Source organism: Lactuca sativa, chromosome 4 (genome assembly GCF_002870075.4).
Source record: "Lactuca sativa cultivar Salinas chromosome 4, Lsat_Salinas_v11, whole genome shotgun sequence".
Taxonomy (NCBI): domain Eukaryota; kingdom Viridiplantae; phylum Streptophyta; class Magnoliopsida; order Asterales; family Asteraceae; genus Lactuca; species Lactuca sativa.
The window spans coordinates 347,738,895-347,810,983 of NC_056626.2; the positions used below are offsets into that span (position 1 = coordinate 347,738,895).

Here is a 72,089-nt window from a genome sequence, read left to right on the forward strand (position 1 = left end):
AAACTAAACAAGTTTCAAATAAAACTTGGACGATGCAAGGCTTCAGTGATGGTTAAAACACTACCATTTGGCAACATAAATTGGGGTTTCCCAAAAGGCTTCAACAAGGGTCTACCGGCCCGAAATCGTTGTCATTGGAGTTACTTTAGGCATAATGTTAATAAATTAACCCTTGTATTTGAAGAGAATTTAGGCGGTACCACTATAAACCAAACAATGAACTGCCCAATATGCATGCGTAAAAGTAAAAATAACTTCAGTTCTATCACACGTATAAAATAAGTTTATAAAGGAAACAAATTTAAATTATCAAAACATGATTCAGGTAGAACAAATCATAATCCAAAAGATAAATATATCCAAATGGGAAAACATAATCCAAATAAAAAAATATTTCTTGAGCTTAACAATAGCTTTATTCTTTTATTTGAGGCACAAAATCGGTTGTCTCAAGGAATGCATTGGTTTTTGTTTTGATAACATTTGCTTCATGTTTTATATCATTATGATATTTTTAAATTCTTCCTGTGTAGCCTTACAAATCTGTTACATATGAGTAGAATATTTTAACAATTAATTGATAAATTATTATTTCTAATAAATAGTAATAAAATAGAACAAAATTAGTTAGTTGTCAAATCTAGGAAATGTAGCGGGCTTTAGGAAGCCATGTGGTTTCTATGAAAATAATATTTTAACAACTAATTAGAAAATTATTATTTTTAGGAAAAAATAATAAATGAAAACAAAACTAGTTATATTCATAAAGTATGAATATAAATATTATGTATAATTTTTTGGACACTTTGAGCAAGTCATTTGGCAGTTTGTAAGAAAGAGTGCAACACACTCTTGATTTTGACTTTCTTTTCAAAACCGCCAACTCTATGGGAGGTTAGAGTTAGAGTGTTGGCTTTCGCTTTCTTCACTACATGCTTGTCATAGAAAGAACATACATTTTCATTTACTAGCTTCGACTTTAGTGCATATTGGTATGTATATAAAGAGAGTTTTGCTAGTAGAAATGGTTGTTTTTTTGTTGTTTTTTCTCCTTTTGTTGGCTACCTAAACTACCATAGGCTTCTAGGGCCCTCCTCTCTCCTCTTTGTCTTGCAATTTGGTGTAAGATTCAAGGATTCATAAGTTGTTTCTTGTTAAGGATTATTTGGTATAAGTCTTAATGGCTTAAGAACAAATTAATACAAGTGAAGACTAGCATGTTTTAGTTGTTGATCATTGCTTTGTGGATACATCTAGGGAACTTCTACTTTGGAGTTTCATGACACATTTCATCAACTCTCAGTCTCCTTTGAGAATCAAAGTCTTCTGAAGTTGTAATTTTTTTTCTTTCTATGGTTTATTTATCTTTTCATGATTGCAAAATGATCATTGGTTGGTTAAAAAGAGTTTTAAGTTTATTCTATTTTTAAAGCTTTCGTTGCCGTTTTTAGCGTTTTTGGGAAAATGATTCTGAATAAAACTCAACACGTATTGCTTTAAAAACCGACCTCATTATGATATAAATAGTCTCATTTGTATTTTATGGACATTCTATATATCTATATATCTATTATAATATAGTAAAATTTACTTGCATTAAATTTATTTAAAACTCTCACTACAACTCAAAATTTTTCTAATTTATACGTTCTTAGGATTTCAAATTTAAAGTAATTAATCATGATTTTTTTACTTATAATTAGTAATTGGTAATGACTTTTTATTTCCTTTTCATTTATACACACCTTAATTATATTAGTAGTATATAATTAAGTAAGTTTTGTGGCATAAATGTTATTGCACTAGAGACTTTTCTTGAATTAAGTGGTAGAATGTTTATCATGTTGTCATATTAGATTTTTTTATGCTACGTCTGATTTTTGAAGTCACGTAAGCTAGGAAAAGTGTTAGCCTTCAAAGTTTAAAAATATAAGGAGTAATAGAGTGTTAGTTTTAATACGTTTTGTTTTATAAAAAAAAAAAAAAAATTCAAGTCAATGAGAATCCACCATCTAAATTTCTCTCTCCTCTCTCCTCTTATTATGCTCATAACAATCCTTCCTTAAGGAGGCAGGTAACATTTCGATGAGATGGTGTTTAGCACCTCTAGCACTTGATAGTATTTTTAAAAGAGTGACGAAAAGTTAGAGAGTTATAAATAAATAAATAAATAAATAACCTTATTGCAAAATTAGAGAGAGAAATGATCTCGAAGTTCTTTTTTTTCTTCTTTTGGGTACTCATTAGGGACGATAATGAAACATTATGCCTCCCTCTTTGAGCAAAATGTTGATAAGTGTTTTACGACAAATTAGTTCAACTCGATGATTTATTCTAATATTTTCATTGATAATATAAATATGTTGTCAAATACATAAATATAAAACAAATATTGAAAAAAGTCAAATGTTATACGATTTATATACATAACTCTTACTTATAAGCAACCTAAAATATAAACAACCATTTGTGTATTATTAGTATAATAAATATGATAGCCAAATGTAGGTTGCCGAAACCTATTTGATGGCCAAAACAATTTGATCTTAAGACGTTTGGAAAAATCTATACATAAATTTTGAATAATATTGAGAACTTCCTTTTATTTTAAGTTTCTTAAATTTAACTTTTAAAACACATTTAACACTAAGTTATATTAAACTCGTTAAGGAATAATGTTCGTCGTTTAAGATGAATGTGATATTATTCATAATATGATTAATGTATATTTGTCTTAATGAACATAATATCCTCATCTTAAACTAATTTTTATGATATTTAATTTTGTTTGCTTTTAAAGATAGTTCGCAAAGTTGCCTACATCATTACCAACAAAGTACAATCTTTTTAATTTAATTTAATTTAATTTAATGATATGATATTCATTCTATTATAAACAAAAAGTTATCTTAAATTCATATATCACCCAAAATATCTATTCCCAATGGACCACGAAATAAAAAAATAATTGCAAGACATACGCATTAAACCCAAGGACAAATGCGTTGAATCAAGGAAGCCTAGCTATATGGCTAATAGAAGCCATAGTCAATGGAGAGAGAGTTGACTTACATGTGGTAAAGTAAAACCCTAGAGGGAGGGGTGGCGTATGTCACGTGATAGATCCCGAAACATAGCTTTTTTATTACTCAAACACGTCATCCTATGTGGGCCCATTATTTTTCTATCATTTCTTTTCTTATTTAAATACAATATTTATTAACAAATATATCCTTGATCTTAATAAATCACACAACATGCTTAGATGCCTAGAGAGTCTAACAAACGTAACTGGTCAAAGCTAATCTCAAGATTTCTTATGCTCGATTTTTGTTTAGAGTCTTATAAATAATAATATGAACGTGTGAATATATATATATATATATATATATATATATATATATATATATATATATATATATATATATATATATATATATGGTTAGGTTCATGTGAGACGGCCTAATTTTGTGAGACCGTGAGACATATTTTTTTATTTTTTTTATTTTTTTTAGTTAATTAAAGTTCCGAAAATAATATTTAAAAAAAAAAATTTTGGATTTTTCCATTTATTTTGCATTTTAAAATTATTTTTTAGAATATTTACAGTGTAATATTCTATTAGAGTAATTCACGTATTTTTCAAAAAAAATGGATTTTTTTTTTTAGTTAATTCAAGTTCCGAAAATAATATTTAAAAAAAAGATTTTTAGATTTTTTCATTTATTTTGCATTTTAAAATTATTTTTTAGAATATTTCAGTGTAATATTCTATTAGAATATTTCATGTATTTTTCAAAAAAAAACGGAATTTCTTTATTTTTTTTTATTTTTTTTTAGTTAATTCAAGTTCCGAAAATAATATTTAAAAAAAGAATTTTTAGATTTTTCCATTTATTTTGCATTTTAAAATTATTTTTAGATTTGGTCTCACGACCTCACAAAATTAAAATGGTCTCAAATGAACCTGAACCTATATATATATATATATATATATATATATATATATATATATATATATATATATATATATATATATATATATAGTTTCAAATATTTCTCACCGGTCACCATCATATCTCTCATCCTCTTCAACTTCAATTTCTTTTCCATTTTTAGTGACACGACATCTTCACCATCATTCTCTTTTTGGTCCTTCAACTCTGGTGAACCAACACCATAACTCAATGTCTTCATCTTTAGTGGGTTGTGGTATTGATTTGACCGAGTTAAAGGACCGGAAAAAGAAGGGATAGTGAAGACGTTGATATCACTAAAGATGGAGGATGAGGGATTGGATGGTGAGGATATATAAATATGGGATGGGAGGAGGATGAGAGATGGGATGGGGAGGAGATACTAATATGTGGGGTATATTAATTTTTTTAAATATGTAAAAAAATAAATACATAAATAAGAAAATTAATTAAAAAATAAATTAATAAGGGCACAATTGTCTTTTTAGGTAAAACAGGGACCAAAAGTGCAACAAAAATACACAGTAAGGACCATCTGAGTTAAAAAAATAAGTTATGGACCAAAAACACAAATTCACCCAAACCACAGGGACCATTCGTGTAGTTTACTCTAACTTTTTGCTTTGTTCATACTTGAGTAACTATTTTCTTGTTCACATCTAGGTAAGGAACTTGTTGAAAATGTTCATATCTAGGATGTGACCTATTATAGCCAGTCATAATGGTCATATGTGAACACTTCGAACAAGTTTGTTACCTACATGTGTACAAAAAAAGATAGTTACTCAGACGTGAACATACCGAAAATTTAATTACCTTAGCAAATCATTTTCCTATTCTTTATTATGGAAACGAATTAAATTCGTCATTAATATCAACAATAATATTCTTTCAGAATGAATTCGTATCTAGAAGAATAAGAGTGTATTCTAGCATAATGAAAGTGTATTCTAGTAGAATACACTCTCATTCTACATATTCCATGCAACTTTATTGTATTTTAAGTGAGTGAGTCCTGAAACAAAAAATGAACCCATACATAAAAATCTAGATACAAATTCATTCTGAAAGAATGTTATTGCTGACATTAATGACGAGTTTAATTAACTTCCATAAAAAAGAATTATAATATAGATATCATTTAATATAGAAAGAGTGAGAGAGGTTCAAATGTTTCCACCAACTATTGTGAGCATCTAAAAACTAATCAAAATTAAGAAAAAATAAAATCATTAATAAATCATAAAAGGGTATAATATGCCTTTGCTTATATGGAAATTCCTAAGATATTGGACCAATTCTCCTTAAATCATGTCGTTTTACATCTTAAAAACCCTACTCCATGTACGGATCACATCAACAATGATTCTCCCCCTTCCCATTATTTTCTCTTCTCTTTACTTTCCTCCCATTGTTGGCATCCAACCTCACCATCAACGACAACAACCACCAATTGATGCCTTCCTCTAGTCATATCTTCAACGCCTCATTCACTCCATTAACATCCTACTTCGTGTTCAATCACCGATTGCCGCCACCTACTCCTTCCCCTTCGTTGCCATCAATCACGACAATAGTAGTATCAGGTAGGTTTTTTCCTACTTTTTTTTTACTGAAATTGTGTTTTTTTCTCCTTTTCCCATGATTTCATGAATCTTTCTCCTGTTTTCGGTGCAATTTCTGGTGTTATGAAGGTGTTTGCTGTTTAATACAACTTGTTGAAAGTGTTTGGCATTATATTTCAACGTAAAGCTAAGAGAATTGGATAATACACGTAAGGTGTTCTATAGAATGCATAAGAGTTGTTTCAAGCCAAATTCTCGGTAATTGACCAATTCCATATTTAAAACATAGTTTCTAGTAATTTTTACAATCAGCATGCTTTTGAATGATTTGACCAGTTGTGCATGTGGTAAGGATTAAATTTCCAAGCAAATATTGCTAACAGACCTATCTATTCTGTCATATTCTATGTATTCTACCAGAATATATATCAAGATTTTAAAGAATCTATGCAATATTAAACTTGTAATTCTCAGTAGGATACCATTAGTGTTTGTTTTTTACTTTTCCTCTGTTGCAATGTATAAAAAAACCCAACTGGTGTTGTTTCTTTAGAACAAATTAATTTATCTAAATATATGGTATAACTATATAGAGAAAAAATTAACTTATCTAAAAATGCTAGAAGTATTTTTTTTTTCTTTTAATTAAACATTTTTTTAATGTTGTGGCCATATTTGTGTTTTCTAATATTAATAGTAAATTTAATAAGGATGTGTTTTTTTTTTTAATTTTTATTATCTTTCGCCATGAGCCTACTATATCTTTGGACCGCCCTTGTGTGTGTGTGTATGTGTGTGTGTGTGTGTATATATATATATATATATATATATATATATATACACACACACACACACACACAAACGCACACAAAAGTTCTTTTTAACGAAATGCAACGTTTAAGTCATATCTATGTGCAAAAAAAAATGAAGATTTTCATTTTTGGAAAAACGTTCATATATATTATTTGTTGATCTATGAATTCATATCTGCATCCGCAGTTCATATGATTGTTGATTCGTAATATATGCATGGATGTATATTTGCATCAACATTTCGTATGATTGTTGATGCGTAGTTTTGAACTACTGATGAATAGTTCGCAAGTTCTCACTTTTTTTAGTTCTCACAAAAAATCATATATATATATATATATATATATATATATATATATATATATATATATATATATATATATATATATATATATATATATATATATATATATATATATGGAAAAGTTCAAGAGAGAACCATAATTATTGGTTTTTCAAAGAACCAAATCTTTTTTTCAATTTTTAGAACTTATTCTTTACCGAAAAAAAAATCTAAAAATATCTAAATTCATATATTAACATTGTTAATGTGAAAAATATTTTTCGGATTCACCGTGTGAATCCGGATTCACTTTGTGAATTTTCAAAAACGTAAAAAAAATCGAATTTGATATCATTCGAAAAAGGATAAAAAAAACTACAAATTTTTATCAGATTTCCATAGACATACATATTCATATGTAAAAAACAATTTTTTTTTCAACCATTTACTATATCTGAACTTCATGACACTCTAAAGACCCATCTAACCCATAAAGTTGTCAACTTTATGGTTCCCATTCATTCAAACTCAACCAAGGAGAAAAGTAGGACAAAACTTAGATCTAGCCACAAACAACAATGTAGGTGGAATCTTTGACACTTACAAGGGTCCATAAACAATGTGAGGTGATGCTGATGATGATTCCTTGCCAGCCTCTTCAAAAGATCACCTTATTCTTCTTCTTCTACTTCTCTTCTTCTCCAAACCAAGAAATACTCAAAAATGGCCAAGAACCAAGCACAGGATGAAGGCTAGGATTTTATCAGGTGAAAGAGGGTTTGGAGGTTGATAATGAACCGTAAAATGGGTTTAAAGGGACTTAAATACAAAGGAAACCATAAAAGATCACGGGATTTGATTGCATCAGTACTCACATCGTGAACTTCTATGCTTCACGTCGTGAGATCAGTCGCGAACAAAACTTATCATATTAGCTCATCTCACATTGTGACCACTCAAAGGTCACGTCGTGAGGCCCCATTTCTTACAATTTTCGACCTTTTAACTCCTTGAAACCCTATATCGACCCATCCTGGAAAATGGGTGTTACAACTCTCCCCCACGTAAATTAGATTTCATCCTCGAAATTACTCCTTACTACTTACCAAACGCACCAGACAACTTGGACAATCTTTTTGCAACCCCGATACGGACTGAGAAGTAGATTCATACACACGACTATCTTCCAATACTACTGTCAAAACCTAATTCTTAGCAGAACTTATACACACTAACGATTAATGAATCCTTAACCCACTAATTTTAACCAAAGAAGAATAAACATCATTAATCTGCCCGAAATCTAGAATTCTGATACCTTGTCAGACTCCCCGATAGACAAACCATTCTGAAACGCGACCGTTATGGTCCTATATCGCAACCTAACCTGAACGAGATCCTTACGACCCTAAATTATCTTGCTGATACCGGAGAAATGAATCTTGAGCATTTTTCGATGCTTATAACCATGAAATCGTAAATGTGACAACCCAAAGTTATTCTGTTACATTACCCCGTTACCGTTAACGGAACATTCCACTGTATAAAAGTTCCGTTAATAAACGTTTTATTTATTTATATTTTTATGTCGTTAAGTTGTGATAAGAGAAATGAAACTCATAATACACATTTCCATTTAGTTGGAAAAATTAGTTTTTATTATTACGACCACTAAATCGGGTGCGACCAAAAGCCCCGTATAACGTCACTATCGGGTAGAATTCCACTGAGCCCCAACTCGAACCCCTATACAAAGGTGAGTGGAGTCCATTGGAGACTTTTTACACTCCCTAAACTCTCTCTCTCTCTCTCTATACTCTCTCTCCAGACTCGTTTTCAACCCGAATCCGCAACCAAACGCTTCCAAATCGTAAGTTCACTTACCCTAGCTTGTTCTAAACATTACTAGCTGTAGTATTACCCCAAAAATCATCCAAGAAGGCAAGGAGTAAGGAGTTTACGGCCCAAGAACACTCTAGGGCCGTAAACCCCTAAAATGATGCCAAACTTGCCTTTAAACTCATCCTTAAGCTTGGAAACTAATTGGGGATTTAGCCTAGGAGTGTTTAAACATCAAAACATAAGATTTTAGGGCATAAAAGAGAGTTTACGGCCCAAGCACATGCTTAGGCCATAAACACCTCTAAACCTTGTCAAAATGCCCCAAAAACACTCTCAAACCACCCTTAGGCTTAATACATAAATTAGGGGCTTATCATTTCGGGTTTAGATCATCCAAACACAATGAAATGAAGGGGTAAAAGGAGTTTACGGCCCAGACATGTGTCAAGGCCGTAAACACCCACAAACATGCCAAAATGTTGGTTTTTGTTCCCCAAATGGACTTAGACTATTACTATAAAATGCTAGGAAGGTATTAAGGGCTTAAAAACTTCACTTAACTCATGGCGTAGGAGTTCACGGCCGTGAACTCCCTTAGGGATGGTTCATGGGCCGTAAACTCCCTAATGATGCCTTTAAAAGCCCTAAACTCACTCATGCCTTTTGGATTTGGACCTAGCAAAATCCCACTAACAAGATAGAGCCTTAAAACACACTAGAACTCCTCACCATGAGTTTACGGCCGTAAACTCATGGGGAGTTGTCCCTGGGCCGTAAACTAAGTGTAGAGAGTTTACTCTCTGAGAGCAAACTCCATTCCTAAGCCATTTGAGCCCTTAGTTGTTACCCGGGACACCCCAAACACTTAACCAAAGTGTTTTCCGCTCTTTAGGGTGCGTATACTTGTTTAATTAGTATTATATGTACTAATTTTATGTAAACATATGTTATCATATGTTAAATAGGTTACTAAGTGTGTCCAAGTCTTTACTTGACACCGAGCACCCAACCGGCGCCTTTGTCGGATCCACTTACACCAGGTGAGTTCATACCCCTGAATGAACCTTTTAAATGATTTTACATGTTTTATAGGGGGGGAATACAAGTTAAACATGCCAGTTATCATATCAATCACATGTGATTGATAACCCGCATGCACGAGATTTTACCACACTGTACACTGTTTTACCGAGTAGGATACTATAATGGTTTTCAAAAAGGTTTTCAATTGTTTCAAAACTCTTACTTATACTGTTGTATCTAAAATAACTTCAAATTGGTTTATAAAGGTTCCAAAGATTTATACAAGTTTTCAAACTTATTTTACCAAAGAATACCAAAAATGTGATTTTCCTAAGTATAAAGGTTTTTCCAAGGTTTTCATCAAAGTTTCCCTTTCACGTCTTATACTTTTACTTGTTAGTTACCACTGCTTCGCCTTCACTTATTTTATACTCCTACTTGGTAACGCTTTCACTTCTTGAAGCGCTTATACCTGTTATTGCCTCTATTTCACTTATATTGGTAGTCACTTATACCTGATAGACGCTCTTACTTCACCAGTTGTCGCTTCTACTTCGTGGTACACTTATACTTGATAATGTTTCCACTTCGTGATACACTTATACCTGTTGGACGCTTATACTTGTTCACACTCTTACTTAGTGATACGCTTCTACTTCACTTATACTTGATATTGCTTCTACTTCACTTAAACTCGATACGCTCCTACTTCACTTGTTGTCGCTTCTACTTCGTGATACACTTACTTTTGGCACGCTTATACTTCACGATTCGGTTATTCCACACTGTACACTTATACTTCACGATATGAATCCACTTGTTAAACACTCAAGCGTAGTTAGATGTATGTTTGTGCTTGTCTAGATGCATATAAGTAATGATTGAAGGACTTAGGAAGGCTTGTCCGCCCTATTTCCTTTTCTTCGTTGAGATGTGGTCTGGTGGGATTGGATGTCCATCCGAAGGTCGTTTGATTCATTAGTTATATATTATGTACACAAGCATAGACATATGGGTTTACTTTAGTCAATTCAGTTATGAGTCTCTACCTCTAGTTCAGCACTTACATTAGAAACCCACTATTTGGAAGTCTCAACCCACTATTTGGGATGCATCTTCAGGACACGGCCTTCTCCGTCGTCTAGTTGGTAACCAGAGTCTCCTGTAGAGAGAGCGGACATTGTGTGTATAGATCTATACGGGATTGACACCCCCGCACCCTGACTGCGAGCTACAGTCCACGACCTACCAAGCCAAGGGGTGAAAAATTTCATATTCTTTAGACGCTTGTAGGGCGTCTGGTTCTCTAGTGTCGGTTAGTATGGTTACGAGTATCCCAGGTTGCCTTATAATTCATGGTCTTAAGGTAACGGTATTTCACCGGCAATTTACACTGTATGCTGGTAACTCATTTTCAGAGTCACACTGTTTTGACCTTGCAAGATGTATCTTTCATTTGATACTGTCTGCGGTCTGTATTCTCTGTTTTGACCTTGCAAGATGTATCTTTCATTTGATACTGTCTGCGGTCTGTATTCTCTGTTTTGACCATGCAAGATGTATCTTTCATTTGATACTGTCTGCGGTCTGTATTCACTGTTTTAGACCTTACCGGTTGTACCTTTCATTTGGTACCTTCTGGGGTCTGTGTCTCCAATTGATTAGATGGAACCAGGCGTGTCGTTTGTTCGATACTCTCCTGGAGTCTATGATTCCTTTGCCTTAGTCAGCAGTCTCACTGCTGAGGCATATGTTATTTCCCTGACTTCTCTTGCTTTCTTTAATAATCAAATCCAGTATTTGATAATGATATCGGTTAAGGGAAAACTACTTTTTACCACGTAACTCTGTCCAGTCTTGGTAAAAGGCTGCTTTTATTAAAGAAAATATAGGATTTTCTGGAAAGAACTCTAATACACTGTAACCTCTTAAACTATTACTTTTATTAAAGTTATTTGAATAAAAACGTCACTAAATGCTTATGAACTCACCAGCATTTGTAAAAATGCTGATACTCGCTTTTCAAATAACTTGTATTCTCAGGTCAGCATTAGACAGGTACATCCCCGGAGCTGTTGATGAAGATAGCTTAGTACCATGTGTACTTACTTATATTTACTTGTATTACTTTGATACCTTGTAATGTAAACCATGTAAAACTATTTCTATTAATGCAATGTTTTGTTGTACTTTGATTACTATAATGCATGTGTTGTGATACTTGACATGACGTCATCCACCCCAGAACGTTTCCGCCGTTCTGATTTTGGGGTGTGACAGTAAACAAAGGTGATCCGCAACATGTATCTCAATCATTGGTGCCCCAACCAATGAACAATTACATCCTGCTAACCAAACACTCGCATTTCCGATCTACCTAATATCTTTTGAGCTCTTAGTTTGTCTACCAATTATCTGAAGCACTGGATTCCCGACCGGTCACTGAAACTGACGTCCTCTCAAACGACCATACCACAAGACTCTATCCAAGAGTCTATCTAACAATAGCTACCCATCCTTCTTGTATATAAGGCTCCAACAACCCTCATATTCCAACCATGTGCAAGATAACCAAACTTCACATGGATGAGAATAACCTACTTTTCTCTAAGTGAATTCTACAATTCTAACTATAGTCTTACATCGAAATCGGCCCCAAATTGTCGTACAACCTTCCTCAATCCTACGAATGTTGTGGCCTTCCCACATTCTTACAACCCGACCTGCCATGGCCTAATACCACCTAGAGGAAACTACGAGCCTGATCATAGCTCCTCAACATCCTTGCAACTACTCATGGACCAGGTTAATGCCACGAGTCTCCCTCCAGTCTTACAACATTGCTACACTACCTTCCAACCTCGTGAATGCTACGAACACCCTGCAGTCTAACAACACTTATACCGCTACCTACCAACCTGGTGAATTTTATGGCCACCCCTCAGTCTTACAACACTTCTACCATTACATGCCAATCTAGTGAATGTTATGGCCACCCCGTAGTCTTACAACAATTCTATAACAGCCATCCACCCGCCATATCCAATAAATCATGGGTCAAAGTCGACCAAGTCAACTCAGGCTGAGTACGCTCGACGTACTCAACTGTTACGCCTGACGTAGTATGCTTCTTGACCAAATTGCGGGGTCTTGACTACGTACGCACAACATACCATCAAGTACGCCCAGACTACGCGTCTTCCAACTTTCCTCTCTAATAAGTTCTTATCCATTAAGAAACTACTTTTGGGTTTTTATTCAAAAACTAGTTTCAAAAACATAATATTTGGCAACGGAAGACTTGATAATTTGAATAACATAAAACATGTTTATAACCAACCATGGATCATCTTGTAAGTTTTGTAAAGAAAACAACCACCAAAGAAGAAGAAGAATTAAATAAAAACCTTTGTAGTTCTTTGGATCCTCTTAGGAGACTTAGAAGTTAATAAAGAATGATGAACTTTAGAGACACCAACAAGTTGTCAACTTGATTTAAGATGTTGGTCTTGTATAAAAAACTCTTAATCTCTTAATATTGAAGTTCATAACCAATGTATGAACTTCCAAGAGAGTAAAAATGCAAGTAACTTGAACTCTTAGTCTTCAAAAGCAAGATAGAATGAGAGAGATAGAAAGGACTTTGAAATTATGCATGCAAAAATGAATAATGTCTCACTTAATAAAGCTAATTATTTATCCTTAGGTCCTTATCACTTTAAGCATATCATGTCCCCTAAAGTCTAAGTGTTCCTCCATGCTTTTAGACATGTCTCACTTTCCATTTATTTAATTAAAATCCCATTACTTGTCTAACTAGTTAGAGGATTTATAAAAGAAAATCAAAGTTTAACAAACTTTATAAACTCTCTTATAAAATATAAAACATAACTTTTAGGATAAAGACAAAAATTATTTCTAGTCCAAAAAGATGTAAATGACCAAATAAATCATACCATATGATATATTAAGTTACTTGCTAATGAAAATTATGATTTCCAACAAATAAATAATTTCCAATTAATTATAAGAGTTTATTGAATATTTATTAAAACCATTTTATAATAAATAATCAATTGTATCAAGTTATTGTTATTGTGAATCTTAGGATCATATGTTAATTTGTAATATCACTTAAATATGATTCTTGAGCATACTAGATATTTCAATCTCCCACTTTCGCAAGATTCATATTAGACTGATATAGACAGTGGTGAATGTCTAGCAACATTTCACTGCCCCTATCACATATGACTTTGTGTCATTCTATCAACACCCAATTCTGAAAAAGCTCCAAGCTACAATTCGTGTATAAGGTAAGTTTATCATTTATCCCGTTTTTACAAACATTATGTTAAACATGAGATACATATCACAATGAATTTCATATGGTGTTCGACTTTTGGTAAGGCACCTTAGATATTAAACTCTCAACACATAAGAGGAACAAATCTCATCTTGACTACATAATCCTCTTACATAGTTCACACCATACCTAAAAATGGCTTTTATAACTGCCCGATTAAGGACCAGTGTTTGACCATATCTAAGCACGGTACTCCCTACATTTAAGTCCCACTATGTATCTTAGGTGATAAGGATAGAAAGATAATACCTTTTAATCAAGTATCATTCATGATAGTGATCCATGAGATGATCTTGATGTGGTTCAGTTTAATACTAGTTATCTGACAAGTACCTATGAAACTTGGTTACAACCCATTGCCTACCTTCATCTGATGAAAGTCAACCAATACAATTCATATTAGCCTTACTTTATAATTGCTCCCACAGTTATAACCAACTATAAACCTTTAGAATAATAAGATTATTCATGGATTAAACATGTTAATAAACAACACGACCAGTATTGATGTTATGATCATATCTCAATATATCAAAACATTATATAATACTTGTTGTCGCGATGTTCCAATATCCAAATACTACATCCAAATCGAAATCCCATTTCTAGAATAATAAAGTCTTATAACTGAAGTGTGACCATTCATACATAGCATAAAAGAAGGATTTTATTAATGCATTTGACTAAACTTAATTTGTGTGAATTTTGCGAATACTATCATCTCCATATTTAACTTTACTCTAGCTATAGTTAAATATCTTGGAGTATATGATTGGTTTTCTTTCATGACATAGAGTCTCTGAGCTCAATTAAGTATACTCTCGAAGTCATAAAGATTTTTGTGTGATCCTTGAATGGCATAAATCAACATAGTTTTTCAATGAACTAATTCATCATATCATATTAGATTTCAACTTATAAAGGCAGTGTATTCTTATTTTGTAGTATATTGTGTCATTTTGTTTTGGTTGGATCTACTTCCAACAAAACTTACTCTTCATCCAATAATTAATTCATAATCCAATTATAATTCATAATTACCCATATTTTCTTAGAAATCAGAATCTCATGTAGCTCTTTAAATAAAGATTTTATTTTAAACTAATTGTCTTATATACATTCTCTTAGTTCTTCAAAATCACTCTTAGAATGTTCCTATAGTTACTCGGTGACTTAACCATGTATTCAATTGGTATATTATGATATGCTCATAACATGATCATATACCAGGTCTTATGCATAATATGAAATAAATGATGGATTCATTTACCAAGCAAATCGAATATAAATAGATTCAGCTAGTTCAAACCTATGAGCTAGGTGCTTTTGAGGCTGACTCAAAATCAATGTCATGTGACAATGTTAAGGTTCCTCCAACGGAATCTCCTATCTTGATATCTTTCAATGTATTATCAATATATGTATATAGATATAAAACTTTTAACATTTATTTTATCTATCTTTATAGATTTTACATCCCATGAATGTATCTTGTTCTTCCTAAGTCTTTTATTTTAGAAACACATTCTGAGTCAAGGTGAAAAAGGTTTGGCATGGTCAAAATGTAATTTCTCATGATTAGGTATGCCTAATCCATACAATATTAGAAATGTCACTATACTCCCACTAGTTCTTTGTAAACACACATGTTCTGTTTATTTTGATATAAAATCACCTTGTGGTTTCATATTAAAATGATGATTGCAACATTGAGATGTTTGATTTATATCCAAAAGTGGATCTCAGGCTTTACACATTTTGTTAGGACAACATGGATTAAGAAAACCTCCTGGCTAATATATATATATATATATATATATATATATATATATATATATATATATATATATATATATATATATTCTAGTAGATGTCTATTAAGAAAAGCGGTCTTTCTAGAAATCTATTTGCTAATATGAATTTATAGTAAACAATATCCTTGTTGATCTAATCATAGCTACTTGTGAAAAAGGTTTGATCATAGTCAATGTCATGAGTATGTTAAGGACCAAAGTCAATGACATGAGTATGAGAAAATCTTTTTATAACAAGTCTTTCTTAAAAGTTGTATAGTTATCCATGTAATGTATTCTTTCTAAAAGTATCACCTACTCATTCTAGCATTAATGTAGAGAGAAAATTCAAGCAAGACCATACTTGATTATCATACATGTATTACATCTCATGTTCATGACTCTAAGTCATTTGTCAGATTTGAGATCTGACATGGCATCTTGGTATTTGATGGATTTTCCAGAAATCATCACTTAAAAGTTGATCAATGAGAGATTCCACATTTTTTAAGTCATAGATGATTTCTACCAATAATGCAAAAAAAAAATTTGAATAACTATTATTCAAGACTAACAATCCTTGTTAAAACTAGTGCCAACTATTACTACATCAGGTTATGGTTCTTAGGCTGCTTTAAGTTCCATGTACCTCCCACTTGCGTTGTCAATAAAAGCTTGTTTTTATTAACTCAGCTATAAGAGGAATAAGAAAACTTATTCTTGGTTGCTTTGCATATAATATGTATTTAGTATATTTTGGGTTTAGAAGCTTTAGTCCAACATAGGCTTTAAATCCATAAAACATTTAAGTAAGATAAGGATGGAGCCTTTCCACACAAAAACTTATGAAGAAAATGTTATATCTAATAGTTAGTTGGTGTTTGTACACAATGTAAAATTGATAGTTCTATAGGTGTTGTCCCAAGGAAATAAAAGGATGACATTTCTACCGATTAGAAAGTAAATCATACAAAGTAAGATTTAATTCATCCTTTATTATCATTAAGGCTGTAGATAGTTCTTAGCGGTTTGTATCTCAACTTCATATTTGAAAACTTAAACAAAAGATTTCACAATTATGTTTTAACATGTAAAATATAATTTATAACTACTATATTTGTAAATAAAGTTGATTTGGTATCTTGTCCTAAATGTGTAACATCAGCGAAATTAGGGTAAAAATTTAACTTTTATAAAACAATAATTGGGATATACCAAGTGGTATATATCGTAACGAGGTTTCCAAAAATATAAGGAACACTAAAATCCGAGTTCTAACGAAGAAGTTATGACCAATCGAAGATCCGCGGCAATACCAGTAAAACACTGTTAAGCATAAAACGAGACATGTCAATAAAATACTTTTCAACTTTAGGTGTCTAAAGGAAAGTTGTAGATATCCCAAAACCATAAACATTCATAAAAAGAATGCCCAAATCTGACTTCATATGAGGCAGTTATGATTTTTCGAATTTTCGGACATAGCAGTAGACAGCTAAAAACTCGAAATCGAGATCGAGCGACTTTTTGCCAACATGACCTAAACGAGAATTGAAGATCTCATTGATGGTATTTCAAAGGTAAAAAGTCTGACGAAAACGGACATCGGATGAAGAAGTTATGGATTTTTAATGAACTTTTCCTATCCCGGTCTGTTAAAAATATAATATTAAAAATAAAATCAAAATTTACTGACGGAGTCTAAACGAGAGTTGTAAAGCCTTTTCTTAGCTACGCGTGGGTATAAAGAATGTCGAAAACGGAGCTCGTATGCGAAAGATATGATTTTCTGAAGTTCGGGACACGAATTTTGTCGTTGTGTCAGAATTGTCAGTGTTCACGACGTGAACAGTCTGACTGAGCATTTCAGAGCCACTTGACAAATGACGCATGTCATGACGAATTTGGGACAAACTCACAACGTGAACTTCGATTTTTGGCCTATATATAGAAATCGAAGCCCTTCGAGTTTGGCTGCTCATTCCTAACCTCTCTCCTACTTGTACTCTCTGTTAAGCCCCTCTAAACCACCCCGAAGCCCCGGTAACACTCCTGGAACACGACGCAAGGCCCGACGCCCCGAAGTTCCCGAGACACTGCTTCTCTCCAGTCGAAGTACTGCCTACGTGAAGCCCTGGGTTTTATACTTAAGCTCTGAAGGAAGTTCTATACTCCCGAAATTCCTGAGAATCCCGAGATTTCGACTTTCTTCTGTCAAAGTTCTGCTCAATTATCGTCTTTTCATCTTTGAACCTTCACTTCACTCAAGTGAGTTCATACCCCTACAAACACACTTTAAATACGTTTTTTTTTTTTACTTTTTAACTGCTTTTAAACACTTTTAAGGAGGGGGGGGGGGGGGAATACAAGTAAACATACGGCTAAAATCGTGTGAAACATCGATCTTTTGCTATAGTTTTCATACTATTGTTTTGACTATCATATGAAGTTGTTATCATGCAAAACACCTCACAACACAACCTTACCCTCTTGGGATACAATATCTTTTATAAATAGGAATATGTTTTATTTATACGTTTGCATACTACATCATATCAAGGGTAACCATTTTCAACTATAACATGATGCTTTTGCAAGAAAACTCAACTCATCATCATGCCTTTGTAACACGGTAGAAAAGGAAATCATTTCATACAAACAATTTTTCATCATATTACTCGTGAACTTGTTGTTAGCCATCATGTGAGTTCATACCCCTTTTATACACCTTCAAATACTTTATAATGTACTTTTAACACATTTCGGGGGAGAATACAAGTAAACACCCGGTTAATCTCGAGTGAAAATGTGAAAACTCTTGTTATACCTTGCATGCACTAGATTTATACAAAATGCATAGTATCCAGGGTAGCCATCCTTGTTAAACCATTTTATGCATTCAAAGAACTTATGATTTATGCTTTGTCAAACATTGTGAAAGAGGATAAACATTGCATACAAAACTATCACTTTAATACAGACTTAGTTGAGAATCCGTGAGACGATTACATCTTCAATGCTACCTTTTTGTTAAAAGGTACTACCTAAAGTCCTGTCTATTATAACCAGAGTCTTCCATTTGGAGAGCGTGTCAAATGTGTATAGATCTATACGGGAAGTCATGATCCCGCGCCCTGACTGTTAGCTACAGTCCTTTGGGTGACAGTTTGTCATAAATGTTTCGACGCCTGAAGACCATAGCCACAGGCATATTATGTTTAGTATGGTTATAAAACTCACCGGATAGACAATTATTATGGTATTCTGATTTTATAAATGAGTAGTTATTAAAACTATTCTTCATCTAACAATTGCGATCTTCTTATAGCTTTATTATATAAAACTATGCCTCAACCTTTTAAGCATGTCAGTTGCTTGTGATTTTCGGTCTTGGACATTAGAGACTGCCTGTTACTTTAGGAAAATAAGGGATTTTCATGTATCTAAAACAATCAACTAATAGGAAAATAAGGGATTTTCCTGGTGCAACTATTTACAATTCACAACACGAACATTCATATGCATTTCATACTTTTATAAGAAAATAAGAGATTTTCTTGGAAAACGCACGAACTTTGGAATGACATACATTTTCTCAAAATCGCTTATGAACTCACCAACATAATTGTTGAAACTTTTTCTTTGAAATAACTTGTATTCTCAGGGAACTGCTAAGCAGGTTTGGAAATCATCTTTTGGGGATTAACGTTCTGGCGTTAATGACTTCTTTTGAAACATGTTATTGTATTCAAAATTTGAACATGTAACAATTACGATTATGTAAACACTTTTAAATATTTATATATTTGGTGGTGTGTACTTTCCTTATTATGCAATTGTTATGGTACTGAATATAACGTCCTCCACCCCCGAACGTTTCCGTCGTTCTGGTTTGGAGGTGCGACAAAATGTTAGACATTCATTAGAAAAGATGTCATACAACATTAGTGTGTAGTTCCTTAATAATTATTGTCTCTACTACTTACTGAAAATATCATTGGGAATATTTTATATATAAATAAGATTAACATATGTCACATAAACTACATTATTTGCCTTCAAAGTTCCCTTTCTTGAAGTTGGAATATGTGAATGTTATTTATATAATAAAGATAACAATGTCAAAGATGAGTTTGATCTAAAACAAGTTTAATTCAAAAGTATTTTGCATATAGAACTAGTTATTTATAAAACATTGAAATTTACTTTATAATTCTTATAAAGAGATCTAGTCTCATAAAAAGAATTGTATCATTTTCGAATATGAAGGTGATTGTTATGAAAAACAATTTAAGTAAATAGTCAATTATTCATAAATTAAAATAACTGAGACATATTTAGAAACGCTAAATCAAAACATACATTATTCCAAAACAAACATTGTTTTATATTACAAGTACATTGTGTTCTTATCATAATTAATCAACTAGACTCCGAGAGTGTAGTTTTAATCTTCAGTAAATATCTGCAAGCCATTCACAAATATTAGATTAACATTTAAGTACCAAGTACCTAAGTGTTATATGAAAAGTATGAGTTTCATCTAGTAGATACCTGAAGTACTAGTCTCTTCCAGACTTTCTTTCAAGAAAAGTGGAGTAGATCCTCTTCTATTGTCTAGTTTCTCCACAAAAGAAACAAGATCCATCTATGTATGCCTTATTGGATTTCTTGGTCTTAAAGGTGTTCATTCCATAAAAACATGGGCATCCTAGATCACACAAGGTGACTCTTTTGGGCCTTGTACTATTCCTAGTTTGATGTTATAAACATCTTTAGCATCATAGTGATGCCTTTATTAGGTATCATCTTCAGGCTTATTGCTCAGAGCAAATAGTTTAGGACTAGGACCTCTAAGAGTATACAATTTCATATCTCTCACGAGATTGTCTCTAAATACATGAAATCATTCATTAAAGTTGTATCTGGTGAATGCTATTGTTTCATTAAGTTATCAAGGAAAATGACATATCATGGTAATGACAATGAATTATTTAACTACAAAATTTTAACAAAATTCATTTAGTATTTTCAATATTTAAACTCTTTAATGATTAATACCCTTTCAGTTTCCAAAAAAAATATTAATTATCAAACTCTTGGATCCAGGTTGCAAAAAAAAATGGTTAGGTATCATGTATCCCATCTGTTTGAATTCGACCCAGTAGATATCGATTATCAATTATATCTTAATATATAATTCTTAGATTTATGGGATCTCTAATAACAAGTTTAATTAGACATGGTTGATCTCATCTATGCCTCGAAACTCTCCATGTGATGTTTAATTTGTCCAAAAATTATTTTAGCTTGTGAAAAACTAATTTATCAACCACACATAATAATTGCATAAAATAAACAACACAAACATGCATAAAATATATGTGCATAAACATAACCAACTAATGACATTTTTTGTGAGCCAACACTATAAATGTCAAGTCCATTCCTAAAGGGACATTTTAAAGGATCAAAAAACTTCTTGTAATGTTGTTGTAGAAGCTCTCACTCGAGTAAACACAATTTGCTTGCAAAAGATTTGAAGAACTTCTTCAAAACTAAAATTCAACAATTGTCGCTAAAAGTCCAACAATCCTTTAGAAAACAGCTTTAGCGACAGTTTTAAGAAATTCTCGGTGTAAATATTGCACACATTTTAACTTCAAAAATAGACTCTTTTGTCTTCAAAAAATGGCTCCAACTTCATCTCTTGTTACATTTTTGTACAGATAAATTAATTCTAAAAACTAATCTATTACTTACAAAAATAAACCGAGAAAACTAATATGTTTAATTTATTACATACCATATGAATAAATAAATTATTATAACCATTTTTATAAAACAACCAACACAACAACACAACAAACACAATGATCATTGGCTAGTTTATGCACATTATATATATCAACATACATATAAAACAACATTTGTTTTTCTAAGACAATTTTAAATAAGAAAACATACATGAAAACTTTTGTCACATAAAATAACAATTATAAATTTGTCGTAGAAAATATATATAAACTTTTTTTTATACAAAATCAAGTTATCCATATTCTCCCAAACTAAGATTTCCAAAAATCAAAAAATCTAACCAGACTTGCAAGGTGGCTCTTCATACCAATTGTTGGGTTTTTATTCAAAAACTAGTTTCAAAAACATAATATTTGACAATGGAAGACTTGATAATTTAAATAACATAAAACAAGTTTATAACTAACCATTGATCATCTTGCAAAGTTTGGAAAGAAAACAACCACCAAAGAAGAAGAAGAATTAAATAACAACCTTTGTAGTTATTTGGATCCTCTTGGGAGGCTTGGAAGTTGATTAAGAATGATGAACTTTAGAGACAAAAACAAGTTGTCAACTTGATTTAAGATGCTAATCTTGTAACAAACTCTTAATCTCTTAATATTGAAGTTCATAACCAAAGTATGAACTTCAAGAGAGTAAACATGCAAGCAATTTGAACTCTTTATCTTCAAAGGAAAGAGTGAATGAGAGAGATAGAGAGGATTTCGAAATCATGCATGCGAAAATGAATAATTTCTCACTTCATAAAGTTAATTATTTATCCTTAGGTCCTTAGCACTTTAAGCATATCATGTCCCCTAAAGTCTAAGTGTTCCCTCATGCTTTTAGACATGTCTTACTTTCCATTTGTTTAATCAATAGCCCATAACTTTTCTAACTAGTCCGAGGTTTTATCAAAGAAAGTCAAAGTTTTATAAATTTTATAAACTCTCTTATAAAATATAAAAGTTAACTTTTGGAATAAAGATGAAAGTATTTCTAGTCCAAAAAGATGTACATGGCTTAATAAATCATACCATATGATATATTATGTTACTTGCTAATGAAAATTATGATTTGCGACAAATAAATAATTTCCAATTAATTATAAGAGTTTATTGAATATTTATTAAAACCAATTTATAATAAATAATCAACTGTATCAAGTTGTTGTTAGTGTGACCTTTAGGATCATATGTTAATTAGCAATATCACTTTACTATTATTCCTGAGCATACTAGATCTTTCAACTTCATCAAAGACCCAGATTCAGTTCCAAATAATGTCCTAAGTCATAAAGTTTCCAACTTTATGACTTTCGAATGCTAGAAATGGTCCATTAACTAAACCCTAACTTATTACATAAACCAACACCTCGTATCTCATGCATGAAGAAAGGAAAGGAACCAAGATCATATGTTTATGGTTCTAAGCATCTAAAAACGCAAGGAAGGACAACTCTTATGGGTTGGAGTATCCATACTCATGAACACCAAGAAAATGGGACCAAAAAGCCTAAAGCTTAAGAGCTAACTAGATCCCAAGCAAATAAACATCAAGGTCTTAACTTTATACCTCCAAAGGCTATTTGAGGGCAAGATACTTCTGCATCTAGATGGTCTTAAGCTTCTAAGGTGAATCCACTTCCTTCTTCCTCCTTCAAGAACACCAACAACACACTCTAAGGCTCAAGATGATCACAAGGATGGATTAGGGTTTACAATGAGTCTTGGGGATTTCATGAAGCTTAAATGGTGCTCAAATCCTTAAAATTAGGGTTTCCACTCTTCCACGTACGCCCAGCATACCAAACATACGCCCAAAAGATGCATTAAAGTGACACATTTCTTATTAATGAACCATGATACCAACTTTGCAATAAATTTTATGTTAAGGGTATTAAAGGAATACATGAAAAAGGGTGTTACAACTAGTCATTAGATGGGTCAATGCAGGCTCGAGGGGCGAGACGTGGTCGGGCGAAGCTATATGCGGGCACAAGGAGTTGTATATGGTTTGGACATATTTTGCATTGGAATGGTGTGCGGCCTTGTGATCTGGGTTGGAGACTTCTTTGGTGCTCCTGTTCACTCTATGCAGGGTGAAGGAAAAACGAAGGCACAATCTTGACTAATACGCTATGCGGCCTCATTGTTTTACACACGGTCTCGAGAGCTGTCATAGTTTTCTTGCAAACGGTCATGCTTGCTTCAGACGGGTTCATAGAAAAAGTGACGCACAGTCTTGTGAAATGTAGACATAAAACACAAGAATTGGATTTTCCAAAAATTATTTTAATTCCGGGCTAAATCTCGACGAGTCCCGGTTTGAAAATTTCAACAAAAATGGGACCCCAAACACAGGAAAAACTTGATTTTTAAAAAACAAACACTTTTAAAAGCTTCAAAAATATTTTTTAAAATCATTTTATTTGGTTTTAAAAAAAAGCACAATGCTTTCCAAAAATGTCCTTCTTTAACGTCTTTGGCGAGACTGCTTCCAACTTTTGCTTTAGTATCCCGCGACATCCAAATGGATGATGTCTAGGACATTTACGTCAAAACCATCATAGAAAGGCTTTAACCACTGCCCTTTCTGTGTTCAAAGACTTTTATAACAATGAAAGGCCCTATCCATCTTGACCGTAACTTGCTCGGAAATAAATTCAATCGTGAATGGTAAAGTAAGACTTTGTGACCCGATTTGAAATGCTTCCAGGTGATGGAATTGTCATGGAAAAGCTTCAATTTCTCTTTCTAAATTCTTGAGTTTTCATATGAGTCATTCCTTAATTCTTCTAAATCTTGAAGCTGAAGTTTCCTATATCTCCCCACTTCATCAATGTTGAAATTGCATTGTTTGACCACCTAAAATACACAGTGCTCAAGATCCACAGGAAGATGACATGGCTTTCCAAAAACCAATATAAATGGAGACATGCCTATCGGGGTCATGTAATCAGTTTAGTAGGCATCAAGCCTTAGACTCCAATCCTTTCTTGTTGGATTAACCATTTTCTCAAGGATGGACATGACTTCTTGGTTTGAAACCTTCGCTCGCCCATTCATTTGAGGGTGATAGGTGGTAGAGACATGATGGGTCACATTGTACTTCTTCAATAAGGCCTCCATTATCTTGTTACAAAAATTTGTCCCTCTATCACTAATCAAGGCCCTAGGCAAACCTAATCTCACAAAGATATTAGACATTAAAAACTCAATAACCATTTTGGCATCATCCAATGTTGTGGCTTTGGCCTCAGCCTATTTAGAAACATAATCAATCCCAAATACGTCAAAAACTTCACAAACAAGGATGGGGTTTTGTGGCATTTTATTCTTTTGAGAAGTATTCATTGTCCTTTGGCACTGTACATAACTTTTACAAAACAAATAGCAATCGTGTGTCATGGTTGGCCAAAATAAACCACATTCAAGAACTTTCCTCAAAGTTCGATTAGGTCCGAAATGCCCCTCACAAGCAAGTTGACGAAAAAATTGCAAAATGGATTGATGTTCTTGTTGAGGTACACATCTACTAATGGTTTGATCAGGACAATTTTTACACAAATAATGTTCATCCCACACATAGTATTTTGTATCACTTTTCAATTTGCCTTTTTGAGCACGTTTCAATGTGTCGGGATAACGTGTTGTGAAAAAAAAGTTAATGATATCGGCATACCAAAGAATAGATTGAGTAAGAGAAAAGAGATGCTCATTTGGGAACTCATCCTACAATGGGGAGGAGTTTCATTTGAAATTATCCGGTTTAGATGGTTGACAACAAGGTTTTCGCGTCTGCTCTTGTCCCGAATCTCCATATTGAATTATTTCAATAATAAGATGCATCGGATGAGTCACTGCTTCGCATCTTTCTGCCATCAAGTACTTGATAGCCACATGATCCAAATACACTATGACTTTGGTTCTAAGTAGATATTTCCTAAAATTTTCCAAAGAGAACAAAATGGCCAATAGCACCTTCTTCATGGTAGAGTAGTTGCTTTGAGCATGGTCCTTGACCCGGTTGTAGCATGGTCCTTTTGGGTTGCCTTTATCAGTGCAATTTGATAGGATGGACTTTTAGGAATAAGGTTATTTGTGATTTATTAATATATTATAAGTATAATATATTAATTGAGAAATCATATTATTTAATTAGTATTGATCAAGAATTAATTTAGAATTAATTTTGTGATCAAAAGAGACTAATGAAATATATGGGGATTGATTATGTAAATCAATGATTCGTATAGTGTGGGCTAATTAGGGGTGAGCATAGGAACAGGGTACCCATTTTCAGAACCGGAACCGTCACGGAACTACCGGTTCCGGTTCCTAAAATCTAAGAACCGCCCTAAGCGGTTCCGGTTCCGGTTCTCATTATCTTGGAACCGGTATCCGCTGGGTAACCGGAGGTTTTGGTTTTTATACCGGGTACCCGGAACCGGTGGGTAACCAGAACCGGAACCGGCGGATACCCGGTCTTTTAATAGTTTTTTAATAGATTATTATATATATATATATATATATATATATATATATATATATATATATATATATATTTCCAAAAATAAAAATTATATGCAAAAGTTAAATTACTAAAATAGTCTTGGCTAGGGCTTTATGACCTTGGTCATTAGTGGTCGTGTAGTCTGTATGTCTTGGCTGCCAACATTCACAAAACACAATTCACAAGCACACACTTCAAGTCTTCAATTGCATCCTCGCTGCAGGCTTGCAGCCTACTTGATTCAATCGTAAATCGTTCTTCGCTTCTCGCAATCTCGCTACATCGCTCCAGCCTCCAGCTTAACTCGTTCTTACTTCAATCGCACACTTCAATCGACGACGTGTTCCATTCAGTGTCCAATTGTCCATAGTGAACACCGACGACTCGTTTCTTTGGATCCGACATACCTGCGACGACTTCTCCGACTCCACAACGAGTCAGCGACAACTTCTCCGGCTCCACAGGTCCGATTCTCTATTTCCTTTCGCTATGCTGATTAACGATTCCTTATTACCTATGCTGATTAACGATTCCTTCTTTCCTTTCGCTATGAGATGCTTTCATTTACTCACTGATGACACGATATTAGGAGCAAGGTTGTCCCCTCTCTTGATTTTTAATAAAAATTGTTTGTTGTTGATTAGTTAGCTTTCCCAATTTTTGCTGTTGATTAGTTACCTTTCCCAATTTTTGTTTTTTACATTATCTGATTACTTACTGTTTCTTTGAAATTTTAGGCTAGCCAATAATGGAACAACAACAGCGCATAGATTTGGATCGTGAAAGTGATGTTGAGCAACAGAACACTCAATCGGTTGGGGACAAAAGAACAGCAAACGTTTGGCATAAATATGTTGATATTAGAGATCCAAAGACTAACAAAATTGTAAAAGCCCAATGTAAATTTTGCTCTAGAGTGTTGAACGTTGTTACAAAAAATGGTACATCATCTATGGCTAAACATCTTGTTACATGTCCAAATAACCCCGAAAATATTAGATAAAAAACAAAAGAAAATTAGCATTTTTAAAACAAGTCAAAGTGATGCTACCACTGTTTCAAATTGGGAATTTAATCAAAATTCCATTAGGCAAGCTTTAGCTAAAATGATTGTCATTGACGAGGAACCATTTTCTTACGTGGAACGTGATAAATGTATGTTAATTTCATTAAAGAAACTTTCTTTCTAATTTCAAAATTTCTAAATTAAATCCCAAATATTTCCATTATTTATTTATTTAACATTTGTTTAAATTTAAAAGAGAAATGAGCACTTCAATTTCATTAATTCAATATTTTTCTCACTTCCCTTATAAATACAAACTCCTAAATGTTTAGACCTTTATATTTAACTTTTTTTAAATAACTTTTTTTGCATGGTATATATTTTTGTTGGGCATATTCACATGCAAATATACCAGCTAGGCCTATGTGCAATTACTATGATATGTGTTACTATGTGTGTTGAGACTTGGGGTAGTCTCCAGGATTCTTGATAATCCTTAGGGTGTGTTGTTTGCCCATTAAGACTTTGGGTAGTCTCCATGGTTGTTGATAACCCATAAATTTATTTGTTTTGTGTTGTATGTGATATTTTGGGGAACTCACTAAGCTTAGTGCTTACAGTAGTTGATTAAATGTGTTTCAGGTACTTCTGATGATCGTGGGAAGGCGAATGCTTGATTGTACACATTCTCCTGCAGTTTCTGACTCCGGATATTTTGGGACACTTTAATATTTTTACGATGATTTGTATTTGATACTTGAGATTTTCTTGAGATAGGTTTTATAAACAATGTTTTTAGTTAATTAAAAATGAAAATTTTGTTTTGAAAATTTAGATGTTACAAATTGGTATTAGAGCCACAGCTTAAGGGAGTTGGATGAACACTTATAGGATTCCAAACTCAAAATAAGGATCTAAGAATTTTCATAAAAACTTTTCGAAAAGAAACAAAGAATTTTAAAGGAGAAAAACCTGATGAAACAATGTATACAATCAGCTAGAACTTGACCAATAGTTTCCCAAAATATTTCTACTTCTTTTATGTGTAGTATCGAGCTGTTATATTATGAACTGATAGAACTGCATGCTAGTTGACATGTTAAGGATCCTTCACGAAGTGTGTGATAGAATTTCCTGATTTGTAATGCCTTTAGTTGAGGAGGTTGCGTTTATAAGATTGAACCTATCTCTATTATTTGTTTAGTGTACGTTGCATAATTGTACATAGTTAGGATGTTATAGCCATAGAATGCTTGATTTAGCCTTTCTTCCTATTCCTTGTTTGATTGTGGACTTGAGGCAGAATCATTTATTCGACTGTATATCGATCCATGTACTGTGTACGATTGGCATACGCTAAGCAGATGGATAGAATAATGGGAATCTTTACGAGGCAGAGTGGTGTTGGGGAGTAGTCTAGGTCAAGTGTCTGGGTGATTAACAGTGATTCTGAGGAACCTACAGCTGTGGGTGTTTATATACCCTAGAAAAGTAGATTTCTCATGACTTGGGGTCTTGGGAGGAAGACTTGAGACAAATACAGATTGGTGTGGAAGGTAGTATTGGGCACTAAGGAACTTGCAGGAGTATGTAAGTGTTTGTGCATGCAATTTAGACTAACTCTGGTCATTTTGTTGTGTGTTTCAGTATGGTGGTTACCTAAGGTTCTGATCCAACAACCCTAAGAGGCCCAATTCTAATGATGATGAGATTCGTAGGATCTTTGTCGCCGAGGTGGCCGCAGCGATCAGAGAGGCCATACCAGAGATGGCAGGGTCTATTAAGACCATGTTGATCTAGACTTTTGACGAGCGTTATGATGTTGTCGCTAAGGGTGTTGTTGTTGCAGCCACCACAGTCGTGGCTACTGCGAGGTCGCAGGGGGTGATTCCTTGTGGTACCCAAAGTTCAGCAACATGAAGCGACTAGAGTTTGATGGGACCAAGGACCCAATTGTTGTGATGATATGTCATTTTGATATTGAGGGTTTCTTCTACACTTACTCCTACCCGGAGAATTTGATGGTTCACTTTATGTCGAACCTAATTCGCTTGGGAGCGAAGGATTAGTGGAAGTTTGTGACGGTTGACTATTCTCCTGTGAAGCGTTCTGCAGTCACTTGGGATAGATTGAATGAGATGTTCACTGATGAGTTTGTGCCATTGGTTGAGAGAGAGTGATTGGCCCAAGACTTCATGTCACTCAAGCAGAAGACAGAGACCGTGACTGAGATCACCAGGATGTTCCATGATAGGGCCATGTTTAGCCATGAACATGTGTCATTGGAGCAAGCACGTGTGAGCAAGTATCTGAGTATCCTGAGGAAGGATATCTATGAGTTCGTGGTGAACACCTCATATTAGACATTAGTTGAGTTGCCGACCAATGCCAGGAGGAAGGAGATCAAGCTAGAGACCCAGCTGAGAGAGGATAGGAGGCTCATGGGAGAGATAAGAGGCTAGTGTAGTCACAGTCGGCGACCAAGTAGTTCAAGCCTGCTGATTCAAGAACTGGAGGCAAGAGGGGCCGCACTTGTAGAGAGTGTGGCAAGGGTCATGAGGGACCCTGTCGGTCAGGGAATAGTTTCTACATGTTTGGCGAGCAGGCATATGGCAAAGGATTTCCCGAAGGGATTTTGGGTTTGATTCCCATGAGGTCTGAGTGTCCTCAGCTTGCATCGAGGACGGTTCAGGCTCCTGCTCCCATGACCTTGTGTATTAATGATGGCCGGAAGGGGAAGGCCGAGGTTTCGAGGGCTCAAGGGAGAGCATTTCAGCTAACAAGAGAGGAGGCCAGATCAGCACCAGATGTCATGGGTGGTACGTGTTTCTTTACTATTTCTGTCAATTAGATTTGTGTTTACTTATAATACTGCTCCTGTTAGGTATATTTCTTGTGAATTTTTTACCCGCTCTAGTGTTGTTTGTCTAGGGTGCGATTCGGTCTTTTGTGTCATCATCCTTCTGTCGTGGTTTTAGCATTGCATGTGAGGCCGTGAGTAGACCATTGAGGATTTATATAGTTGAGGAGCATGCGGTCTCTACTACTGACATCTATCGGGACTATATCAAGGAGATTTTTGGCGTTGGTATCCGATCAACTTTATTTATATTACGATGGTAGACGTCTGTGTTATTATGGGTAAGGATTGATTGAACTGGTTTGGGGATCTGAATGAATGTGAGTAGCAGCTCGTGACAATGTTAAACCTAAGTGGGGGAGTGCTCACCATCTACAGAGAGGGTACTCAGGTAGGACCTACCTTCTGTTCAGCCGCCAGGGTGAGACAGTGTCTACATCATGGGTGTACGGGTTATCTGGTGTATGTAGTTGATACTCGGGTTGACGAGAAGAGATTGATTTCCATTTCCGGTGTTCCCATTGAGCATGATTTTCCTGAGGTGTTCCTCCTAAGAGGCAATTGGAGTTCCAGATCGACCAGATCCCTAGTGCGGTGCGGATCAATAAGGCACCATATCGGCTTGCGCCACCAGAGATGCAGGAGTTATCCTCTCAACTTCAAGAGCTTTAGGAAAGGAGTTTATTTGGCCAAGCAGTTCAAAATGGGGAGAAGCGATCCTTTTTGTCAAGAAGAATGATGGTTTACACCAGATGTGTATTGACTATCAGGAGTTTAACAAGCTGACGATGAAGAACCATTATATGTTGCCAAGGATTGATGATTACTTCGATCAGCTGCAGGTGGCATCTTGTTTTTCCAAGATCGATCTGAGTTCTGGTTACCATCAAATGAGAGTGTGAGAGGAGGATATTCAGAAGACAACCTTATGAACTCGTTACAGGCATTATGAGTTTGTGGTGATGCCTTTTGAGCTCACTAATGCACCGACAACGTTCATGGATCTCATGAACCGAGTGTGTAGATCTATGTTGGAACGGTAAGTGATTGTATACATTGATGATATTTTGGTTTATTCGACGACAAGAGAACAACATGAGGAGCATCTATGTGAGATTCTTAAGGTTCTCCAGATGGAGAGGCTATACGCTAAGTCCTCTAAGTGTGAGTTCTGGTTGTGTGTGGTTCAGTTTCAGGGAGACCTCATCAATCAAAACGGTATCTTGGTTTAGCCAGCCAAAATTGAGGCGGTTATGCGGTGGTAGGTTTTTAAATCTTTATCTGAGATTCATAGTTTCCTTGTTTTGTCGGGATATTATCGAAGATTCATTTGAGACTTCTCCAAGATTGCAGTTCCTCTCACTAAGTTGACGAGCAAGGATGTTGTGTTTAGTTGGGGGCCTGATCAGCGGTCATCATTCGAGACACTTTAGCAGAGACTTTGTGAGGCGCCGGTACTTGCCCCCCTGAGGGAATTAAGGACTTTATGGTCTATTGTGACGGTCCATCTCGGGACTGGGTGTTGTTTTGATGCAAAGAGGGTATGCAATTGCATACGCTTCGAGGAAGCTGAAGCCTCATAAGGCAAAGTATCTAACTCGTGATCTTGAGTTGGTGGGAGTGGTTTTCGCCCTCAAGATTTGGCACCGTTATCTTTACGAGGTTCAATGTATTATCTACACGAACCATAAGAGTCTGTGATATCTTATGGATCGGTCTAATTTGAGCATGAAATAGAGGAAGTGGCTCGATGTAGCAAAGATTAGGACTGTGAGATTCTATATCACCAAGGAAAGGCCAATGTGGTGGCTGGTACTTTGAGCAGGAGGACAGTAAGTACCCCGATTTGGGATGTGTGTTTAAGGTTGAACATAGTGACTCCAATCTTGGAGATGACCAAGGATTCGCAGTCGGAGGCTATCAAGGGGGAGAATCGGAAGAGTGAGCGGGTGGTTGGTCAGGTTTATGCTTTTGATATTGATAGCAGGGGATTATTGACACTTCATGGTCGGGTTTGGTTGCCCTATGCTAATGGGGCTCAACAAGTGTTGATGGATCAGGCCCACAAGTCGAGATTTTACATTTATCTGGGGGCTACAAAGATGTATCATGATTTGAGACATGTCTACTGGTGGTCGTGTATGAAGAAGAATATGGAGTTGTTTGTGGAGCAATGCTTGACCTTCCACAAGGTTAAGGTCGAACATCAGCACCCTCATGGCAAGTTGCAACCCTTGGAGGTTCCACTGTGGAAGTTGCAGCAGATTACGATGGATTTCATTACAAAGTTGCCAAAGACAGCGAAGGGTTTTGATTCTATTTGAGTGATAGTTGATCATTTAACGATGAGTGCTCACTTTCTAGCCATATATGAGAGCTCTTTTGCCGAGAAATTGGTCGAGATTTATGTCGAAGAGGTAGTGGCTCGTCATGGGGTGCCTAATTCCATTGTCTCAGACAGTGATGTTCATTTCACTTCCAGATTTTGGAAGAGGTTTCATGGGTAGTTGGTTACCAGATTGCATTTCAGTACCGCCTATCATCCGCAGACAGACGGGAAGAGCGAGCAGACTATTCAGATACTCGAGGATATGTTGATATCCCACATCATTGACTTCGATGGTAGATGGGACTCCTACCTTCCATTGGCTGAATTTTCCTACAACACAAGCCATCATGCCAGTATTGGTTTGCCTCCCTTCGAGCTCTTGTATGGGAGGAAGTATCGAAATCCTATCTGTTGGGGAGAGGTCGGACAGAGAGTCATGAGGAGCACTGAGATTGTGCTCAAGACAACAGAGCTTATTCATCAGGTCAGACAGAGGTTGCTGACGTCCCAAAGACGCCAGAAATTTACGCATATCGGCACCACTCCGAGTTGGAGTTTCAGGTTAGAGATTTGGTGCTCTTAAAGGTATCACCTTCGAAAGGTGTTATTCGATTCAGGAAGCAGGGAAATTTGGGCCCTATATTTATTGTCCCTTTTAGAGTAGTAGCCCAAGTGGGCAAGGTGTCACACCGGTTAGAGCTGCCTAAGGAGTCGAGTCAGATTAATGACACCTTCCATGTTTCCCAATTACAGAAGTGTGTGGTCAATGAGACAACTGTGGTTCCTCTGGAGGACATTTAAGTCGATGGTCACCTGAATTACATCGAGAGATCGTCCGCACTTTTGGATAGGAAAGTGAAGACCTTGAGGAAAAGGGTAGTGAACTTGGTCAAAGTACAAGGGCAACATCGAAAAGGCTTTGAGTGGAATTGGGAGCCCGAGGCCGAGATGCGTGATCATTACCATGATCTTTTCACAACAGCTGACTTCGAGGGCGAACTCTGATTCTAGTAGGGGAGAATTGTAACACCCGTTTCCAGGTATTTCCATTTTCAACCTTTAAATGACAAATTTTCGCAAAATAAGCCCTTACATTGGGCGTACATGAAGAGTACGCCAGGAGTAAGTCTTTAAAAAGGATCGTGTCAAAGGTTGAGTATGATAGGTGTACACGTGAGAATGTTGGACGTACTCATGTTGTTCCCAAACCCTAAATTTTTAGGGTTGTGTCCCCTATTTAAGCATCTTATTCGTCCTTGGACATTATTATGACCAACCTCCATTCCTCTTAGCCATAATATCGAAACCATTGCCCTTGGGAGTGAGAATTGAAGCCTTTGAGTGATTTTTAAGTGTTCTTGGTGGTGAAGGAAGAATATTGAAGAAGTGGTGTTGCACTCAAGCTCTTGGATACAGAATCTACACCTAATTGTTCAACTCTGGAAGGTATAAATTTCATACCTTGAGGCTTGCTTTGCTAGATCTTGTTTAAGCTTAAGTTTATGTTCATTTTGTCCAAAAACCTTGGTCTTTGTGAATATGGACTACTCCAGACCATTTAAATTTTCCTTTCAGACATTTTAGAGTGCATGGTTTCATAAAAATGCAGGTTTAGTCCTTTCTTTTCATTCATGCATGATTTATGGAGTTTTTGGTGATGTTACAAGTTAGAATTTTAGGATTAATCTCTCTTTAGCCATGAAAAAGCATAAATTTGGAGCCTTTATGAATTAGAATGTCTTTTATGGTCAGATATGAGGATGGGGTAAAGTGTCATAATGATTAATAACTTAAAAATTATGTTTGGGTTTAGGTCGCGTATGTTGAGTATTATGTTTGGGTTTAGGTCGCGTATGTTGAGTGTATATCTGGCTACACCCGGCGTAGCAGGATGCAAAACTCGTTATTCAAGTCTTGTACTCTACGCCCAGCATAGAGCTTGAGTATGTTGTGCGTAAGGTCAAATGTGTCGACCTTTGATTTTCTTTGAGTTTTTGACAAAGTGCCCCTTTTGGCCAATTTGTGAGGGTTTTGGTTTTGGAAGGGGCACAATGGTCTTTTGCCAAAATTATGGATTAGAATTGGCTTGGGACTAGTTATGTATGGAAGATAACCTTAATTGTTAATTAGGGTTATTTGGTATAACTAATAGGCGGAGTCTAGTTCCGACAGTTCAGGTGTGAGTTCTATCAATCATATGTGTGAGGTGAGTCTCCTCACTATTATTATCCGTGTTATAGAATATACGTGTTGACCAGTTGGATCTATGTTCTATTACTGTGATATGTGTTACTAAGTGTGATGAGACTTTAGGTAGTCTTAGGGATTGCTGATAATCCATAGGGCGTGTTGTTTTCCCACTCAGACTTCGGATAGTTTCTAGGGTTGCTAATAAACCATAGTTGTTTATTTATGTTGTGTTGTAGGCGATACTTTGGGGAACTCACTAAGCTTCATGCTTACGGTTGTTTATAAATGTGTTTCAGGTACTTCTGATGATCGTGGGAAGGCAAAGACTTGACTTTACACATTTGCCTATAGTTTTTAACTATGGATATATTGGGACACTCTAATATTTTTATGATGATTTGTATTTGATACTTGAGATTTTTCATGAGATGGGTTTTTATGAACAATGTTTTTAGTTAATTAAAAATGAAAAAAATTGGTTTGAAAATTTGGATGTTACAAAGCTTCAAAGACCTAAAAACACGAATCTAGGAATCAATGTGAACCAAATATGTTAAGATTAGAAGGAATACATACATTAGAAGTAGGTAGATTGTGAAATGAAAGATTGAAACACAAAGAGCGGTGTACTTGTCAAGTGTGGGGACCAGTTGGTAGAAAAATTAAAATTTTGGAGCACGAGGCATCAAATGGGATCAAGACGCGCACTTTATCTTTGAGTTGACGAAGATACGCGTGGAGTACCCTCTATGTGCGACGTGCACTCTTTATTTTTATTTTTAACACTTATGGTCCCCGGTTTGTTTCACCTATTCCATTTATACCCCCAAAAGCCTAAACTTTTCCTAAAACATCCACCATTTGAGTATACAAATTTTAGTGTATCAAAAGTTTCAAGGCAAGAAAAGAATGATGTAACACATCTTATATAGATAATTCCCATAAATAACAGGGAACTTCATAAAACAAATCAGGCAAATCACATATAAAATCATCTAAAAGTTTTGAAAGATGAAAAGGCCAATAAGAAGACAAATTGCTAGGAAAATTGTCAGCTAGATGCAATCTGCCTCCATAGTACGAGTGCACGAAGAGCATCACAATAAGTAAATCAATATAACACTAATGGTCTACTACGATATGACGAAACCATTATATCAATCCAACTTATAAGAAAGTAATCTTATTATATCTACTACTATATGACGAAACCATATTAACACAAGGGCTAACACTGGTGGATTCAACCACCATCAAGACAATGATAGAACAACAAATCTATGACGCCGTGGAAGCTTACGGGGCGAACAGAAAAGAAGAAAATGAAAAACAGCAAAAACAAACACAGTCAAGCACCTGTGAGAAGTTTATGAGTAGGGGTGCAAACGAGCCAAGCTACTCGCGAGCTACTCGGGATCGGCTCGCTAAAAGCTCAACTCGAAACCAGTTTTAAATGAGCCCAGGCCGTGCTCGAGCTTAATATTAAGCTCGTTCATTAAACGAGCTCGAGCTCGAGCCTATGTCACTAAGCTCAATTAGGCTCGCGAGCCTAAACGAGCCTTTATAAAATATAATTTATTATTATTTTCTTATATTAAAATAAAAACATATTTAAGAAATTATGGATTTCGGGTATTAGTAAACGAGCTTGAGACGAGCTTAAGCTTATTTAGGCACATCAACGACAAACGAGCCGAGCCCGAGCCGAGCTTGTATAATTCTTTACGAGCTCGAGCCGAGCTCAGTAAAAGAAAGCTCGAATCGAGCCGAGCTCAAGCTCGAGCCTCATATAACTTAAACGAGCCCGAGCCGAGCCTGGCCAGGCTCGGGCTCGGCTCGGCTCGTTTGCACCCCTATTTATGAGAAACAAACCAAGATCCTTATATGGAGATGAAGGAATAAATGGTCTTACCCAATGGATAAAAGAGATGATGTCAACCCTAGAAACCGACAGATGTGTTACATATTGTTGAGTTAAATTAACTACTCGTATGTTTATGAGTTCGAGTTTGATCTGGTGGAATACTCATGTCAAAACCTTAGGCGTAGATGCGGCCTACACAATTTCCTAGGAAGAATTGAAGAAGCTGGTAAGAAATGGATTTTATTATAGCGAGGACATAATAAGGATGAATCAAGGACTCTATCACCTGACTACAAGAAAATCAAACTTGGTAGTGTATATCATGTGCTTTGAAGACCTACCCACCATATGTCCATAATTTATCGACTCAAACATTCAGAAGATCGAAGCATACATCAAGGGGGTCACTCCACAAATTCAAAGGATGGTAATTGTGGCCAAGCTCAACACCTGCAAAGGTGCTAAGCAATTGGCCTTTAGCCTGAAGGCTAGTAAAGAGAAGATCAAGAATTACACAGGACAATGGGAAGGAAACTCATCGGGAAAGTTTAGTCATTCCTCATGGGAGAAACGAGACAACAAGAAATCCCAGAATAGGTCAGCCTTTCCACAAAGAGGATACTTGGGGAGTCTCCCTAAGTGTATTTAGTTCCATTATCACCATCAAGGCCTATGCAAAAAAATTTTCAACCATCACTGTAACCAAAATGCCGATGTAGGATGAATGCTAAAATAAGGAACAATAAAGAGAAAAAATGTTCGAAGTGCGGAAAGCAAGGCCATTAAGAAAAATACTGCTCAAAAGAAAGTAAGGCCATTAAAGAAACACTTGAAGCAAAGCATTTAGGAAAGACAAGAAGTATGTAACCTACAAATTGCTAGAAAGGATAGAATGCCCTACGTAAAACATCTATGTATTAACTATGTTGTAAAATAAAAGAGCTTACAATCCTTAAGAGTTTATATACTCATAAGATTAGTGGGATACATGATGTACTCATCTACCTTTATCATCAGACGACTACAAGTGATTACTCCATAAATAGAAACTCTAAAATGAGAACAACAATGTGAAATCAATGTTTACATCTAGAGACCATATTATAGGAATCTCTCAAGAAAAATAACATAAATTATAATTGAAATGAAGACAATCATGGGTTTCCTATCGGTGTAAAATATGATTACACTAAATCTAAACAAGAAAAAAACAAAGGAATAACAACATAAAGGTGTAATACCATTTACTTCCTGACTTCTCGTGAAGATGAAGAATTAGAAGTAGAAACAATAAAATGAAACAAACATCTAAAAATAATACAACCAATGAATAATAAACTCTTTCAAACTATACCTAGAGAAACAATATGAGAGAATCAATTCTGGATCAAGAAAAAAACCCTCCTCCCTTAACCAAATTTTGGTGATTTACACTACAATCTATATTTAGGGACGAAATTCTTTCAACATGGGGATTATGTAACAGCTAAGGAAAATACGTCAACAACATCATACTGGGATAGTTAATGACGTAACATTTATCTAATATCAATAAAAATATACAACTTCATCCTTACATGTCAAAATATTTCAAGTTAGCCTAAAAATCCCAGGATTAGGGAAGCGAAAATTCTTACCACCATATAAATATTAACGCATTTAGATAGTACACGTCAAGAAGATTGAAAAAATATAAAAAAATCATAAAAATTCGACTCTATATGGAAAATATATGATCTATATAAAATATAAAAGTTAACTCCGCAAAAGGAATGTGTGTCGTAAATAGTGAAAGGAAAATCAGTTGAGTTTTAGCAAAAACTTTGTAAAGGAGAATTGAAGTACTCCTCTTTATAAAACCAATGCGACAAAAAATGCCGAAAAATGAGTCCGTACGAGAAATATATGATTTTTTCAAAATCAGTTAAAATTATAAAATGAGAGATAATAATAAACATGGAATTAGTCAATGCAGCCTACAGGAAAGTTGTAGTACTTGTCGATAGCTACGAATCGATATATGGAACTGTTGAAACATAAAAGTGACCCTCTTGAACGAAAACACCGCAACCATCTATCTACCGCAACGGTTCACCATCCGCGATCATCCCAGCACCCGAAGTTAGTTCTTCTTCAGCATCTGCAGTCCATTGTTATATTTTTCTTATCCTTATGTAATGTACTCAATTATCCATCATGCCTTGCACGGCTGCTTATAGAGTAGTTTATTTATGAGACTCTATAAATAGAGACTCTTTCTGATGTATAAAATACAACTTCTTACTACACAAGATTTCTTCTTCAACCATCTCTCTTATCACTTGATGACTTGTGAATTATTCTAAATATATTTCTCCAAGTTATCTTCTTCATTTCTCTATCTTACTACTCTTCTCACTCTAAATTGCTACTGAAACATATCAAACTATAACCTCTCTCCAGAGTAAGTCTTTTAGACTTAATCACTAAACTTGATCTTCCTTATTAACTTGGAGTGAATGCATTCATTGTTACGAATTAGTTTAAGTGTATTCTTGATATAACAATTGTTGTCGTTTATATTTCTTTACTTTCTGCAACTAACTATTTAACTATATTATTGTTGAGCTTTTAGATCCTTTGAGATTAACTATTCCGCAATATACTTGTTCTAACATTTGTTCAAGTGTGTCTCCAAGTTTTTCTCTCAATAATTGGTATCAGAGCCAATGTGGTTGCTTTTTGAATATCGGAACTCTGATTTTCTCATTAAGCCTTCTATACCACTAAAGCTCATTTTTCAAAAAAAAAAAAAACAAAACAAAATGCCACAATCGTTATCTCTTAATATCTCCAATAGTGTTGGTGGTTCTAACCGAGCTCCAATACTAGTAGCAAATGAATATCATCACTGCTCACAAAGAATGGAGAGGTACTTAAGAAGACTGGGTAGAGATGTATGGCAATCCGTGGAAGAAGGACCACACATTCCAGTCCTTACCCTAGTCCAAACTGACAGCGCGACAACCAGGCTAGGAGGAGGTCAACCAACCATGAGTCGTCCCACCAAGGATGATCTCAATAAAATGGAAAATGATGTTGTTGCTTTTTATGAAATTTCTTGTGGTGTTGCTCCTGACAACTTTGATAATATCATAAATTGTAAGTCAGCAAAAGAGATCTGGGATGTACTCAAGAACCTGTACGAAGGCTCAGAACAAGCACAAGATAAGAAGCTCACTACTGCACTCAACGACTTCAATAACTTCAAAGCTCATACGAGTGAAAGTTTGGAAGACTCCTTTAAGAGATTCAACCTGATAGTCAAAAAGTTATCAAATGCTGGTACCATCCGCAACAACCATGAAACCAATCTTCAGTTCCTTAATGGCTTAGGAAGACATTGGACTACGGCTAAGATGATAGTCCAAGGCGACAAGAAGATTCACTCTTTATCACTCTACAAACTCTATGGAGAGCTCCAAGCACAAGAATCCATTGTACTCAAAGACTGTGCTGACTTCAGAGGACCACTTGCTCTCATAGCACAAGCTCCACCGCAGTCACCCTACTCTTCATCGTATGATACCTCAACACAGTTATACGAAGTGGATTCTTAGTATGATGATGAAGAAGAATTTCAGAAGGCTATTGCTCTTGTTAGCCAACAGTTCAACCGCATACCACCTTCTTCTTTCCGCAAGAATCAACAATTCAACAAACCTCCATTCAACCGTAACTTCGGTCCTCAGAACAACCATTCTTGATATCCTAAAGGCTCTCAGAACAATCAACAAAAGGAGGTACCGCAGTCTCCTCAGAACAATGACTCCGGTACTCAAACAGAAGACAAGACTGATGTTGTGATTTGTCACAAATGCAATAAAGAAAATCACTTCGCAAAAGACTGTAAGGCCAATGTAGTCAAGGACAGAGCATTCTATCTTAGAATGGCTCAAGAGTTGGAAGAAAAAGAAAAGGCAAGGGCATATGTGGCCCAAGTTAAAAGAGACCATCATGTTTGGTCATCAGGAGATGAAGAAGAGAAAATCATCAGTGTTAAAGGAAAAGGGAAAATCTACATGTTGGCCACTGCGGATGATGAAGGGTCAGCAATGTTGAACAAAAACTACTGCTACATGGCAAAGGATGGGACTCTAAGCATCGTTGAACAAGTAAAACTCATGATCCAAACTTTAAATTATAGTATGCATGGCTGTCAACCCTACATAGATGATCTCAATGACACTTGTGCTGCCGTCCTTACAGACTATAACAAAGCCTGAGATGAGAAGAACATTGCATCCCAAGAGATGTTCCATGTGAGAGGAAGACTGGATAACAAGAGACTTAAGATGGCAATGTTAGAGAAGGATTTAGAGTTAGAGAAAGATGCTAGAATGCTAAGTGAAACCCAATTAGAGATAGCTTTGAACCAGAGAGATTTAGCTCAGAGGGAAATTGTACGCTTAAATCTCTTAATTGAAATTTTTTTTAATGAAAGTGAGGCTATTGAAAATTTGGTAAACAATGAAACCGTGGACAATACATATAATTGGGGTTGGTGAAATAGGTATCCTACCGCAATGGATTCCTCACCCCGGTTCAACAAAGACAGAGTGTACAAGACTTTTCCCGAAGATATCAAAACTCACTTCGATAGATTACACAATTTGAGCAATAATTGTGTCATTGAGGAAATTGTGCCCGAGGATTCTGGTCACACATGTGATCAAACTCCCATCTGTGTCACCACTCATTCAAATTCTCAAACTTCATCTGTAGTTGATGAAGAAATTGTTGTTGAAGGCCCCGAAGTCTCAAAGTAATTTCCATCTTTGTCCTCAGACCACAGTGTTCCACACTGTAGTCAAATGTCCCAGAAGTGTCCCACCGCAGTTTCATCTAAAACCTACTCTGCGGTAGTCAAATCATCTCTACCAAAACAATCAGTTCAAGGAACCACAACTCTTCAGCCGATTTCCATGAGTTACCTATTGAAAATTTTGAAGTAGGCCAATGCTCTCAAATTCCAGAATCCTCAAGTTCTGATGATTCTAGCCCATGTTTTCAAAATCGTTCAAAAGGTTCCAGTAAACCGCAGTTGAATAACAATGACTGCGGTTCACCAAAATCCTTGGCAAAAAGAGCTTTCAAAGAAGAAATTAGATCTCGAACCACAAACAGACAAAGCTTTTCAAAAAATAAGAAACATGTGAGAATTCCAAAATCTAAGAGTCCAGAAAAATTTGTTTTCACAAACTATATTTCAAAAAACTCTTCTTTCATGAAAACAAGCAAAAAAGGATGTTCAGTTTCAAAAGTCATTCCTGCTACTTCTGACATAACCCAAAAAGGTGTCAAACTTGTAAGAAACTACGTTTTTCAGGTCTATTCCTCAAAAGACACTAATTGGAAAAGAATTTTACCCACTCCAACACTTTTAAAATCACATCAAAACAAGTGGAAGGGAATCTTACCAAATCCACCTAAAGGGACTCAAAGATTTACACGTGCTAAACCTCATTCAAAAAAAACTTTTCAGAAACCAAATGTCAAATCTTTTAGAAGTTACCCACCTCGGACAAATATCAAGTCCAATTCACTCTATAAACCGCTGACTAAGCATAATGTCAGATTCAATGACAAACTCTCTTTTTGTAAATGTCAGTGTAGTTGTCAAAAAGTTTTATCTCATGTCAAGTCAAATCAAATTCGGAAACCTCGTACTTTTCAAAAACCTCGCAACAATCCAAATCTGAACAAACACCCAGGACTAGGTCTAAAAGTTGACAAAAGACCTGTCCACGCAACCTCGGACTATGCATCATTTAAAAATACATCAATTGTCAAACTTGTTTTGATGCCTAAACTAACAGTGTAATTCTTAGGCTTTGTGCAAGGAGGAACAAGAAGAAGAATGGTTAATTGACAGTGCCTGCTCCTTGCACATGACCGGAAGGTTAGAGTACCTTCGGGATTTCAGGCCTATATGCAATGGTGGAAATGTCACGTTTGGCAACAATGCAAACGATGTCATCCGAGGTTACGGTGTTCTCACTACGGGGAACTTTTCCATTCAGAAGGTTGCTTATGAAGAAAGCCTTAAACACAATCTTATCAGTGTTGGCCAACTATGTAAAGCAGGACATCGTGTTGAATTGGACGATCAATTCGGTTACATAATGACGAGTGATCGAAGCACTTGCTTAATCAAATCTCGCTCCGAAGGCACAATGTATCCTCTGGATGTTTCTCTCATCATTGGTAAACCGCAGCTGTGCTTTCTGTCCAAAGCTGTATCCGAAGTCTGCTGGCTATGGCATCGCAAGCTAGCTCATCTCAACTTTCGGTACATCAACAATCTCGTCACTAGAGAACTAGTCTGCGGTCTCCCCATTCTCAAATTCAGCAACGATACCCTTTGTCCAGCTTGTGAATGCGGTAAACAATCAAAAGCAAGCCATCCTCTGATAATGGATTCTTCCATCTCTGAATCACTGGAGCTATTACACATTGATCTCTGCGGTCCCTCAACCGTAGCCAGTCTTCACCACAAAAAGTATATACTGGTTATTATTGATGACTATACACGCTTCACATGGGTCTTCTTTCTCAAACTCAAATCAGAGACACCGCAAATCTTCATTAACTTCATCAAAGAAATCGAACTTCAAATCAAGCTTCCAGTCAGACGCATCCGCAGTGATAATGGAACTGACTTCACTAATCATCTTCTCAACAGTTTCCTGGTTTCCAAAGGCATCTCTCATAACTTTTCAGCACCCTATACACCGCAACAAAATGGTGTAGTAGAAAGAAGGAACCACACACTCGTTGAAGCAGCCAGATCCATGCTTAACTTCGCCCAACTTCCTCTCTACTTCTGGGCTGAAGCAGTAGCAACCACATGCTTTGTTCAAAACCGAAGTATCGTGTGCAAGCATCTCAATAAAACACCATATGAAGGTCTCAACAATCACAAACCCAATGTTCGTTTCTTTCATATCTTTGGATGTAGATGCTTCGTGATCAACAATAGAGACCAACTCAACAAGTTTGCACCAAAGTTTGACGAAGGTATCTTCCTTGGTTATTCCACTAACAAGGTTGCATATCGAGTGCTCATCAGACGAACAAGGTTGATCATTGAAAGCTTTGATGTGAAATTTGATGATTCTCACATCCGCATCGCACCTCCGTCCACCGAAACCACTGCAATCATGGAAAGTGACGTTCCAGTCACTTCCGGACCTCTGAATCCAGTTGAAGTCAACTATGATGATCTTTTTGATCCCATTGAAACGACGAAACTATCCGAAGTTCTGGTGTCACCCGTAGCTCAACAACAACATGCCGACGTATCTGGAGCATCTCTATCTTAAGTAGTATCGCTCAATACTTCCACCTCTCCGGTTGAGGGGGAAAGCTCTACTCCGGATCTTGTCGTAACCGTTGAGGTTCCAGTACTTGATGCTACTTACATTCCTGCCCGAAGCGAAGCTTCTCCATCAAACGAACCTTCGGGCTTAGATGATCAATTCATAGAGAATATTGACACTAGAACCGATCCTAGAATTGTCACTCTCCCATCTGCTTTCCAGGGGGAACCTTCTCAGGTTCCAGGGGAACTCCTATCCGCAATCCAGGGGGTACCTCAACCTCTGCCGATTACTCAAGAAAATTCTGCTCCAATAGATCAAGATGATTCAGCAGGATGTTCTCAAATCCAGGGGGAACTGCCATCTCCAACAGCAGATTCCTCTGACATCCAAGATATCCCTTCCACCGCAGCTGCTGATCATTTGATGCCACGTCTTCATGTATGGACGAAAGACCACCCACTAGGTCAAATTATTGGCAAACCATCTGCAGGTATCCAGACTCGGTCTTCCAAGGACTTATCTGATCACTGCCACTATGCAGCATTTATGTCTTCGGTAGAACCTAGAACGATCAAAGAAGCATTGCTTGAACCGGACTGGATAACCGCAATGCAAGAAGAATTAGAAGAATTTGAAAGAAACAAAGTATGGCAACTTGTTCCTCTTCCACAAGGTCATACTATTGTTGGTACAAGATGGGTGTTCAAGAATAAGCTAGATGAATCTGGCTCAGTGATCAGAAACAAGGCAAGAATTGTTGCCAAGGGCTATAGTCAACTAGAAGGCATTGAATACGATGAAACATATGCTCCAGTAGCACGCATGGAAGCCATCCGGATCTTTCTAGCATACGCAGCCCACAAAAATGTCAAGGTACACCAGATGGACGTTAAGAGTGCTTTTCTCAATGGGGAACTAAAAGAAGAGGTTTATCTTCAGCAACCTCCAGGATTTGAAAATATTGAATTTCCAGATCACTGCTACAAGCTTGAAAAAGCAGTCTATGGTATGAAACAAGCCCCAAGAGCTTGGTATGAGACACTCTCTGAATTCCTTGTCTCATCCAGGTACAAAAGAGGAGTGATTGATCCCACATTATTCAGAAAAACAAATGGTGACCACCTTATGATGGTACAAATATATGTGGATGATATCATTTTCGGGTCGACTGATCAAGGCATGGTAGATGAATTTGCTAAGCTCATGACCAACAAATTCAAAATGAGCATGAATAGAGAGATTAATTTCTTTCTAGGTCTTCAAGTCAAACAAATTCAGCAAGGAATATTCATTCATCAAGAAAAATACACCACTGAACTTCTGAAGAAATATTCAATGGACAACTGCTCTTCTGCTAAGGTCCCTATGGCCTTCGGTTATAAGATCTCTGCTGATCCCTCCGGAGAATCTGTAGATCACAAGACTTATAGAGGTATCATTGGTTCACTGATGTACCTCACCGCAAGCAGACCTGACATTGTATTCGCAACTGGTGTATGTGCAAGATACCAGGCTGATCCAAAAGTGTCTCGCATGACCACAACCAAACAAATTCTTCGGTATCTTAAAGGAAGCAAATGAATGGGTTTATGGTATCCCGCAGGCAACGACTTCAGTCTTCAAGCCTTCACGGATGCGGATCATGCAGGATGCAAGCTCGATAGAAAAAGTACATCAGGTGGATGCCAATTCCTAGGAGGAAGACTTGTCAGCTGGTCTTCAAGGAAGAAAACGTGTGTATCTCTATCTACTGCAGAAGCCGAGTATGTGGCCGCAGCCAGCTGTTGTTCCCAAGTTCTTTGGATGAAGACTCAATTGCTAGACTATGGGTACAGAATGCTGCAGATACCAATTTATTGTGACTCTGAAAGTGCTATAGCGATCTCTCATAATCCTATTCAGCACTCTAAGACAAAACATATTGAGTTACGGTATCATTTCATCAAAGATCATATTCTGAAAGGTAATATTGAACTCAACTTTGTTCCTACTCATGAAGAGATTGCTGATGTTTTTACAAAAGCACTTGACTATAAAAAAGTCAATGCATTCTTACAAATGTTGGGAATGATGAATCCAGACCCGCAATTCTTTCTGAAGTGTTAGCTACCGCAGACCATCATTGGTCTCCATTGCGGTTCTAACTGAGAATTACATATGATAGATGGTTTTGGTACTGCAGTCTAGGTACCGCAACCATATGTCATACGTATCTCTCATGGGTTCTAATGATCTTTTATTTCTAACTTTTGTACAAGTGTTTTTCTCACAGATTCTCTCTGAAATCCTTCTTTGTTCATCCGCGATGAAGTTTCTCAACCGCAATGATAATTCCATCCGCAATCATATAAAATAAATTCCAACAGTTTCATTAACTTTCAAATCTTTGTGTGCTATTTAATGATCCTTCATTAAATAAAATACAAACATTCCCTTTAGAAACCGTCACATTCCCTTTCTGAATAAACCCCTTATCAGACCTATTTTAGGGATGATGACAAAAAGAACGATTCCCAAATAAATCCATCCTCAACTTGTCCTTTCCTCTCCCAACCACGTCCCATCAGTTACAACTTTCTCTCTAATCACCCCATGTTTACCTGACGTATTTCCATGCGTCTAATCCTCCATTAAATGCAAACCTTTTTTTGAAATCTCTCAAAATCTTTCCAAAACCCGTTTCATCTTCGTGTGGCTGAGATTTAATTCCAAAATCATTGATTCCCCCCCAAAAAAACCCCATTCGACTTCTTACCCTCTTCTATCTTTTACCTAGGGTTAAAATCCATTTTACCTCCTTTATAAACCTGTCTTCTTCCCTAAAATCGTTTATGCTCTCTGTTTAATCGATTGTTCTCTCTCAACTCTCCAAAACTCCCATAACTCTCAAGAACTCCATTCTCTTATCTCTCAATGGCAAAATCAGGTGCATCAAAGAAGCAATCCAAGGCTTCAGGCTCCATGAATCCAACTGGTTCCACATCTCCAATGATAGCTTCAAGTAACTTCAGAGCAGTTTTTGAAGATCATCCGTCTTATAATGCCCCCAACAAAGCTTATGATCAAGTTTCTCAAGAACCATATTCTGTTTGGTCCATTCGACGCATTCACTGACGTTGTTCCTGTTTCTACATTCTTCAAGTGTGCCTTTTCTGCATACCGACCAATGGAGAACCCACAAGAAGTGCATCTCAACCTTATCGATGATTCTTTGGTCATCTTGACCAAATAGAAGTTCTTGTCTGCCATAAATCTTTTGATTCATCCCTCCATCAAGATCTTCACACCGTCGTTATCTAACATCACCACCGCACTCTACCAAATGGGTTATCAGAAACCGATCCGAGGGATTGGTGAATTAAAGAAGAACCAACTGTCTGCGGTTTGGTAGTTCGTATGCCATTTCGTCATCCGCTGTCTATCTGGCCAAACCGGAGGCATCGACAACATGGGTTTGAAGCTCCTTGAACTAGTGTGGAGCATCTACACGGGCCACGATGTCAATTATGGCCAGATTCTTTGGGATGATTTCCTCCAATATATCCCCAAAGAGCACCCAAGGGAGAACCCAACCGAGCTCACATTTGCTCGATTCTGGTCCTTATGCATATCTGATCTACATGCGGATGCTGGTATCAACATGGGCAGTGACATCAACTTCTTTGTCACTAAGGATCTCAAAAGGTACAATCCCTCTTCTGATCAAACTTTATTTGGACCTATCCGCAGGCTTTCCATTCAGATTCTTGCTTTGCTTGGTCTTAAGACTGCTGATGTCTCAGATCATATAGAGGCCACGGAGGGTATTGTCCCATACCCTTCTACCCCACCTCTTCCTTCCACAACCATTCTCCCTGAGGGTAGTGCAGTCCCCTCTACTACTACACTATCTAACCTTTCTCAACGAAGAAAAATGGTGGCAACTAAAAAGAAATCTAGTACACCTAAGAAGAATGCCCCAAAACAAATTGTACCCTCTAAGAAACGCAAAACCAAACTCACCACTGTATCGAGCAGTGACTTTGAGGAAGATAGACAACCGATACCTATCCTCAAGAAAAGAAAAACAACTGAAACCTCTGGCCAAATGCGTGACCAGACTGATACTGTAGCCTCTCAACAGGCTCCAGTAGTCCTTGGGATGGCCGCACATCCATTCAATAACACACTCGAATACCACTCAACCTCATCATGTGAGATTGTTTCATCCTCTTCATCATCCGAACGTGGAGACAACCCCCCAGTTATATCTCAAGCAGATAAATCTGGACATCGCCCTAAGGTCTCCAGGACTTCCCGGCTGCACATTTTTTCTTCTAAGGAGTTAGACTCCATCCTTTTGCATGTATCCCAAACACTTCAAACACCAATCCATCCGCAGGGCATCTCTTTCGCCCATGCCAGAACTGGGCCGAGGCCAGACTTGACCACGGGTCAAGGAGACCAAGGAAGCCCAGGAAATCCTACTCTGCTTCCATTCCTTTCAGGTGGTTTAGGCACAGTGAGCACTCATGTGCAAGGATCCGTGAACCCAAGGGACACCTTGGTGCGAACACAACGAATTGACGGCGATGACTCAAGTGATTCTTGGAGTCGGTATCAGCCAACTATTGATGCCGAAATCAAGAAATATGTTGTCTATAAAAGAGCATTCCAAGCCCACAAGGAGCAACATGTCAAACAACAACAACAGAAGGAACAGGAAATACTGTCCGTGGCCAAGTACTGGGCAAATGCCATCAGCAATGCCCATACTGCTGCCACAATTCAAAAGGTTCAAACCTCGGAAGTTCCTCCTACTCCAACTCCTGTTCAATCTCCCGCAGTCAACCCATCTCAAGACGAAGAGCCGGCAATTGAACTCAGCTCAGCCCCTACCTTCGTTTTTGATGATGAAGACATCCAAGAGGTCAACAAACCAAATCCTTCATACGACGACCTTATGATGTTTGAAGAAAAAGAAGAGTCCAGCGGTTCTCAACATTCCACTTCTAAGCCCAAAGAAAAGAAAAAGAAGAAGAAGAAGGATGCTGTCACCAGGAAGGAATTCCTCAATCTCCAAGCCAAAGTTGATCAAATTTTGGCTGCGGTTAAACCTACCCAACCTCTATCTGAAGATATTCCAGGACCGCAGTCCTTAATTGAACGTGTTGAAAGACTTGAGACGAGAGAGCGTATGGATGCTGAGCGCATCTCTCTCAAGGTCGAAATAGGGATCCGGTCCATTGACAACAACCGCAGGGCCGATCATCAGGAATTCATGGCTGCAGCGGAACGCCTCATTACTGAGGTGACCGCAATCAAACATGATTTTCAAGCAGCCATTGCGGATCAAGCTTCACTGTCTCAGAAAGTGAGATATGAGACTCATACTGCCTATGAGTCCACTATCTCTGTTCTTCATGCCACTATCAACCGAATGCAGAAATCCCTCACTTCTAACTTCCATGGCCCTGAGATCCTCCAGCTTACCAAAGATATACACAAGCTGTTCTTCAACTCCTCCACCCCAAACAACTCACAGTTGGCAGAGACCATGAAAGCTCACTTTGCAGAAGTTTCTGCCAAGGTGGATGGCCTTAAACAATGGCTTGAGGAAGCACCTCCGTTGCATCCCTCAAGAGGGGGAAGTGATGAAGAAGTCCACCACTCGGATACCTCCATCCATCAAAGCCCTCCAATCACCACAAAGAAAATTCCCACACTGCAGCCCTCACCTCCACCATCCCACAATATTCCATCTCCTCACTCTTCACCTATAAACAACATTCTCCAAAGGCCTGAGACTCCTCCTCACCTAAAAAATCTTGAGGAAAATATGTCATCAACGAGCTCCACAGACTCTCCTGCCACAGCCCAAAGAAAACACGATTGAAAAGCGGCCAAGCTTGTTGAACTCATATGGAGAGAATGCGGATTTGATACAATGATAGATGAGTCGCTGATTAACTCATGGGTCAATCTGCTCCGCCGGCTACTGGATGAAGACTACACTCCACATCTTACATATGCTGAACCTCCCTCTGATAGATATTGGGATATTCCAATCTCTCCCAATGCCATGTATTTTGCAGTCTTTGAGTCTTTTGACTGCAACCTCCCTGATTACAAACGACTTCCTATGGAATTTGAAAGACTCAATCGCTTTTATGCGAAGCATGGCTCCTCTGTGGAAAACATATGGTCTAACGATAGACCATCCGCAGTTAAGAATTACAAGATGCGGAAGTTTATGAAGGCTGACTTCGTTCAGTACACTCTTACCAGAAGAGAGCATGACTACATACGCACTCTGGCAGATTTTCCAAGCATGAATCCGGAAGAAATCTTCCTCATTGCCAGAGTATTTCAGAACAAGGCAGAAAAGCATCCGAAGATGCAAATGGCGCTCGACAAAGCCAAATTCTTTCTAAGGGATACAGTTTGTGACTTCGCCAAGATCGATGCGGATATCCACCCCACCATCATCAAAAAGTTTGATCTCCCCCCACTTAAACCTGTGCCAATGCCTACCGAAGGCTTTGAAGAAAGATCATTAGGCGGAACAAACTTTCCTGAACTTGGGATCATATTCAAACGGAAGGCTGACAACGTCAAATACTTCATTCCGATGAATGCTATGCACCGCCTGCCCAAGAAACAACTTGACATCTGCAAGACTACAGTAGAAAGTGTTGGATTAGTGTCTAAGTCCATAACTATTTTGGTATGTACTTGACCCGATGGTGCATGGTCCTTTTGGGTTGCCTTCACCAAAGCAACTTGATTGGAGAAATAAATAGAGAGAGAGGTTATTATGATTTATTAATATGTTATAAGAACAATATATTAAAGGAGAAATCATATTTGTTTAATTAATATTGGTCAATAATTAATTAAGAATTAATTTTGTGATCAAATTAAATTAATTAAACTAGAGGGGCTGAATTTTAATTATGTGATAGTTACAAAATAAGGTAAGGACTATATTATTAATGGGTTGGACGAATTTAAGGTGATAAGGCCTTAGAATTCGACTATGATAAGGATTCAAGGATTATCTTATGGGTTGCTTGGTGGACAAGCAACTAGATAAGGATAATGACTGAAACCCTATCTCTACACCTATATAAACACCCCTTGACTCATGAATTCGGCCAGACCTTCCCTAAGGCTTCTTAGGAACGAATTCAATACCTCCCCTCTCTCCTTATACCTTCTCCATTTGCTCTTGGTGTTTGTAAGCCATTAGAGGAGTGACACTTGTGACTGTAAGCCTTCCAAAGCCAATTCAAGGAGGAATTGGGACTGTTATTACTACATAACAATTAAGGTAATATCTTAAACCTAATTATATGTTAATATCGATTTCCATATGCTAGAATTAGGGTTTATAGTATTGGATTCAAAGCATGTACAATAGAGAAACCTAGATCCAAGCATTAGGGTTTGTATGAGCACATAGGATGTCTTATGACCAAAACCCATCAGTGGTATCAGAGACTAGACTGGTTTCAATTGTATTGATGCATTACATGTTCAAAAAATTCGATTTTTGATGTTCTGGAGGCTTGACTCGCCGAGTCCATGCAGACTCGACGAGTCAACTCGTCAGATGGGGATATCTTCGCGATTTCTTGCTGTTTTTGCTTATAGATAGTTACCTTATCATATTAGATCAATATAAATCCGATTTTATGATATATTTGACTATGTTATTGATCTAATTGAAGATATTTATCAATTAATAAGATTATTGTTTCCTTATGTGATAATTAATTAATTATTTTGACTAAATTAATAAATTGTTTTGCAAGAAATCATAAATAAATCAAATATGGATAATTATGTGATTAATTGTTAATTTAGATTATTTGTTATTTGATCCTTATGTTATGAAATGTTTCATATTTTCCCCTTAGGTTTTATAGTTTAAATTTGAACCCAAAAGTTTTGTTGTTTTGAAATTTAAATAGTTAAAACCCTAATGTTTTGAAAAAGGTTTCAAAACTTCCCCTCAAGTTTTGGAATTTAAATTTTGATTAATTGTTTAATTTTGATGTATATTTAAATTCTAAACCCTAATGTTTGAAATGTTTCAAAACTTGTCCTCAAGTTTTGGAATTTAAAAGTTGATTAAAAGTTTAATTAGGAATGTTAAATTCTAAAACTCTAGTATAGTTTTGAAAAAGTTCAAATTACACCCTTATGGTTTTATTAATTAATTAAGGTGTATAATTAAAAGAGGTTTAATAAATCCATAAAAGTTTTGGTTTACAATTTAATTGAATTAAAAGTATAATTGTTAAATTTGACCACCTAATATTTTAAAAGTGTAAAATACACCCTATACTATATATAACATTAAAAGTCTAACATTATATATATGTATGAGTAAAAGTCAGTTTTACCGTTAGTAGGCCTCATTCACGAAGTTGGTCTATAAGGGGTGTTTAAGGAAATTGCCTACGAAATGGCGATTGAATGGGTATCCACTCTTACCCACCGCACTCTTGACTAGTGGAGGGTCATTAACCGAACGGGTAGGATAGGACGAAACTTTCCATTATAAGTATAATGAAGTATAAAAGTAACTTAATGTTTTTCATAAAATTCCCAATCATAGTTACTTAGGAAAAAGTGAATTGATGCAATTCCATGAAATTACACTTTGTGCCCTTGCAAAGACGTTAGTGGAGCGTGTGTGGTTTACCGGCACACTAAATGGTTCTAAGCAAATGTAGCAAAGGGTGACTCAATGTTTGTCATAGTTCGGTGGAGCGTGTGTGGTTTACCGGCACATCGAATAGATGACTGTAACATGTGAGGGCACCATGTAAGTTTGCATGGTTATTCACATCCGCTTTGTGATCCTCGGCATCCCAGTCACAAACAAGAGGGGCATATCGAGATTTAAACATGCCATTGAAAGTTCAATGAATCTCAAAGGATCTAGGAGTTTTCATAGATTTAAAACTTAAATTTCTTTTTCGTTTTTCGTGGTGGAAATTAGTGAATCATCATTCACTTACCTTCAAATATTCTGCATTTAGGGTTACGGCATCCCTCTCCCGAGTTGTGGAATATTGTGTTGGGTCCTAGCCTTAGTATCTCATTTGGGTGATTTACCAAGGACTCTATCTATCAACTAACTTGAATTCGTTTTTTTTCTCCCGTTTTGTAGATGTCAAAGTTCGACAACTATGGTTTTCCCAAATCCCGTGGAACAAGCATTCCACATGAAGATGATATTCCACGATTCGATCGAGGAACAAGAGATCATGCTTCACTTCCTCCTCCTCCAATTATTCTCCCTGACCCACAAGTTCAAAGGCTTGAAAAGTTCAAGATCACTCAAGCCCTTTTGGCAAGTAAACATAAAGAAGAAAAGTCGGTGTGTGCACACGTCCTAGGGATGAAGTCACACATTGATAGGTTAAGAATGTTGGGATCCGTTGTCTGTGAGGAAATGGCTGTTGATTGGGTTCTTCAGTCACTTCCTAACTCGTATAGTGAGTTCGTAAGAGAGTACTATATGATGAACCTTGAAGTAGTAATGGTATATATTAGTATGCAAAAGGGGTGATATGAAGTAATAGAAAAGTGCTAAGAAATATATGAAAGGGATGACATATCTTTGACGGAAAATATCGTAAAGGAAAAGTTATAATATACATTAAGAATAAAAAATACGTTTAATAATTGAGATACATAAGAAGCTTGTGACCCAAGCATTTCCTATAAGGATAGTAAGATAGGTAGTAACAAGATACGACAAGTTTAGATGAGAAGACCAAGTCATACAAAGACTAAATCCTAGAAACCAAAAGAATATATAAGAATACAAAATCATATTTATAAACAAAGATTCTACAACTAGAAATCCACATAGCATTTTGTTAACAAAACTTGTGAACTCACCAACATTATGTTGACTATTTTCAAAATCACATGTATTCCTAGGGAAACGAAGAAGAGAGGATCGTAACCTTAAGGGACAAGTCGCAGGGATATAGATAGCATGTATCATGTAAAGATCAAATGTAACCTTTGTTTAATAATAAAAATATTATATGTTTTGTGACTGTAGTGTTCAACAATGTCGCGCCACCCTACGTTTCTACCATCAGTCGGGGTGTGACATTTTTGGAATTATAGAACTTTACTAGGTTATTAAATGTAAATTTAAATGTAGGTATGGAGTGTTTAGCACTATTTACTATCTTTCTCTCTCTCTCTCTCTCTCTCTCTCTCTCTCTCTCTTTCTCTCTTTCTCTCTCTCTACCTCTCTCTCTATTTCTCTATGAACCGTCCATACTCTTTGTAGTATAGGATGGTTGCTTCTTTAACCTCTCTTACACCTAGCACTTTTCTGAAAAGTCCTAGTCTTCATATAATGAAAGAATGGGATTTTATTTGTGAGTTTAAGTATATAAAGAAGAGTGAGGACCAAAACTACTTTAGTTTTTCTTCTTATTTTAGAGCCAAAAGTCAAGAGCATATCTTTCTCCTCCCTTCTCCTATCTCTTGCAATGGTTGTGTAGTATTGAGTGTTTTAGTTGCTTATCCTCTTAAGGATTATTTGGTATAAGTTCTTTAAGGCTTAAGAAGTGATAATTACAAGTGAAGACTAGAATCTTTTGTGCCTTACTCTTGCTTAATGATTACTTATAGAGAGCCTGTACTTTGAGTCTTTTGCCTAACTTCATCAACTTCCAATCCCCCATGAGAATTAAAGTCTTCAAAGGTTGTGCTTCTTTTCTTTTATATGGATTTTTTTTAATATTTCCATGATTTCCAAATGATCATTTGTGGGTATAAAATGGTTTTATTATTATTCAAGTTTTAATGATTCAGTTTCTAAACTCATAGTTTTTATAGACTATTTTTCAAGACAACACTTACTACTAACGACTAGGTAACACTTTTGCATTAGTCTAAAATTAAGAGAATAATTAGACCACAATATTTAAAGACATAACACAAAAAATCCTACCAAATTAAAAAATGTTCAGTTTACTTTCGGATGAGGAGCCAAAGATGTATGTTTGAACGACATGCATTTAACCAGCAGTGTTTGTTGTTTGCTCTTCATATCATAGTTGTGAGGTTGTTAATTAAATTCTTCACATGCAAAATTTGGTTTTATAAAAAAAACAAACATACAAGACCCATTAGGTTAATTCCTTTGTTAATCTCGTACCATTAACTTATAAACAGAACAAAAGTGACTACACTAGACAAAAATAGCAAGAGTCTAGTTTTTCACTTAACCACCACGAAACGCCTCTTTGTACGACGTCTTGTGAATTGAGTTGGACAAATCACCAAATTTGTAGAATAAGTGGGTTAAGAAAACCATAATAATTTGCAAATGTCAAACCTATGCAAAAAGTAAAAAACTTAAATTGTGTCGTGATATCAAAATCTCGACGTGAATATGTGCCTAAATTTTTTTGTGAAAATATTTGACTAAATTCCTTTGGTTATAACCCACACTTAGTTTATTGTGTTCTTGTAGAATAAAACAACTTTCTGACAAGGGAAACCATTATCAAAGAAAAAATAAAAATAAGACTAAAGTTAACTTTTCTTAAGAAAAGATCGATTGAATAATCAGATACAACAATGTTAGTTGAAAACTATTCCCCGACAATGAAGGCAAAAACTTGATGTGTGATATATGGTTTATAAAATAAGATTTATTTTACTTAAAAGTAAGTCCCTGGCAACGACACCACAAACTTAATGTGTGATACATGGTTTATAAAATAAGCTTTAAATAACATGAAAGCAAGTCCGCGACAACGACAACAAAAGCTTGATGTGATATGGATAGTTTATAAAATAAACTCTTTTTAAATAGAAATATAGTATTAAATTTTTAAAACTTAACAAACCTAACTATCAACACTAGGCAGTGCACCTGATAGCCTAGGTATGTGAGTGTGTTGAATACACGAGGAACATAATTGTACTAATATATCAGTATAATCTTATTAATTAATCTCAAAAGAAAACACTATAAAGGGATTATAAATATAAATTGAATAAACGAGAAAATAAATAAATAAGCATATAAATAATTGTAACAGCCATGGCTAACTATATAGTTGACATAATCTAAATGTAATCATATTTGCATTCAATCTATCCTAGTTCAATTAATTAATATCCTTTAAACGATATCAATAAGTTATCCATTGATTCCTAAATTGATTAGATTGGATGGTCAAGTCAATAATCCTGTGATTCTAAGTTATCTACCAGCAAAGATAACTCCCATAGACTCAATTTATTATTTCATATTATGAAACACTCAATTGGTATGATCGGTCCGATTGACACTGACAACCTCTAAAATTACCCAAGTTATCTAATCAATCACGAATATTAACTTAATCTTATTATGTTTAACCTAGCAATACGGTCGACCTCTAGTCCTAGTGCATAAAATTATCCAATTTATCTAATCAATCACGAATATTAACTCAATCTTATTATGTTTAACCTAGCGGGACGGACGACCTCTAATCCTACTGCATACCTCATTAATGGAGTTTTGGGCCATTGATTTTAGCAAAATAGCATAATACAAGATATATAATTTGAACCTAATCTTGGATCATGCACTCAATTACATAAACATAACAAAGTCAACATTAATACATATGGGTATTAAATTGAGCAAGCATAATATATTGAATAACTCTTAATGCCAAATTTGCAGCAACCTTGCTTAATCATCTCATTATTTGGAATTATCTTCATTTAAATTTGCAGCAACCTTGCTTAACCTTCAAACCACGAAATTATGTCCAAAATATGCCTTTCTACCCTTCATTTCATCACATGGTCCTTTTTAACTACAAAATACAAATTTATAACATTTAAGAACCTTTTTTCCTATTTTAAATATAAAAATGCCTAGAAATGTATCTGAAATGTACCTTAAAATACGTATAATGCAGGACATATTATTCACCATAATACCTACTATAAAAACATGTGTAACACCTGTCCCTTTCGTCTAAGAGATGGTTCTAGGATCGATCTGGCAGGGAGGTTAGATTAGTGATCATCCTCTTACTACTGATTTACATAATGTTTTTGCATTAGATCTTCCTAAGGAGATTACGATTACATATCGTTTTTATTAGTTGATCTCTACATTCTCTTAGGAGGTACTCGAGAGGTCGAGTGGATCAGTCCAAGTGGGAGGCTCTTCTCGAGTTGATGGATGGGGTGCAACTAGGTCATCGACGACACATATTGGGATGGACCTTAGATGGACTTTAAATGTGGGAGGTGTGAGACATGATGAAGCTCTTGAATTCCTATAAACTTAAACATCCTCCTTTGGCGTGTTAGCAGTATTCATATGAGGGAGTGACTCTCAACTAGGGGTATTCTTCTCGCCTCAAGTTTATGCTCGGTGTGTTTACTTTTGGTAGAGACTATTGATCATATTTTCATATGTTGTCCAGAGTTGATTGTTGTATGGTATCATATTCCCATTTGTTGGGGAGTTCAGATAGCTATTCCTTTTACTCTGCATTCTATTATTTTTTGGGCAGATTCGACTCAGTTTATTAGGGGTTAGCGAAAGGCCTTTGATGTTGTTGTTATCATAACTTATTGGGTCATTTGGAATTTTAGAAATTCTAGTGTCTTGGGCACAGGTGTTTCTAATCCAAAATATTTGATGAGATTGTTGATAAGTTGTTTTTATTTATTTTTAATACATGTAGGAAATCTAATTTTCATTGAGTTTATTGGTTACAATACATTTATTAGCTTGTTTAGTTTGTAATAGTTTTTTTTGCTAGTTTTTTTTAGTTTCTTGATATAATCTTGCTGTTCAAAATGATACTTTTTAAAGTATAGACATAATGATTCGCAATTACTTAAATTATAGGTCATCTAATAATATGTCTATCGATTTTTCTTCGAAAAAAGCAACTCTTTGAATTTTCGTGAAGGGACAAGTCATGTACGAGCATGAGGGATTTTTATTATATATAAAATTGATTTATTTTTCCAAAAACATGAAATACGCTTAACTCAAGATGGATAAGATATCTTCAAGTATTAATAAGATATATTTAAGTATGAAGTCAGGTAAAAGAACCAAATTTTACAAAAGTTTGTGATAGAAATATTTTTATACTATCAATAAAAATGACATAAGCAACCTTCGTATAAAGAAATGACTTAAAAACCTTATCAAGAAAGCACCAAACGGATTAAAATAAGGTCATCCAAATTGTTGATCTTTAATGAAAAAATTAGTAAATTACAAGATGGTCCCTTGTGGCTGGGATAAGTTATTGTTTAAGTCCTATTTTTAAAATTTTAACTTTTACAGCTTTCATAATTATATTTTCTTGTGTTAGTGCATGGTCATTCGGTTTAATTACATGAATCATAGAGAAATGATCAGCTTATCTATATTTTATAATTTTATAATTTTATTTTATTTTCTATTATGTATCAAGGAGGATGGAGATGGACAATTGATCGGTCGGTATAATTGTGGTTTCGCCAACGTCTTGATTCTGTCTAGCATAAAGTCCTAAAATTGAAGTGGGGTGAGTTACGTTACATTCTCTCTCTCTCTCTCTCTCTCTCTCTCTCTCTCTCTATATATATATATATATATATATATATATATATATATATATATATATATATATATATATATATATATATATATGTGTGTGTGTGTGAAAAGTGAATATATCCTTAAGGGTATATAAGCTTAGGTACCCAAACACACCATAATACATAATTTTGTTTGATATATTCACTATAATGTTCTTAAACTTCAACCTTAACTTGATTTATTTTTAAGATATTCGAAATTTCACTATTATATTTCTCTTACCAAGATGTTTCCATATATAAATAGTCTGGAAAATGATATGAATGAGTTCAGATATGAGTTAGTCTTGCTAGCTCGATTGTGATAATTAATAGTATCACCATGGTTGATACTTTTCTTGATATAACATGACATGTCTTTTTAATTGTTATATTTTTTTAAGTTCGATCAAAAATAGATATGATGTTTATTTTTTATCTTACCAATGTTGGATAAATAGATGGAGTTGTGGTGTCAACAAATTGGTTTCCTCGTTATCAAGTCTTTTATCTTTTTAGGGATGCACATCAACGATCTTAGGTTCAGGAATATATATATATATATATATATATATATATATATATATATATATATATATATATATATATATATATATATATATATATATATATATATATATATATATATTAGTATATAACCTGTGGGAACCACGATTATAAACCTAATAAAAATTTCATAGTAAAAAAATCAAAATTATTAATCAATTATCTGAATTAAAATGTTAATTAAGAGATATTTTTTTAGTTATATAAAGTTATAATCGTTGATTTAAATAAATACATGACCTTATAATTTGTATTAATGTTATTTTAATGTTTATTCTAATGTTATTAATTTAATGTAATTAGAATAAAAATTTTGAATTTTGAATTTTGAAATTTGAAATGGAAAATCAATAGATTGACAAGTAACATGACATCAATTAGGGGACCTAACAGAATGATACATGGCAAAAGAAAAAATAAACATATTCTTTTATTAGAATAGTGATATATATATATATATATATATATATATATATATATATATATATATATATATATATATATATATATATATATATATATATATATATATATATAGCAACCCAAAATTCAAGTCCAAAAATTTCATTTTAATTATTTATTTCATTAGAAAATATTGTGCCAACACGACATTTCATAAAACAATGTATCATGTTCGAAACCCATGTAATAAACAAATATCATATTAGAGTACAATCCCAGAAAACTTCGTGCGGAAAATCAGATGTGTGTGTGATGTCATGCCACGCCGCCGGCTCCTTCCCCTTAGACGAAGAGGTACCTGAAACTAAAAACTGAAATCGTAAGCACAAAGCTTAGTGACTTCCCCCGTCATACCACATACCATACAATATCATCGGTATCTTTCAACCGATAATCATCATCGGTATCTTTCAACCGGTAACCGGGGTCTATTCCCCCTACTATTAGCATACAACAACAAGTTATAAGCATACAATAAGGCATATCCGAGTACTGAACTACCCTTCGGTCCTAAGGACCACTATCAGGGGAAAACTATCCCTATCATACACGTAACATATCATACAGATATATCTCATAACCAAACACTTATCCATACCAAGATAATTATCACAAAGACAATCATCTTCTAAACACTCCTACTTGGTGGGCCGGCATTGTGGCCTTAGACCCACCCCTATTGGAAGGTAACTCACCTCAAAAGGCTGGCTGCTGGAAAGCTGATCCACAAATGTCTGACAGCTGCTCCGGTGATCCCCCGGCTATATTTCCATAAACACTTAATCAGACGTTGATACTATTCCCAGGGTAAAATGACTATTTTACCCCTACCCGATTCCAAACCAAAGTCAAATTCAACTTCTAGTTGACCCGGTTCGCCGAGTTGGCTTGCCAACTCGCCGAGTCCATATCCAGTCTGTTGTCCTTACTCCCGTCTCTACTCGTCGAGTTAGGCATTGACTCGACGAAGTTCACTTCCTAACTGATACTCAATGTTCCTTCATCCAACTCGCTGAGTTGTGTGAACAACTCTTCGAGTTAATCTTCATCCGATGAACACGTTCTGTCCTCGACTCACCGAGTTGATGAACAACTCGTCGAGTTCTATGAAGATTGTCTTGGACTCGCCGAGCATCTTCATGCACTCGCCGAGTCCCATGAACTTCCAGATCAATGGCTTAGTCCAGAATGTTGGGTCACTCCCCGGAGACCCCTTAAAACCTTTCCACACTCAATTGGGTCCTTTCGACCCTCAACAGAATGGGACAGAACCCCCTAGACTCGCCGAGTCCAAGAATGGACTCGCCGAGTTGGTCACGTCCATTCCCTAAATCTTTGCTTTTTGATGTTCATCCTTTGATCAAAAGATAGATCCAAGCTTCTACAATCGATCTAGCACGTAAAGTTACAAACTTTACCTTCTTGTATGGGACTTTGAGCTCAAAAGGACATAAAACAAGCTCATATGGCACATGGGACCTTTCATGGGTGCAAAAGCAACCCAAATCTGCCTAGTGACTCCTTTCATGATGTGATTTAGAAGCTTAAACCCCAACCATGTTTGCAAACATGGTTGGCCACCAAAAATGGCTCATAAAAGCCCTAAACCTCCCCAAAGAGGGATCTAACAAATGAATGAGCAAGGTCACAACGTTTTACCTTTAGTGAGCTGAAAAAGGTGCACAAACTCAGGTTCCCTTGATCTCTACTTGTTTCCTCAAGCTTCTCTCCTTCCTTCTTAAGATCACAAGCACCAAAATCCACCAACAAGGCTTAGATTGCTTCAAAACGGCTAGGGTTTCAGTGAGGGGTGTTTGGGAGCATAAAGGAGTGATGGAGGCTGCATAAGGTCGTTTAAATAGGGTGCAAACCCCTGGATTAGGGTTTTTGTCCAGACAGCGGCTACTCGCCGAGTCTGGGACCTGACTCGCTGAGTCCGGGACCCGACTCGCCGAGTCTACCGCTTAAACTCTACGTCTCATCGCTTCGCCGAGTCCAAGGCAAAAATTGCAAATCATTAATAGAATTAAATACAAGAATACGTACCAAGAACTAGGTGCTACAAATCTCCCCCACTTATTTTTAGACTTCGTCCTCGAAGTCTGCTGCTCGCTCCTGAAACAGCTCGGGGTAATGCTCCATCATCTCGTCCACCGGCTCCCAAGTCCACTCCGACCCTTCCAGTGCTGCCATTGCACCTTCACGAGCTGCACTCTTTTGTTCCTCATATCCTTTGATTTCCGGTCAAGGATCGCTACAGGCCGCTCGATGTAATTCAGGCTGTCATCAACTTGAATGTCCTCCAAGGGTATCACCGTGAGTCGTCCACCAGGCACTTCCGCAGCTGGGAGACGTGGAAAGTGTTGTGGATTTGACTGAGTTCGACTGGAAGATCCAGCCGTTACGCCACCTTGCCCACCCGGGCTACAACCCTAAACGGTCCAATAAACTTGGGACCCAACTTGCCCCGCTTCCTGAATCGGATGACGCCCTTCCAAGGCGACACTTTCAGGAGAACCATATCCCCGACCTGGAACTCCAGGTCTGATCGATGCTTATCGACATAACTTTTCTGCCGACTCTGAGCAGTCTGAAGCCTGCTTCGGACCTGCTGAATCTTCTCTGATGTCTTGAGCACTACTTCGGTGCTCCCCATGACCCTCTGGCCAACCTCGCCCCAACATATCGGGGTCCTACACCTCCTCCCATACAACATCTCGAAGGGAGGACGGTCGATACTCGCATGATAGCTATTATTATACGTGAACTCCGCCAACGGAAGGTAGGTATCTCAGCTACCTCCGAAGTCTAAAACACATGCCCGCAGCATGTCCTCCAGAGTCTGGATGGTCCGCTTGCTCTGGCCATCCGTCTCCGGGTGAAAGGCGGTGCTGAAATGCAGACGAGTACCCAGCTCGTCGTGGAATTTCTTCCAAAATCTGGATGTGAACCGCACATCCCTATCCGAAATCACTGAAATTGGCACTCCGTGCCATGCTACCACGTCCCTGATATAGATATCGGCCAATTTCTCGGCCGAGATGCTCTCCTGAATCGGGATAAAGTGGGCGCTCTTGGCCAATCGATCGACGATGACCCAGATTGAATCCACTCTCCGCGCGGTCCTGGGAAGCTTGGTGATAAAATCCATCGTGATGTCTTCCCATTTTCATAGCGGAATATCCAACAGCTGCAACTTGCCGTGCGGTCTCTGATGCTCGGTCTTGACCTTCCTGCAGGTCAAGCACCGCTCCATGTACCATGCCACATCCCGCTTCATGCAGGGCCACCAATAGTCCAGACGAAGATCCCTATACATCTTCGTCGCCCCGGGATGAATGGAGAACCGCGATTTGTGCGCCTCCTCCATCCGAACCTGGCACACGCCTCCATGATAAGGGACCCACACCCTACGGTGAAGAGTCAATAACCCTCGGCTATCATAGTCGAAGGAGGAAACCTGCCCCACAATCCGCTCACTCTTCTGATGTTTCTCCTTCATTGCCTCCTGCTGAGCCTCCCGAATCCGCTCCAGCAGCGGAGTGACCACTGTCATCCTTAGGCAAATATCTCGGATCACCGTTGCCTTGCGGCTAAGCGCGTCAGCCACCCACATTGGCTTTCCCCGGATGGTAAAGGATCTCACAATCATAATCTTTTACCACGTTAAGCCACTGACGCTGCCTCATGTTCAGATCCGGCTGGTCCATGAGATACCTCAGGCTCTTGTGGTCCGTGTAGATGGTACAACGAACCCCATAAAGGTAAAGACGCCAAATCTTGAGGGCGAACACGACAGCCCCCAGCTCCAAATCATGCATCGGGTAGTTCGCCTCGTGAGGCTTCAGCTGCCTCGAAGCGTAAGCAATAACGTGCCCTCTCTGCATCAACACTGCGCCCAAACCCGAGATGGACGCATCACAATATACAACAAAATCCTCCATGCCCTCTGGTAGGGCTAAGATTGGCGCCTCGCACAATCTCTGTCTCAACGTCTCGAATGCGGCCTGTTGCTCGGGCCCCCAACGAAAAACCACGGCTTTCCTCGTCAGCCTGGTCAAGGGTACGACTATCTTGGAGAAGTCCTGAATGAATCTCCGATAGTAGCCCGCCAATCCCAGGAAGCTCCGAATCTCGGATGGAGACCTCGGGACCTCCCATCTCATCACGGCCTCTACCTTGGCCGGATCCACTGATATCCTGTCCTGGTTGACAAGGTGCCTCAGAAACTGCACCTCGCGCAACCAGAACTCGCACTTGGAGAACTTAGCATATAAGCTCTCCCTCTTCAAAGTACTCAGAACCACACGCAGGAGCTCCTCATGCTGCTATCGCGTCTTGGAATAAACCAAGATATCATCAATGAAAACAATCACGGACCGATCCAACATCGGCCGGCACACGCGATTCATGAGATCCATGAACGCGGCAGGAGCATTGGTGAGCCCGAAAGGCATCACCATAAACTCATAATGACCATAACGTGTCCGAAAAGCAGTCTTCTGCACATCCTCCTCTCTGACCCTCATCTGATGATACCCCTGATTGCAAATCAATCTTGGAGAACCAAAATGCTCCCTGAAGTTGGTCGAATAGGTCATCGATCCTCGGGAGTGGGTAACGGTTCTTCACCGTTACCTTATTCAGCTCCTGATAGTCTATACACATCCGATGCGACCCGTCCTTCTTCTTCACAAACAGAATCGGGGCTCCCCATGGTGAACTGCTCAGTCTAATGAATCCTTTGTCTAACAGCTCCTACAGCTGTGTAGACAACTCCTGCATCTTAGGAGGAGCCAACCGATACGACACCTTGGTTATCGGAGCCGCGCAAGGGACTAGGTCAATCCTAAACTTCACCTGCCTCTCCGGAGGTATCCCAGGCAACTCCTCGGTGAATACATCCATAAACGCCCACACCACGGGTACATCACCCACCATCGCCTTACCCGCCTCCTGTGTGTCCATAACATACGCAATATACCCTACGCAACCCTGCTGAAGGTAGCGCCTAACTCTCGCTGCTGAACATACAGTTGGTCCTCGCTATGGCCTCTCGCCCTGAACTACCAACTCTCCCCCACTTGGGGTCCTGATCCGTACCAGCTGATGTGCACAATCTATCACTGCCCCATTGGAGCTCAACCAATCCATGCCTATAATAACCTTGTTCCTCCGCAACAGTATGGGAACCAAGTCGACCAGGTAACGTTCCTCGAACAGCCTCATAACACAATCTCGATAGACCTCCGATGCTCGCACTGATTGGTCGTCTGCAATCTCGACCTCTAGAGGGCAGTCCAACATGCCCGAAGACTGAAGAAACTTCTTGCTAAGCGCAAGAGAGACAAATGATCGGGTAGCACCTAAATCAAACAACACCTGAACTGGGATACCGTTCACATGGAACGATCCTAAATGCATATACAGAGAGCACATATCAATATCATAACATCATACAAATAATTAAGAGGAAAAGAATCATACCCGTCACCACATCGGATGCAGCACGTGCCTCCTCGACTGTCAGCTGAAATGCTCGGCTCCGAACCACTGGAGCCTCCGACTTGACCTTCCGGCCATCCACAAACCGTGTTGTCGCTGACGCTGGCGACACTGCCGGCGCTGCTGCTGCTGCTGCTACTGCTGTCAACCTGGGACAATTGGCCTTTTATGGCCCCTCTGATTGTAATGGAAGCAAATCAGGTCTGATGTCTGAATCGCAGAAGCAGGGGCAGTACAATCTTTGCCAAATGCCCCACCTTGCCGCACTTATAGTAGCCTGAACCCAGCCCAGTGCGACAAACTCCCTCATGTGACCGACCGCATTTCCCACAGCGGTCCCGCCCTGACTGGCCTTTCAGCCTACCATCGGATCCCTTCGACTTCTTCCCCGAATCCCCCATCGCCTGCCCCTCAGCAGCCTTCCTCTTCCGTATGTGCTCCAAATCAATCTCTCTCTCCCTAGCCCTGGAAATCATGGAATCCAGGGTAGGGCAAGCAGAGAAACTAACATGCTCCCGAATATCAGCCTGTAACATGTCATGGTATCGGGTCCTCTTCATATCCTCATCCCCCGCATACTGGGGTACCAACAAGGCCCTCTCCCGGAACTTTACGGTGATCTCCGCCACAGTCTCTGTGGTCTGTCTCATATCCAAGAACTCTCTGGCCAGCTGCTGAAGCTCCACACCTGGTGCAAACTCAGCCCTGAATCGGGTCACGAAATCTGATCATGACATAGCCTCAATGGCTGGGGCTCCCAACGTATCGCCAATCAACTCCCACCAATCTCTGGCTCTATCCCTAAAACACTTGCAGCGAAACGGACCTTCGACCCTTCCGGGCAGAAGCTCGTTAGCTGAGCAGACTCGATGTCTACAATCCACCTCCTAGCAGCAATGGGATCCTTCACCCCATGAAAATCTGGCACACCACTCCCACAGAAGTCCTTAAAGGACAACGTGTGTGTACCCACCTGGCTAGATGCCAGATCACTCCTGAATGCCCGGAGGCTATCCTCCATCAGCTCGATAATCCCTTCCTTGATAGACCCGAAAATGACCGGGGTCGCCTCAAGGATACCTCTCCTAATCTCAGACGCGATGAACTCGCGTAACCCATCATCGACATGCTCGGATCCCACTCCCGAACCCGATCCTGAACCAGATCCTGACCCCCCTGCTCCATGACGTGTGACGACCATTTTGAAAATAATAACACAATTGTCAGGATCACATACCCCCGAAAGGTCTCACACACTCTCCAAGTTTCCAGGTTCCATCTCGGGCCTCCTTGATACGGATCCTCTGCTTTCAGTAGTACGGGCCCATACTACCTTCCACATCTAGGTTTCCCTTTTCACTGATGCTCTTCCCACTGATCATATCCTAGGTTTCCCTAGGGCACTCTCCGACATACTCCCCGCCATCATCTGCATTAGGTGTCCTTACCGCGTCTCCCTAACAAGTTTGCGGATATTGTTACATATCCGTTCACTAGTTAGTCGAAGTTGACCAGAACCCCCATAGCACAAGCAAGCAACATTCATGCATTAAGTAACCAAACCAGGCATAACCTATACATGCCATCCTACAACTGACTAAATAGTCCTAGCATACAACTTATACAACAGGCATATAAGGCATCCTTCCCAGATCCTTAGCCCTAACTAGAATGCAATTCTCATAATCATATATCAGGCACACAAGGCATCCTCCTAGACCCTTAGTCCTATTCTAGCATGCAGTTCCCTGAATCAAAACCATACAACATAACATAACAAGTATGGGTATCTTGGGGATAACTAACTTGAGCCCGGCCGGTCGCACGCATCGCACACTTTGTCTTTCTTAAAACTTCCCATTTTAGATTTTAGAAAACCATTTTCCTTGTAAAAATCTTTTAGTCCCTCGGTTTGAGTCCAGACACCCCCGAGGGTGTGTCCGAATCCCTCAAACCAGGGCTCTGATACCAACTTGTAACAACCCAAAATTCAAGCCGAAAAATTTCATTTTAATTATTTATTTCATAGAAACATTCATTAGAAAATACTGTGCCAACACGACATTTCATAAAAAATTGTATCATGTTTGAAACCCATGTCATAAACAAATATCATATCAGAGTACATTCCCAAAAAACTTCGTGCGGAAAATCAGATGTGTGTGTGATGTCATGCTATGCCTCCAGCTTCTTCCCCTTAGATGAAGAGGTACCTGAAACCAAAAACTGAAATCGTAAGCACAAAGCTTAGTGAGTACTGTTGGATAAGGTGTCTAAGTCCATAACTTATTTGGTATATACTTGACCCGACCGGCATGGTCCATTTGGGTTGCATCTCATCCAAACTATTATGGATAATTTTATGAGAGTTATACACATATGTTTATTAATATATTATGAGTTATAATATATTAATATGAAGTTACGTAATTTAATTAGTTTTAGTCTTAAATTAATTATGGATTAATTTAGAGATTAAAAGGAATACTAATTAAATTATGGGCTATTTGTTTTATATAGTGTGGGCTAATACTCATTTGTTAATGGGCTAGGCTTATGTGGAAGTCCATGGATGATCCATGGAGCTTTTAACCCATGGATCCTTGGAATAGGAAAAGACATGGGTTATTAGGGTTTCACCCTAACCATGCATACTATATAAGCATGCTTATGGAGCATGAAAGAGAGCCTAAGATAGCCTAAGAGAAAGCTAGTGTTCTAGTGTGTGTGTGCATGTGTGTGGCCGAAAATACAAGAGTGTGTATACTCTCTCAAAGTTTTCCAAGAGTTTGTGGTGTTTGTGATTCCATTTGAGGCATTCACACTATTGGTGCTTGGCCCTCAAACTCCTAAGAACCCAACACAACAAAAGGTATGTAATCTCTTCTAACTCTTTTATGTTGAAATGTTCCCCATGCCATGTTAGATAGGTTATAAACCTTGGAAAATTATTATTTTGCATGTATTTAGACAAACATAGATCCAAGGTTTATTAGGGTTGCATGCACACTTAGGAAGTGTTAGATTGCTCAAAACCCAACAGTGGTATCAGAGCCTAGGCTTGCTTGTTTGATACTTGATGCAAAATAGTGAAAAAGTCGAAATCGTTGCTGTCTGCATGCTAGACTCGCCGAGTCCATTGGGGGGACTCGCCGAGTCCAAGGCAAACTTCAACCTACTCGACGAGTCCGTTCGTGCACTCGGCGAGTAGGATCGAAAGAATGCAGAATCTCGACTTTTGCTGCTGGAAATGGACTGGAAGCATTACCCTAAATTGTTTTGGTGTTGTAAAACTTATTTTAGTTGGTGTAATGGTTGTTCTAATCCATTTACAATAGCATATATCAAAAATCCATGATTTTATGTGTTCATGTAATTCTTGAATTTTTGATGATCATGTTCATGTTCTTATGAATTTAGAAAATGATAGGAATTATTTGCTGAATTGTTTAGAATTAATTCTTAATCATTTATGTGTTTTAATGGAGTCCATAATTTGTCCTCAAGTTATGGATTACCAAAGGTCACTTTCATTTAACACACACTTAAAACACATAAGTTACATGAAAATGAAGAGTCTTCATTTTTATGAACCTTTAATTCATAAGTTATGAAATGAAGAGTTTTGCAAAGTTACAAAACTTGTCCTCAAGTTTTGGAATTTGTAAAGTTTCACACACTTTAATAAACTTTAATTCCAAACCTTAGAGTTTTAATAGTTAAAATTCAACCCTTATACTATTTATAACATTAATGGTTAATTATTATATATATGTATAAGAATAAGTCGTTTTACCGTTAGTAGGCCTCATTCACGAAGCCGGTCTATAAGGTGGGTATAAGGTTGTTGCCTATAAAATGGCGACTTAATGGGTGTATACTCTCACCCACCGCTTGCTTGATCGGTGGAGGGTCGTTAGCCGAACGGGTAGAACAACGACTTTAAATCCTCATTAAAAGTATAATGAATATTATAAAATAACTAAACTCTTTTAATTCCCAATCTTAGTTATTTTAGGAAAATGTGAACATGGTGCTAATCCATGGAATTCACACTTTGTACCTTACCAAGTCGTTAGTGGAGCGTGTGTGGTTAACCGGCACACTAATTAGACTAGTAAGGATCACGAAGGGTAACTTAATGTTGTCATAGATCAATGGAGCGTGTGTGGTTAACCGGCACATTGATTAGGTGATAATATTAGGAGTACCAAGTGAGTTAGCATGGTTATTCACACCTTGTTTTGTGATCCTCGGCATCCCAGTCACAAAACTTGAAGGGCACAATCGAGATTGAAACATGCCATTGAAAAGTTCAATGAATCTCAAAAGAATCTAGGAATTTCAAATCCAATTAAACCTAATTAATCATTTCGTTTTCATGGTGGAAATTGGTGAATCGTCATTCGCCTACCTTTCAAATGTATTATTACTTAGATTACGGCATCCCTCTTCTAAGTGTAATATATTGTGATTGGATCCTAGCCTTAATATTACATTTGGGTGTCTTATTAAGGATCCTAAATATCTAATCTAAACTTACTTTCTTCTTTCAGATGTCTTCCAACACTAATGCTTCAGGCTCTAACCCAACTGGTTCTTTCTCTCTCATGAATCTTTGTGGGAGGGTCATCTTTGATGGTTCCAACTTCATGGATTGGATTAGGAACATCAGGATGGTTACTCGTTACGAGGACAAGGAATATGTCCTCGATAAGGAGTTAAAAGAACTTGATGAGTCTACTGCTACTCCTGAGGAGATCGCTGAATTCAGGACTCATGAGAGAGATGCTACTAAGGTGGCATGTATCATGATGGCCACGATGACAGCCGAGCTCCAAAAGTCATATGAAGATTTCTACCCTTTTGAGATGCACCAAGACTTGATGGAAAGGTACCATCAGAGTGCTCGTCAGGAGCGGTATGAAATAATCTCCTCCATAATAACTACCCGCATGAAGGACGGTGAATCCGTCACGGGCCACATGCAAAAGATGCAAAGGTATGTGGACCGTTTGCTGAAGCTGAATGTTAACATCCCCGAGGAGTTAGCAATTGACATCATTTTGCACTCCTTGCCTTCTTGTTATGATCATTTTCGAATGACATATCATATGAACAAGGAGGAAGTTACCCTCAGCAAGCTTCAAGGACTCTTGAAGACCGCTGAAACCGGTCTTAAGGGTAAAGCGGTTGTTACCTCTACTACTCCTACTCCAACTTCTACCCCTGTTTTAGCTATTGGGCAAGGCAAAGGGAAAAAGAGGAAGCACCCTTCGAAGGGTACCAAGGGAAAGTCTCTTGAAGGCTCCTCATCCAAGACTAAGAACGGTTCTGTCACTCCTTCTGCCATTCCAAAGGATGCTGAATGCTTTTATTGCCATGAAAAGGCACACTGGAAGCGAAACTGCCCTAAGTACTTGCAGGATCTAAAGGATGGGAAAGTGAAACCCATCTATGCAGGTATTTACACTATATTGTCTAATTACTCAACATATTCTAACTCTTGGGTGCTTGATACAGGATGTGGTATTCACATATGTTCTGATTTGCAGGGCCTAAGAAGAAGTGAGGATGTGGAGCACGGGAAGATAAACTTAATCATGGGGAATAGGAAGGCTTCACCTGTTTCCAAGATTGGAGTTTATACTTTGTTGCTTAATAATGGGTTAAAATTAGATTTGAATAAATGTGTATACTCGTCTGAAATGGCGAGGAATATTATTTCTTTTCATGCTTTGTACAAACAAGGTTTTACCTTTTCGTTTGATAATGAATGTGGTGGTATTAATGCTTTCTTTAATAATGTGTTTTATTTTAAAGCATTACCTTGTGATGGCGTGTATGAAACTGTGTCGATTGTAGACAACTTAGGAAATAATGTGTTGTATATTGATTCTTCTACTAGCCTAGATAAAGCATCATTGTGGCATTGTCGTCTTGGACATGTAAACAAGAAACGCATAGACCAACTCCAAAAGAGTGGAGTCTTGGAATCATTTGACCTCAAATCAGATGATAGTTGTGAATCTTGTCTACTTGGAAAAATGACAAAATCACCCTTCACTGGAACTTGTGAGAGGGGTGAAGGTTTGTTGGACCTAATACATACTGATGTATGTGGGCCATTCAAAACCGCCACAAGGGACGCTAATCGGTATTATGTGACTTTTATTGATGATTATAGTAGATATGGGTATGTCTACTTGATCAAACACAAGTCCGAAACCTTTGAAAGGTTTAAGGAATTCAAACAGGAAGTAGAAAATCAATTGGGCAGGAACATTAAGATGCTTCGATCCGATCGAGGTGGTGAGTATCTTAGTACCGAGTTCCTTGACTATCTTAAGGAGTGTGGGATTGTCTCACAATTGACTCCTCCCAGGACACCACAGCTGAATGGTGTAGCTGAGAGGCGTAATCGTACCTTGTTGGACATGGTTCGCTCTATGATGAGTCGAGTTTCGTTACCAATCTCTTTTTGGGGGTATGCCTTAGAGACTGCCGCCCATATCCTTAATCTAGTCCCTACAAAGAAGGTTACCAAAACACCTCATGAGATGTGGACTGGGAAGGTTCCCAATTTGGACCACATCAAAATTTGGGGTTGCGAAGCCTTCGTGAGGCGTGAAACTCATGATAAGCTTGAACCCCGAAGTGAAAGGTGTATTTTCATCGGCTACCCACAGAAATCCTTCGGTTACCTTTTCTACAGACCCAGTGAGAATGTGGTCTTTGTAGCACGAAGAGGGATCTTTCGCGAGAAAGAATTTATAAGCCAAGGAGACAGTGGGAGGCAGATTGATCTTGAAGAAATTCAAGAATCAATTGGTGAAGGAACCTCAGACACTAGCAATCAACCTGAGGAAGAAACTCCTGTTGATCCAGCTGACGAGTCTGTACCTCCGAGACGTTCCACACGAGTTAGGAACACACCTTCGTTTTATTATGGTTTTCATATTACTACGGAAGGTGATACGTTTATTAGTGATAGTACACTAGTAAATTTGGATGAACCTAGCAGTGTTAAGGAAGCCATGGCAGGCCCGGAGTCTGCTAAATGGAAGGAGGCTATGGACAGCGAGATACAGTCCATGTATGACAATCAAGTTTGGAACTTGGTTGACAATGTACCAGGCCGTAAAACAGTCGGGTGCAAATGGATCTTCAAAAAGAAGACCGACATGGAAGGAAAAGTGCATACTTATAAGGCTCGACTGGTTGCGAAGGGTTTTACTCAAACTCAAGGTATTGATTATGATGAAACCTTCTCGCCGGTGGCCAAGATTAAGTCTATTAGGGTTATGTTAGCCATTGCAGCATTTCATGATTATGAAATATGGC

General features: G+C 37.3%; 1 long non-coding RNA gene across 1 annotated transcript; it reads left to right on the forward strand.

Annotated features, from left to right (window-relative positions):
- The first annotated feature begins 26,095 nt into the window (after nucleotides 1-26,095).
- Nucleotides 26,096-27,812, forward strand: LOC111910685 (uncharacterized). The gene is made up of 3 exons (XR_002856595.2): nucleotides 26,096-26,572; nucleotides 26,714-26,917; nucleotides 27,625-27,812. It is a non-coding gene; the product is annotated as an uncharacterized LOC111910685 (long non-coding RNA).
- Nucleotides 27,813-72,089: the final 44,277 nt, after the last annotated feature.